Below are 60,638 nucleotides of genomic sequence, written 5' to 3' on the forward strand. Positions count from 1 at the left end.
GTGGCCTGTGTCCCAGCCGATGCACTGTGGTCCTAGCTTCATTCTTCTCCCTCCCCCACTCTGTGCCTGTGTTCATTATGGCTCATCCTGTTTGTACTTGGAACATTTTCACACCCAGGACCAGTGACAACCAGGGATCCCTCTCCATCTGTGTCTCTACAGCTTTCCTGGGCAGTAAGGTTTCTGGATCTTTTGCCCAACCTTCCCTGCACCCTCTTAGGCCAATTAAGCCCCATATCCTCTTCATTCCCTTGTTGACCTTCTTCACTCCCTTATCCCCTCAACACACAATAGCCTCCATACTTTCAACTTCCATGCACACTCTTCTCTCCCCTTTTGTGCCCTTACAGGATTGCACTCTAAAATATCCCTTTGATTTGTAGGAACATAAGAAAATTCCAGCCTGTATTTTCTAATTCCTCCACATTAGAATAGTTCAATGTATTTAAACTATTTACTTCATAGAGTTCTTCAGTTACTACTATAAGCAACCTTAGAAGATTGCCCACCTTGTAGGAGAGTGTCCATTGTAGTTGTTGTCTTTAAAATATATTTTTGTTATTGATTTCAGAGAGGAAGGGAGGGGGCGAGGTAGAGATAGAAACATCAATGATGAAAGAATCATTGTTTGGCTGCCTCCTGCAGGCCCCACACTGAGGACCAAGCAGGCAACCCGAGCATGTACCTTGACCGGTAATCAAAGTGACTTCTTAGTTCATAGGCTGATGTTCAACCACTGAGCCACACTGGTTGGGTAGTCTCCATTACTTTGTTTTTTTATTTTTTATTTTATTTTTTTAAAAATATATTTTATTGATTTTTTACAGAGAGAAAGGGAGAGGGACAGAGAGTTAGAAACATCAATGAGAGAGAAACATCGATCAGCTGCCTCTTGCACACCCCCCACTGGGGATGTGCCCGCAACCAAGGTACATGCCCTTGACAGGAATCGAACCTGGGACCCTTCAGTCCACAGGCTGACGCTCTATCCACTGAGCCAAACCAGTCAGGGCACTTTGTTTTTTTAATTCCAGTTTTTAATTATTCCATTTCACCATTCCTACATAAGTTTGACCTGGCTGGTGTGACTCAGTAGTTAAGAGGGCCTGTCTGGGCACCACTAAAGGTGGCAGGTTTGATTCCCAGTCAAGGACACCTATCCGGTTTACAGGTTAGCTCCTGTCGGTGTGCATGTGGTAGGCAACCAATAGATATGTCTCTCCCACCTCACATCAATATTTCTCTCTCACTCTCTCCCTGCCTCCCTCCCTTCCACTCTCTATGGAGAAAATATCCTTAAGTGAGGATTAATAGTGACAACCAAAAATTTTTATTTCTGGGACTTTCCAAATTAAAATGTTAGAATAGAATATGGGATTCTACACTTGTTATTCTTCTTTACTGGATTAATTGGGGTGACACTGGTTAATAAAGTTATATAGGTTTTAAGTGTATAATACATCATATAATACTGTGTTCATCACTTACCTGATTTCTTCATCAGTCATTCTGTAATTCTGTCTTGTTCAGTCCAAAGCTGCCTGGGACTGTGTCCTATGTGTTCACCTTTTTCAAATTTGTGCTTTTATGTTCAGAAGTGCTGACCCATCATGCTCCAGTGTACTCCCTTGGTAAGAGTGTTACACAATTATTAGGCACCCATATTTAGGAAAATGTTTGGTCCTTCGGTTTAAGTTTACCTCAAACAAAAAGTAATTCTTAAGTTTTTCATCTTCTTTTCTTCAACATGTCTGTTACTCAGGGTATACTTTAATTTGAGACGTTTATTTTATAGCTCAGTGGTTCTCTGCATATTTTAAAACTTCATTATTCCTTCATTTAGAAATTAAGTGTTTAATTTTTGTAGGATAGATTACAGCCTACAGATTTTGTGCAAGAATAGCAGAAATACAACTTTTTCTACCGGAGTCTTACTGAAATTCATTGTTATTTGAAAACTTTCAAATATTGTAGAAAAGGAAAAGATGAGTTGGTGCATCACTGCAGTTTCCCTGGTGACTTGAATTAAAGTATACTGGTATTGCATATACACATACACAAAACGTAGCCTTGGAAAAAGAAAATCATTTCATTTGTAATACGGATGGATCTAGAGAATATTATGTTAAAATAAGCCAAGACATAAAGACAAATATTGTATGATCTCATTTAATGGTAGAATCTAAAAAGTCAATCTCATAAAAGCAAAGGGGACAGTGGTAGTTGCCAGGGACTGGGGATAATGCAGAAATTGATGGTCAAATGTCAGCATCTTTCAGTTGTGCAGAATGACTTAATTGTGGAATTCCAATTTATTGCATGATGATACAGATAATAATGGATTGTAAACTTCAAATTTGCTGAGAGTAGATCATAAGGGCATGGACAAGTCAATTTCATTGTTGCAACCCATTTCATAACTCTTAAGGATGTACATTGAGCCAATATACATCCTTAAGAGTTCTCTGGCCCTAACCAGTTTGGCTCAGTGAATAGAGTGTCAGCCTGCGGACTCAAGGGTCCCAGGTTCGATTCCGGTCAAGGGCATGTACCTTGGTTGTGGGCACATCCCCAGTGGGGGGTGTGCAGCAGGCAGTTGACCGGTGTCTCTCATCGATGTTTCTGACTCCCTGTCCCTCTCCCTTCCTCTCTGTAAAGAATCAATAAAATATATATTTTTAAATAAATAAAAATATAAAAACTATTACTAATAACATTTTTTCTGTCTGTTTGATGGCCTTACAAGAGATCACATCAGATCTCATACAACAGAGAAAGAAAACTGGACAAAATGGAATGCCCCTAAGACTAGGGACAATGTCCGCCTTGTTTTTCCAGTGACCCCATGAAAATCAACTTATGTATCATTTTCATTGCTGCACTACCTCAGTGTTCTTCACCAGAATACCAGAAAATGAAACAACTCCATTTGAGCTGAGATTTTATTTGTGTGGATGTTCCTGGCCCAGGGGTGGGCAAACTTTTTGACTCGAGGGCCACAATGGGTTCTTAAACTGGACCGGAATAAAAGCACGAATGGAGTGTTTGTGTGAACTAATATAAATTCAAAGTAAAGGAGCGGAGGGGAGAGCAAGAGAACCCCCTCCGCTCTTTCAGCTCCGTGGGCCAGATAGAACAGCCAAACGGGCCGGATTCGGCCCGCGGGCCGTAGTTTGCCCACGGCTGTTCCTGGCCTGATACTTCAGCCTGTAACAGGATAAAAATCATGTCACTGGCCCAGGTAATGAGTCTCTGACATAAAACATCAGATGAACATTCTCTCAAAAAAATTTTACTAAAAGAAACACATTGTTGCTTTGGCTGGTTTGGCTCAGTGGATAGAGCGTCGGCCTGCGGACTGAAGGATCCCGGGTTCAATTCCGGTCAAGGGCACATGCCCGGGTTGTGGGCTTGATCCCCAATAGGGGACGTGCAGGAGGCAGCTGATCAATGATTCTCTCACATCATTGATGTTTCTCTCTCTCCCTCTCCCTTCCTCTTTGAAACCAATAAAAATATATTATCAAAAAACAACACATTTCCTACAAACCCAACTGCTGTAAAGTGATGGTTTTCCAGATGTTTTATATCTTTGATCTCTTTTGCAAAAAAAAATATTGAGTAATCGTCCCAGTTTGGTTATGTTCATCATAACATCCTTTCTGCCCTTCACAGTCCTATTAACATTCCCAGTCTTTCATGAGGTGTACACTCTCAAAATCACACCTTCCACATCTTACCAGTAGCACTTTCTGGAATGATTCTTTTATGGTTGGCTTTAGAAATAAGTCTTGGGAGTCTTCAGGAGACATAATTGAAAGATACCAAATGAATTATCACACACTACACAAAGGTGAATATACTTTAAATTCTAATGTACAAAATTAATACTGATTATAGGACTTCAGCAACATGGCAGAATAGGAAGCAACAAAACTTTGCTCCTCAATGGAGAAGTGAACTTCGTGACAGTTACTGACCCAACAGCATTTTATGAAGCGTAATTAAACCACAGCAGCCCCAGGAAAGTAAGACAAGAATCAATTCAAAGAAGAAAGATAAGATGCTTATATCTGCCTCCAAAAAATGCAATTTCTCCCTGACACACCATGGAAATATTGTGAGAAAACTCCTAGTTTGAAGATAGTATCTTCAAAGCAAATTCATAAAGCCTGGCATGGTGGCTGTTTCTTCACCCAAATCTCAACAAAGACCACAAAGCATATAAATAAACAAGAAAACATGGCATATAAATAAGCCAGGAAAATATAATAAATCTCCCCAAATCTGCTTTAAAATACTGATAATAGAGATCTGGGAGGACCAAGATAGCGGCATAGGTAAAGGTGGGTACTTGATGCCTCCCACAACCACATCAAAATTACAACTAAAATACATAACCATCATTCAGAACCACCTGAAAGCTGGCTGACTGGGAGTCCTAAAACTAGAGGAGTTAAGAAAGCACACAGACTGGTAGGAGCGCCGGAGGCACAGAACGGGATGGTCTGACCCCCACCTATGCTGTTTTTTATCAGGAGGGAGACTGTCCCTGCTGAGGCTGCTGGTGAAGAGCAAGCGGGTCCCAGCCCCACCGCAGAGCCCCAACCCAGGGTCTCAGAGCTGGGAAGAGAAGTCCCCTAATTTTGGGCGGTAAAAGCCAGCAGGGATTGAGGCTGCCGGGAACCCAGGTGTCCCCTTAAAGGGCCAGTGCACAAACTTACTCAGAATCCACCCCTATATGAGAAAATATGGGGAACTTAAGTGTCTGGCATTGGGGCAGGAATTTGGGGGCGGCTTTCTCCCAGATAGGTGTGCTCACAAGGACCATTATTCCTGTGCTGGGGCCTACCCCATTACAGGGCTGACTGGCAGCCACATCCAAGTCCCCATCAACCTGGTTCAAATTGTTTTCTCCACCTGGGTGATTCCCTGAGACCCCGCCCCACACAATTTGCAGCCCCACCCAAGCTGTTTGCAGTAGCTCTTCCTGCACAGCTCTCCCACCATAGTCGCAGCTGGTCCTCACAGCCAACTGGCCTGGAGGCCAATTCCTCCCAGTGACACCAACAGCAATCAACGCTCAACTACCAGACTGTGCACACAGCCCACATAGGGGCATACCTAGAGTGCCCAGCCCAGGTGACTGGGGAGGCTGAGCCACTAGGCCCTACAGGACACCTACTATATTAGGCCACTCTATCAACTCCAGGAGACATAGCAGCTTTATCTAATACATAGAAACTAAAACAGGGAAGCAGCCAAAATGTGGGAGACAAACATGTCACAAATGAAACAAATGGAAGAAAACAAACTACTAGATAAGGTTATAAGGTTACTCCAGGATCTTCATGAGAGCTTCAAGGGAATTAGTGGGACTTTCAAAGATCTTAGTGAGAATGTCAAAAACATCAAAAAGGACCAGTCAGAAATTAGGCATACACTAACTGAAATGAAGAATAATTTATAGGGATTCAACAGTAGAGGGTTCCGAGAATCAAATCAATGATTTGAAATATGGGGAAGGAAAAAAACATCCAATCAGAAGAAAAAGAAAAAATAATCCAAAAATATTACGATAGTTTAAGGAGTCTCCGGGACAACTTCAACCACCCGCTATATTCCCTCTGCCCTCCTCCTTGTATGTTATTAAAAGTCAACTTAAAAACAACAATATTAAATAATAGAGATATATTAATTACTGACCAAGAATTCAAAATATATTGTTATAATTTTACAATGTCTTAAGTTACCCTGATGGTAACCACAATATCTATAGAAAACACACACACAAAATAAAAGACTGCAAAAATGAAATCAGATCATATTATCCCCTCCGCCCCCAAATCTAAGAAACACAATGGAACAAAATAAGAGGAAAGGTAAGACAAAAAAAGCTTCAAAATGTAGAGAAAATAATTCTGAAATGGTTGTAGTAGTCCATCCATTTCAGTAATTATTTTACGTGTATCAGCTGAAACTTCCACAAGGAAGAAAAACGTCTCAATTGATTAAAGGGTATGGCTGGCCGTACTAATACCAAATACACAGTATGGTTTAAAAAGTGTCACAACAGCCGAAACCGGTTTGGCTCAGTGGATAGAGCGTCGGCCTGCAGACTTGGGGGTCCCGGGTTCGATTCTGGTCAGGGACATGTATATTGGTTGCGGGCACATCCCTGGTGGGGGGTGTGCAGGAGGCAGCTGATCGATGTTTCTCTCTCATCGATGTTTCTAGCTCTCTATCCCTCTCCCTTCCTCTCTGTAAAATATCAATAAAATATATATATATAAAAAAAAGTGTCACAACAGCCTGGCCCAGGGGTCCTCAAACTTTTTAAACAGGGGGCCAGTTCACTGTCCCTCAGACCGTTGGAGGGCCGGACTATAGTTTAAAAAAAAAACCTATGAACAAATTCCTATGCGCACTGCGGGCCCAGGACGAGTCGGCTGCTAAGCAAGACAGGCAGCGGCACCAGGCCAGCCGGATCAATGTCCTCGGCGGGCCGCATGTGGCCCGTGGGCCGTAGTTTGAGGACCCCTGGGCAAGTGTGGGTCAGTGACTGAGCTTTGACTTGTGAACCAAGGGGTCAACGGATTGATTCCCAGTTGGGAGCACATGCCTGAGTTGCAGGCTTGATGTTTTTCTCCCTCATTGATATTTCTAACTTTCTACCCTTCTCCTTTCCTCTCTAACGCCAATAAAAACATATTTTTTAAAGAAGTGTCACAACACAAAACGGATATATGATGAAAGTGTGAATTGAACAGGAACTATTAACAATTATAGACATGGATACGCAATCTCAGGGCTCCCAAATGCAGGAAGAACACACGAAAGAATTTTAAAAAAGCCACACAGTAGTAAGAAAGTTCAATACCCCAATTTCAACAAAATAAAAACAAAAATAAAACACCCCAGAGGCTCAAAGGGATCAGTGGGAGTAAAAGAGGGACATACATAATACTTTTAACAAAAAGTTGAAATATAATACTTTCAACAATAAAGATGAAAAATAATAAAATAAATGAATGTATTCAGATGAGAATTTAAAAAAAAACGAGTATAGCCCTAGGCCCATGGTCAGCAAACTGCGGCTCTTTGGCCCCTTGAGTGTGGCTCTTCCACAAAATACCATGCCTGGGCGAGTCTATTTTGAAGAAGTGGTGTTAGAAGAAGTTTAAGTTTAAAAAATTTGGCTCTCCAAAGAAATTTCAATCGTTGTACTGTTGATATTTGGCTCTGCTAATGAGTTTGCCGACCACTGCCCTAGGCAGTTTGGCTTAAGTGGATAGAGCCTCGGCCTGTGGACTGAAAGTTCCTAGGTTCAATTCCAGTCAAGGGCACATGCCCAGGTGTGGGCTTGATCCTCAGTGTGGGGGGTTCAGGCGGCAGCCAATCAATGATTCTCTCATCATTGATGTTTCTCTCTCCCCCTCTCTCTTCCTCTCTGAAATCAATAAAAATAGATTTCTAAAAAATTATTATAGCCCTAGCCAGTTTGGCTCAGTGGATAGAGCGTCAGCCTACGGACTCAAGGGTCCCGGGTTCGATTCCGGTCAAGGGCATGTACCTTGGTTGCGGGCACATCCCCAGTAGGAGGTGTGAAGGAGGCAGCTGATCGATGTTCCTCTCTCATCGATGTTTCTAACTCTCTATTCCTCTCCCTTCCTCTCTGTAAAAAATCAATAAAATATATATTAAAAAAAAAAAAGAATCTCCCACTCTCAGACATTTCTGTTGATTTCCTATTGTAAAACTGATAATGGCATGAAACACCCTGCATCAATGTCTGTTGTCAACTTTCCTCTCCATTCCCAATGGTGAAGGTTTTGAGGTCAGTGATTCACTCATTTAGCTTCAAATGTATTATCAACAGAAATATTTTCGCTTGTTGGTCTCTTCACGGGAACTTACCAAATATTTGTGCATATTATTATGTGACTTCTATGCGCATGTTCTTTTAAAAATATATTTTTTTTTTAATTATTTTTTTTAAATTATTTTTTAGAGAGAGAAACATCAATGAGAGAGAAACGTCATCCTGCACTCCCCCTACCGGGAACCAAGTCCAGACCCAAGCATGTGACCTCTTGGTTTTATCCTGGTTGATAAAAAAATTCATGTCACTGGATCATGGTGAGATAGAATTTAAGTAAAAATGAAAGGGACTGAGGGAAGGCCCAGGTTCAGTGTGAACAAACAAATGTCAGACGGGACAATGCGGTCAGAGAATATCAGCAAGTCAAAGGGCATTTCAGGAAGGACGGACACAACCAACTGAGAATAGGACTTTACCTGTAGAGAAACAGCCCTTTCTTTTTCCTCCTCTTTGGGCTTCTGCCTCAGGCAACAAGCGTGTTCAGCAGTGAATACGGGAAGATGGAAGTACGCGGTTTACCCACACACCCGCTTTCCTGCGCCGCCAGCACACGCAGGGCGGCTCTCACCATGCGGAAAGACGGCGTCTGCTGCTGACCGCCACGGGGGGGGATTCGGGGCGGTAAACGGCAGTCAGAGACGAGCGAGTTTGCCCACCCTTTTCTTCGAATCTTACTCGCGCGTACACCCCGGCGGTAGGAACCTTTGCAGAGCTGACCCGCCCCGTCAGGTGTCAGGCGACACGACGGGAAACCTGAGAAGCCGAAACCCTGGGCTAGAGGAGGACTCCAGGGCTGGGGACAGAGGGGCGTCGCAGGCCAGGGCTGGGGTCGTCCGAATCCCAGGACCCAGGGGAGGGAATCCCAGGACCCAGGGGAGGACGTGGCGATTGCGGGTGGAGAAGACGCTCCAAGGCCTGGCGGGAGAGGACCCGCCTCGCGGAGACCTCAATGGCCCCTGAGGGGCAGCAATGTCGCTAAAGGACAAAAAGGGAAACGCTTGGAAAGACGGTACACGCAGACCGACTGCTGAGGGCAGGGAGCAGCCTAGGAGCCATTTTAAGCCCGGGCCTCTGAGGAGGACGCCTACATTGACACGGAGGGCGGGGCCGCCTGCGGGGAATTCCAGGTGCAGGGCGACCCCTAGAGCCTGCGGGAAGGGGACGGTTATGAAACGCAGAACTAGAAAGACGAACTCACGCTCCGCAGGGTGACCTTCGCCGTGTCTCCCACCTTCCGAGCTCCTACAAGATGGCGGTGGAGGGGAAGGGACGTCCCGGGGGCCGGGCTCTCGCGAGAGGCGGGGCTTCGGAGAGGCCGCGCTTGCGCTGCTACCACCTGCAGGTGGGAAAAAAAAAATCTGTGCAGGAGCGTGGCCTGCGTGGAGTAGGGGCCTAGTGAGGAGCCACGCATGCGCAAGTCCGGGAGCCAGCCAAAGGAAACCCGCGCAGAGCCCGGACCGCTCCTCAGTCAGGCTTCCGCTTGGTTTGCAGCAAAAGAAAAAAACCCACCCGGCAGGGCGTGGCCTGAGGGGCGCTTTAGGGCAGGGCCAAGAGGCTGGGCATGCGCAGTAGCCGCAACGAACCAAAAGTGACCCTGCGTGGGAAGCCGACTGGGAAGGGTCTGAGCTCGCAAAGTTTCTATTTCGGGTAAAGAAATGCTCTTCTGAGGAGCGGCTGTCGCCATGTCCTCGGCCGCCGCCCGCTAGGGTCCGTTCGCGCCGGTCCTGTCGGCCACGTCCCGTGCAGGCCCTTCGGAGCCGTCGGTGCGAGACGTGAAGGGGCACCTCCTCTGCCGCTAGTCGCTGAGCGGCCAGGCTGCGAGCCGGCCTCTTGGGCCAACATGTCCCTGCTCTGTCCGTCATTCCCGCACAGACGGCCAAGTGCCCGACATCTCCGATGACGGCCGCGCTGGAGAGTACAGTCTCCCAAGGAGAGAGCGAGGCCAGAAAGCGCTTCTCTTCTGGTACCTGCAACCACCGGTGGCCGTCGCGAAGAACATCGTCTCTCAGTCTCCAGCATGAGCGCCCTGCGGACGTGCTGGCCCGGTCCAAAGTGGAAATTAAGTTATCCGTCATCCCGGAAGGCAAGAGCAGGGCCTTCAAGCGGAGAGGCAAACCGCTGATGGTGCGCCGCAGAACCAAGGTGGAAGTTGACCAGGAAGCCGCCGTGGACACGTCCCTCCTGAGGGATCCACCGAACGAGTGAAGAAACCTGAGTGCGTCATCCTGATAGTCCTTTATACTTATTTTTATCGATTTCAGGGAGGGAGAAATAGAAACAGTGAAGAGAGAATCGTTGGTTAGCTGCCTCCCGCAAGCCCCACACTGGGGATCCTGGGGCTCTGGCAGCAACCTGGGCATGTGCCCCGACCAGAAATCTAACCATGACCTCCTGGTTCACAGGTCCACACTCAAACCACGGAGCCATGCCAGCCCGGCCATCCTCATGGTTTTTTTTGGCATGCGTCTTGGCTGTGTGTCCATTGCCAATGCAGGGAATTTTGGTGTTTATTACTGCCTTTGCCACGAGTCCCATTATGACCATTCTGGTAAGATCCAGGAGGCCTGTGCCCCTCAATCCTGCGGCTCCCTACTGAGTTCACTAATGAGGAAGTAGTGGTTGTTGGCTATTTTTTTTATATTTATTTTATTTTTGTATTTTTTTAATATATTTCTTTATTGATTTCAGAGAGGAAGGGAGAGGGATAGAGAGATAGAAACATCAATGATGAGAGAGAATAATTGATTGGCTGCCTCCTGCATGCCCCCTATTGGGGATCGAGCCCACAACCCGGGCATGTGCCCTTGGCCGGAATCAAACCTGGGACCCTTCAGTCCGCAGGCCGACGCTCTATCCACTGAGCCAAACTGGCCAGGGCTTATATTTATTTTTATTGATTTCAGAGAGGGAGAAATAGAAACATCAGTGATGAGTGAGAATCACTGATTAGCTGCCTCCTGCAAGCCCCACACTGGGGGTCCTGGGAGGACTCAAACTGGAGTCTTTGGCTCTTTAGGTCCTTGAGTATGCTCAGAAAATGTACTTGTGAATGTTAATGTGAAGTGAATTGGATCTAATGATGAACACTTTCAAGCATTAATCTAATAAAAAAAAAGCCACTAATAATCGAGCCATTCATCAGAGGGGAATCATTGTGACTTCTAAGGGGTGTATCAGAAAAAAAAAAAAGCCACTATTAAACAACGTGGGCTGGAAGGCTTCAGGAGTGAGGTGTCTTTGATACTTCCAAGTAAAAGTCACTGGCTGGTGTACAAACACACGCACGCGCACAAACAAACAAACAAAAAACCACCCACAAACAAATGCTCCTTGATGTTATAATGAGTGAAATAAGTCAGAGAAGACAAATACCACATGACTTCACTTTTATCTAAAATCTACAGAACAAAATAAATGATCAAACAAAATTGAAAGAGCCGAAACCGGTTTGGCTCAGTGGAGAGAGTGTCAGCCTGCGGACTGAAAGGTCCCAGGTTCGATTCCGGTCAAGGGCAGGTACCTTGGTTGCGTGCACATCCCCAGTAGGAGGTGTGCAGGAGGCAGCTGATTGATGTTTCGAACTCTCTATCCCTCTCCCTTCCTCTCTGTAAAATATCAATAAAACATATTTTTTTAAAAAATTGAAAGAGACTTACAAAAAGAGGACAAGATGGGGTTACTACAGGTGAGGGGGGTTTGGGAGTGGAGTGAAAAAGGTGAAGGGATCAAGAAGTACAAATTGGTAGACACAAAATAGGGGATTTCAAAGAACCATATGGGGACTATAGTAAAAAAAAACACGGTGTGTACTGGAATTATTGGTGGAAGCACTTTGTAAGGTCTGACTTTCTAACCAATGAGTGTACACCTGAAACTAATACACATTATTTGTTTTGTTTTGTTTTGTTAATCCTCACCTGAGGATATTTTTCCATTGATTTTTAGAGAGAGTGGAAGGGAGAGGGAGAGACAGAGAGAAACATGGATGTGAGACACATCCATTGGTTGCCACCTGCACACATACCGATCAGGGCCAGGGAACCTGCAACTGAGGTACCTGCCCTTGACTGGAATCGAACCCAGGACTCTTCAGTCCGCAGGCCGATGCTCTATTCACTGAACCAAACTGGCTAGGGCCTAATACACATTATTGAATGTAAACAGAAATTGAAGTTTTAAAAAAATGGTCTTATGTCTTTTGTGTCTGTGCAAGTGTTGCTGCCTACACGTTTTAAGTTACTGTGTACACCAGTTTTGAGGTAAAAGTTTAAGTGTGATGTGAACCACTTAGGTTGGAAACTACTAGTAAAGTTGAATGGCGTTATGTCAAAAGCTGTTTTTGATGCGCGGTGCACATAGATGTTGGTAGTGAGGCTGACGCAATTCTGCAGGAACTGGGATCTCAGTAATTTAATGAGTAACACTGGAAATTCTGAAGGATTCCAAGGAAAATCATGACAAGAAAGATTATTCCAATTATCAAGTACACATCTAGAAAAACCCCGCGGCAGGCGGTGGCCCACAGCCAAAGGCGGACAGACCGCGGGCCAGGGCCTCAGTTTCCGCCCAAAGGAACGCGGCGCCTCCACAGCGCAGCCTCCCGGGACGCGGACTCACCGCCGTGAGGGGCTCCGGGGCGGGGACCTCAACAAGGACTTCAGCGCCTGCAGCGCCCCTCAGCCTTCCCTGCTGGGAGGAGGACGGAGAGCAGCAGCTTTAAAGCACAAACACCTCCTCAGGGGGAACCGCCACTTTCCTCTCGACATCCGCTTCCGGGTCTGCACGGAACTGCGCATGCTCCTCCCTGCGGGATGGGCGGGGCCAGAGCCTGAGCTGAGCGACTCCGCGATGGGGGAGGGGCCAGGCCTGTGCAGGGACAGAGGGAGGGAGGGCCGGGCAGGAGTAAGGGGGCAGCCCTGGTTCCCTCACCTCCTCCCGCAGGGACAGCCCTTCGTGGTGGAGTTTCCACGTCATTGTTAGGGGTTTGGCTGGTGATGCGACTGTGAAAGGATTCACAAGGGAGAAAAGAGACAGGAGCAGAGAGGGTATTTATTTTACTTTGTTTAAAGGGAGGTGTGGGCCCTAACTGGTTTGGCTCAGTGGATAGAGCGCCGGCCTGCGGACTCAAGGGTCCCAAGTTCGATTCGGTCAAGGGCATGTACCTTGGTTGTGGGCATATACCCAGTAGGGGGTGTGCAGGAGGCAGCTGATCGATATTTTTCTCTCATCGATGTTTCTAACTCTATCCCTCTCCCTTCCTCTGTAAAAAATCAATAAAATGTTTTTTTTTTAATAATAAAATAAAGGGAGGTGTGGGAAGCTGCCCATTGTCTTCACTAACAGAGAGGTGTGGACAAGGAACACGGAAGGCTGGTTACCCTTGAGCTCTGTCAAAGGTCAGAGTTATGCACCCACTGTTTATTCGAGACAATGGTAGCTGAAGCAACTTCCCGACGAGATAGTCATGTAAATTCTTCCTGATAAGATTGTCTGTCTGTTACTGGAATTGCTTGCCTAAAGGCTATAGGTGTATCCCAAACTGAATAAAAGGATGGCAAGGCCTGAGCACAAGCGGAGTCCTCCCACTAGAGTTGGGCTACTGTCTGGGTCCCCAATTTCCAAATTATTATTTGTCTCATCTCTGTCATGTGCACGGCCCTTCTCCACAGCCCAAACCCTGAACCATTTGGACGTGGGACATCACAGGGAGGAAAGGACCAGTTGCCTTTTTTTTTTTTAAATATATTTTATTGATATTTTACAGAGAGGAAGGAAGAGGGATAGAGAGCTAGAAACATCGGTGAGAGAGAAACATCGATCAGCTGCCTCCTGCACACCTCCCACTGGGGATGTGCCCGCAACCAATGTACATGCCCTTGACCGGAATCGAACCTGGGACCCTTCAGTCCGCAGGCCGACGCTCTATCCACCGAGCCAAACCGGTTTTGGCAGGACCAGTTGCCTTTTGATCAACCAAGGCACCCAAGACAGAGGGGCCTGTTCTTTTACTAGGTTGTTAGCGAGTAAATGGCAGCTGTGGCAAAGCATAAAGAGGGGAGGAGGAATCTGGAATTCACACAGAAGTTTCCAGATCCCAGAGGCTGTGCTTAGAGCTACTGGCTGGCCTGCCCTTCAGCTGCAGATGTCCCAAGGAGGTATCTTTCCCAGGATCTTCAAAAGCCCGCAACACATTCTTACAGTGAAGTGACAGAGAATTCAAAAGGTGAAAGATTAAGTTTCAAACCATAAACTTTCTGCCTGTGATTTGCCTGCAGTCCTTAACCCATTAAGCACCAAGCCTGTTTTGTTTTCCTTTCCATTTAGCTGGCGATATCCAATTTCACCGATATGCTGGCAGCACCAGTGTGACCTGTCGGGATGGAAAGCACAGTGTCAGTCACTGATGACTGACATGGTGCTGAATGTGTTAAAACCTCAGTGAGGAGTGGGGAGGGGAAGGGCAGCCTGCTCTCTCAGCCCCTCCCTGTCTCCTACCTGAATGGAGAGGCAGCTTGAGTTAGGGAAGCAGATGGATGGGGTGTCAGAGACAGAACCAGATATCCATTCATGGTTAGGCAACCGAGATAAGATCCCATCAAACACAGTGGGAATGATATTAATTTATGTATTTTTCAAGGGATAAAAAATTTCTATTTGTTGCCGAAACCGGTTTGGCTCAGTGGATAGAGCGTCGGCCTGCGGACTGAAGGGTCCCGGGTTCGATTCCGGTCAAGGGCATGTACCTTGGTTGCAGGCACATCCCCAGTGGGAGTGTGCAGGAGGCAGCTGATCGATGTTTCTCTCTCATCGATGTTTCTAGCTCTCTATCCCTCTCCCTTCCTCTCTGATAAAATATATTTTAAAAAAAATTTCTATTTGTTAGTTGTGGTCTTTGAAGTCTTTGTGTTCTGGGAATGCATTTTGAAATGAATATTTTGACTGTAGGAGTCCCTATCGCCTAGTTAATGGGAGATTGTTATTAATATAGAATGTTTCCTGTTTCCCTTACATTAGGGAAACAAACAATTTTAAAATAAAAAAATTGAAAACAGTTATAAGAATAATAAATATGATCATTTTACTTAATCCCATCACCATATTTTTTATTTTTCAGGAAAAAGGTATTCATCCGAGTTTTATAAATCTTTATTTACTTTAAAGATATGAGCTGTTTAGAAACCTTTAATTTAAAGTGAGAGGATTATGTTTAACCTAGACTATTTAATAAAAGCCTAATATGCAAATTGAACTAACAGCAGAACAAGCGGTCATTATGACGAGCGATGACCACCAGGGGCAGATGCTCAGTGTAGGAGCTGCCCCCTGGTGGTCAGTGTGCTCCCACAGGGGGAGCGCCGCTCTTCCAGAAGCCGGGCTCATGGCTGGCAAGCGCAGTAGCAGTGGTGGGAGACTCTCCCACCTCCACAGGGAGTCAGGCCATAAGGAGCAACGAGCTGGCAGGCAGTAAGGAGCGAGGGGTCCAAGGCTGTGAGAGGGCACAGGACAGGCTGAGGGACCCCCCTCCCCCGAGTGCACACATTTCAAGCACTGAGCCTCTAGCACAATTAACCTCTCCCTCTCCCCCTGCCAGCAGGCCAAATTCCTGCGGTCCTTCCTCCAACCAGCTGGACACAAGATAGGCTAGCCAGGTTAAGGGACCCCACCCATGCATGAATTCGTGCACCCAGCCTCTATTTATTTATTTATTTATTTATTTATTTATTTTAAATATATTTTTATTGATTTTTTACAGAGAGGAAGGGAGAAGGATAGAGAGTTAGAAACATCGATGGGAGAGAAACATCGATTAGCTGCCTCCTGCACACCTCCCACTGGGGATGTGCCCGCAACCAATGTACATGCCCTTGACCGGAATCGAACCTGGGACCCTTCAGTCCGCAGGCCGACGCTCTATCCACTGAGCCAAACCGGTTACGGCCCAGCCTCTATTTATTAATAACGAACTACAGTGTGCCTGATTACTATAATCGTGTTGCATTCATTTCCCTTATATGCCTTAGCAAAGGTGCACACTATTTCCCCTCCAAGGGCACAGTTTTTTCCTTTACAGGATTTCCAAATTTTAGAAACGGAATGTAAAGGCATCACTTAAATGGTTCACATAAAAGAGAGGCATCTTTACCTGAGATTCCCAGCAGGCCTGCTCTCAGGTCCTTGCACCACAGGTTTCTGGTACTGAAAAACTGTTCACATGCTGACTTAAGAGTCAGGGCTTCCATATGGGCCAGCTAACTCTGAGCACAGTTATTCTCAAACCTATTAAATGTACACAGTCCACGATTAGAGCTCTCACAACAGTAAAATTCTCTGTAGAAAAGGCTTTCTGATCCAAAGGTAGAGATGAAATAACTTTCCCAACCCTTTACCTTCATGCTGTGTCTCATTTAGACAGCATATGTATGGGTTTTATTTCCCTATCCATTCAGCTACCCTGTGTCTTCTGGTTGAGGCATTTAATCCATTTATATTTTAAGTGATTATTGAGAGGTAGGTAGCTTTTGACATTTTTAAATTAATACATTCATAGTAAGGGACTTCAGCTTCCCATTGACACCAATGGATATCTCTTCCAGACAGAAGTCAGTAAGGAAAAAGTGGTCTTAAATGACACATTAGACAAGATGGATTGGATATGTTTATACCAGAGATTTTCAACTGTAGTGTCACATAGGCAAAGTGGTGTGCTGCAAGAATTTTTAGAACAAGCAACTTCTGACTATCTTACTAGATAGTAGCACAGACTACATTATCCATAAAATGTCTAATAATATATATGATAACAGGCAACACAGTTAACAGCTGTGTGGTGTGCATGAATCAAAATCATACATTTGTTTTGGCAAATTGGCAAAATATATATGTCGGTTGACCACTGAATTTCAGTAGTTCGTTCATATGTGCCATGAGATAAACCATGTTGAAATCTCTGACTTAAGAGCTTTTAACCTCACAGCAGAAGGACAAAATTCTGGACAAAATGAAGACAAGTATACCCTCTAACCCAAGGGACAATGCATGCTTAATCTATTTTCCTAATGACAGTGTAAAAAAAAATCTTATGTATATTTTATATCAATATACCTCCTCCATATTCCCCAATATAGTACCAAAAAATGGAACTAATGTCTAGCTTAGCTGTGGGCAAACTACGGCCCACGGGCCGGATCCGGCCCGCGGAGCCAAAAGAGCGGAGGGTTCTCTTGCTCTCCCCTCCGCTCCTTTACTCTGAATTTATATTAGTTCACACAAACACTCCATCCATGCTTTTGTTCCGGCCCTCCGGTCCAGTTTAAGAACCCATTGTGGCCCTCGAGTCAAAACGTTTGCCCACCCCTGGTCTAGCTGATATCGAATTCCTATGAATGATCCGGTTCCAATAGTTTGTCCGGGACAGAACAAAACCATAAAGCCCCTGGTCCAGATAATGAGACCTAAAGACAAATTATCAGGAGATTCTTACACGTATGAATGCTCCATGGGGATGTCAGGAAGTAGAATAGTATCCAATATCTAGTTTCCTGCATCACTGTGCGATCCTTTGGGTTGGCCCCTGCAAAGTATCTGATATTTACCACCTTGTACAAATTTACAACAGTACGCTGGAGAAGGAAGGAATATGGGGCTTTCATTTCAACCTCTGCTTACCTGCTGTCCCTGGAACTTAGTGATAGCTTGGAAAACACTGAAAGAACAACGAACGCCTATAAACATACCTGTGATCATGCTGTCAATATACAAAACTTTTGATGCAAAATAATAATATTTTTCAACTGCAAATCTGCCATGGTCTCTGGGGTTCCTCTAGAAAGAATGACCAACATTCAGCTACATTCAGGTAATTGAGAATAAAATCGGTTTTACGCCAGTTAATTCTACCCCAAGAAAAAAGTTAATGAGAACACTGAGAACTTCTTAAGGATATCAATGGAAATCAGGACAAGAAAAATAATTCCAGTTATAAAGTACACAGAATCCAATTTATTATATTGAAAAAATTAATAATATTCAAAATTTAGAATCCGGCATAAAAATAGAATAGTGGGCTTCCTACTTCATGAAAGTTATATATATGCCAAATTCTGATGTCAGTTACAGCATTAGTAAAATTCCAAACTACTGAACGGAAGCTAGAGGGGCTTGAAGGGGTGATGTGGGGGAGGAAGACATTTGGATGCCATTGTTATAGCACAGAGAGGAAAAGAGAGGGGGCTATAGAAACATCAATGATGAGAGAGAATAACTGATTGGCTGGCTCCTGCATAACCCACAGCTGGAATTGAGTCCCCAACTGGTGCCCGTACCCTGACCAGGAATTGCACCCTGGCCTCCTGGTTCATATATCCAAGCTAAACCACTGAGGCAAGCCAGCCAGCGCTTTCTCACATTTTCTACAGTATAAGGCTTTCCTCCACTATAAAAGTCTGTGATATCCAGTAAATTTTGAGCTATAAGTACAGGATCTTGCACATGATCTACATTTGAAAGGTTTCTCCCTCAGTATGAAGTCTCTCATGTACAGTAATACATGAATGGCTTTTAAAGGCTTCACTACATTTTTCACATTCACAAGGCTTGTTCGCGGACAGAATTCTGTGTTCAGCAAGTTCTCACTGCTGGTCAAGGACTTATGAGGCTCCTCCTATCTGTAATACTTCTCTTAAGTATGAACTCTGCTGTACAATAAGGCAGGAACACTGATTAAAGACTGTTACATTTTTATATTTATAAGGCTCCTCTCCAGTATGACCTCTCTGCTGTGCTGTAAGGTTTGAAAAGCTGCCAATGGATGTGCCACATTCTCTTCATTCATGTGGCTTCTCTCCAGGATGAACTTTCTTATGCTTAGTAAGTTGTGAGGACCATCTAAAGATTTTGCCACATTCTCTACATTTATAAGGCTTCTCTCCAGTATGGACTCTCTGATGTAGATTATGGGACGAGGAACTTCTAAAGGCTTTGCCACATTCTCTACATTTATAAGGCTTCTCTCCAGTATGAACTCTCTGATGTATATTAAGTCTTTCGGACTCATTGAAGGTTTTGCCACATTCTCTACATTTATAAGGCTTCTCTCCATTATGAATTCTCTGATGATAAGTAAGGTGTGAGGACCGGATAAAGGCTTTGCCACATTCTCTACATTTATAAGCCTTATCTCCAGTATGAATTTTATGATGGCGATTAAGTTTTGAGGACTCACTGAAGGCTTTGCCACATTCTCTACATTTATAAGGCTTCTCTCCAGTATGAACTCTCTGATGTATATAAAGGGAGTACGAACATCTAAAAGCTTTGCCACATTCTCTACATTTATAAGGCTTCTCTCCACTATGAACTCTCTGATGACGATTAAGGGAGAAGGACTGGCTAAAGACTTTGCTACATTCTCTACACTTATAAGGCTTCTCTCCAGTGTGAACTCTGTGATGTCGATTAAGTTTTGCAGAATTACTGAACGCTTTGCCACATTCTCTACATTTATAAGGCTTTTCTCCAGTATGAATACTCTGATGATTTTGAAGGTTGGAGGAATCGATAAAGGCTTTGCCACATTCTATACATTTATAAGGCTTCTGTCCAGTATGAACTCTTTGATGGATAGTAAGGTTTGAGGGCCAGCTAAAGACTTTGCCACATTCTCTACATTTATAAGGCTTCTCTCCAGTATGAACTCTCTGATGCTTAGTAAGGTCTGAGGAGTTGCGACAGGCTTTGCCGCAATCTCTACATTTATAAGGCTTCTCTCGTGTGTGAACTCTCTGATGATAAGTAAAGTGTGAGAACTGTCTAAAAGCTTTGCCACATTCATTACATTCATAAGGTTTCTCTCCAGTGTGAATTCTCAGATGAATACTAAGGGTTGAGCGCCGGGTAAAGGCTTTGCCACATTCTCTACATTTATAAGGCTTCTCTCCAGTATGAATGATCTGATGCATAGTAAGGTATGAGGAATGTCTAAAGGATTTGCCACATTCTCTACATTTATAAGGCTTCTCTCCAGTATGAATTGTCTGATGAATACTAAGGGTTGAGGGCCGGCTAAAGGCTTTGTCACATTCTGAACATTTATAATACTTTTCTCCCGTATGATTTCTATGATGTTGAGTGTGTCTTGAGGACTGACTAAAGGCTTTTCCATATTCTCCAAGTTTGTAAAATTTCGCAATAGTATGAATTCTTCCCTTATGTACAATAAGAGATGATTGGCATTTAAAGGCTTTTCCACATGCTCTACATTTGTAAGGCTTCTCTCCAGGATGAATTCTCTGATTTACAGTGCAACCTGAAGGCCAAATAGATGTTTTACCAGAATCTATACATGTATAAGGTTTTTCTCTATTACTAATTTTTTTCTGTCTATTTCGATTGAATATGTGACTGAAGATCCTCCCACACGGATTCCATTTGTAAGCCTCCTCCCCAGTATGCATAGTCTCTTGTTCATTGCAATTTGAAGACTGCTGAAAAGACTGGACACATTTACTTCCTTTGTGTGTCTTCTCCACAATAGGAATAACCTGATGTATGTTGTGATTGGATATTTGGTCAATGACTTTTCCACTTTTATAATGGTCCTCTGCAAGCTCACTTGTCCCTTGATTAAGATGTGACTCTTGCTTAAAGTTTTTCCAATGTTCAATGCATTGATAACTGCTCTCTCCATTATGTGTACTCTGGTGATAATGAGAGATAGAAAGACATTTAGTGACAGTTATAATTTCATTAAACATGTACATTTGTTCCATAATAACCTTTTGTGATACTCATTAAACCAAGATGGTGGTATAAAAAAAGCTTTCCTAATTTATTAAAATTAAGGACAAAAAATAAATATAAAACATTAATTGTCAGAGGAAGAATGAATTAATCCTTGTTTAAAAGATTACGAAATTTCCCTAGCTGGTTTAGCTCAGTGGATAAAGTGTCAGCTCGTGGACCGAAGAGTCCTGGGTTCGATTCCAGTCTAGGGTACAAGCTAGGGTTGTGGGCTCGATTCCCAGTAGGGGTTGTGCAGGAGGCACCCAATCAATGATTCTCTCTCATTATTGATGTTTCTCTCTCTCTCTCTCTGCCCCTTCCTCTCTGAAATCAATAAAAGCATATTTTTTAAAAATAATAATAAAAATAAATAAAACATTATCAAATTGTCCTGCCAGCATGGCTCAGTGGTTGAGATTTGACATAGAACAAGAAGATCACGGTTTGATTCCCAGTAAGGGCACATGGCCTGGCTGTGGGATCAGTTCCCAGTGGGAGGCATGCAGAAGGCAGCCAATGAATGAGTCTCATCACTGATGTTTTCCTCTCCCTCTTCCTTTCCCTTACTGTCTGAAATCAATTAAAATATATTTTTAATAAAAAAATCATAAAAGATTGCCAAATTGAGCACATTTTAATTTTATAGGTACATTATAAATCTATATATTTTAGAAATGATTGACTAAGTTTAATCCCAACCTACATTTTATTCAATTCAAATGACTATTTAATGAATTCCTAGTTTTTCCAGGTTCCCTTTCCAAGAATGCATAACAATAAAAACTTGTTTTCAAACTTCATGTGCACAAACACACTGATCTGCCAATGTACCTGACTTTAAACTGGGAGGTTTCCCAAATGCATAATACACTTGACCTCTTTAGGTATAAAGAAATTTATTATGATAACTGTCCCTGATGAGTTCCGTTTATATTAATATCCTCCCTTCTCATCATACTCTTCCTCAAATACTGAGACTTTCATTAAGTGTACATTATCAACGTGACACCTTTTATATCTTACCAGTATCATTTCAGAGAATAGATCTTGTATTCCGGACTTTGGCATAAAGACCTGGTTATCTTTAGGTGGCATAGCTGAAAGAAAACAAATTTTCAGGTTTGACAATGACGTGAGTGCACTTTGAACTCACCAGCAACAATTGACCAAATGACATTTTGGAGTACTCCACGAGCCAGTGTAGAATTCAACGAGAGCTCAAGATAAGTACAATGAGGAAAATTCACATCGAAGGGGGAGAAAGAGTTGCTTACATTTGCCAATGATACCTGCTCCAACCCCCTGGCACACAATGGCAATATTATGAAAACACTCCCAATTCCCAGTTTCTTCTCTGGAGAGAGAGAGATGAGGAAAGTGCATTTGTGCATCTTCTCTTGGTGGTGTTCTATTAAAGAAACACGATCCCTTTGGTTTCTCTTGTGGAACTTTAGAAAGTAAAAGGAATCATCTGAGTGGTGTGGCTCAGTGGTTAAGAGCCTATCTATGACCCAGGAGGTCACAGTTTGATTCCCGGACAGGGCACATGCCTGTGTTGCGGGCTCACTCCCCATTGTGGGGGAGCCAATCAATGATTCTCTCTCATCCTGGATGTTTCTATCTCTCTCCCCATCTCCTTCTCTGAAATAAATGTACTTTAAAAAATTAAAAATATATAAAAGGAATAAAATCTTAAATCTCTGCTGGCACACATTAAAGATAATGTGATATTAAAAAAAAAGATAATGAGCTCTAACTGGTTTGGCTCAGTGGATAGAGCGTCGGCCTGAGAACTCAAGGGTCCCGGGTTCGATTCCGGTCAAGGTCATGTACCTTGGTTGCCGGCACATCCCCGGTAGGGGGTGTGCAGGAGGAAGCTGATCGATATTTCTCTCTCATCAATGTTTCTAACTCTCTATCCCTCTCCCTTCCTCTCTGTAAAAAATCAATGAAATATATTTTTTTTAAAAAAAAGATAATGTGATATCAACTTATGTGGGTATATGGGTAAAAATGACAATCTGCAAAGTTTTTATATGCAGTTGACACTATGAGTTTAACATACATTCTTATAACCTTAAGATTTTAAGTAGTTCCCATGGTCATAAATAAAAAAGAAAATAAATAAAACGATCTCTCCTAATAGGTGACAGAATTCTGTATTGCAAATCACGAAGTCCACATTTCTACAAATATAGATATAGATATATAATTAATTTCTCAAAACATGCTATGTAAAACCACCCAACGAAGTTAGCTGGGCTCCTGTAAGGTAACAAATAAATTATAAAAAATAAATTATGTATTTACATGAATAACCGCATAATTGAAAATGAAATAGTAACAGTTTACTTCCTAAGAAGGTACATGACTTCTTTGCTGTGAAGCAGAAAATATTGATGGCTGCCCCCTGCAGTGTGTCTCAATGGTTAGAGCCTGGGGCCACCCAGCAAATGGTTGCAGGTTCGATCTAAACCCCATTTGGGACATGTGAGGAAGACAAACAAACAACGTGTCTCTCACATCGATATTTCTCTCTCTCTTTCAATCTCCCCTCCCTGTTTTCCACTCTCTAAAACTCAATGGGAAAAATATCTTCAGGTGAGAAGTAGCAAAAGAAAACACAAACACGCACACACACGCACACGCACGCACACACACACACTGCTGGCTATAACTAAAGACGGAATCAATAAGTTGGAAAACACATTCCACGATCCTACTGTGAAATGCTACCAGTATCAGCTGTCATTAGTAGCCAAAGTGACCTAAACATTCAAAGCAATCCCTATCAAAGTCCTAGTGACACTTTTGGTGGAAATAGAAAAGCTCTTTCTAAAATTAATGTATCACAGGACTCCATGTAACCAAGTCAATCATGAAAAGAATGTATGAAATTAAAGCCTTCAGGCTTCCTGATTTTAAAACATACTTCATATCAAAAAACAGCCCTAGCCAGTAATGCAGCCCTAGCCAGTTTTGCTGAGTGGACAGAACACCAGCCTGTGAACTGAAGGGTCCCGGGTTCAATTACGATCAAGGGCACATGCCAGGGTTGCCAGTTTGATCCCCAGTAGGGCATGTGTAGGAGGCAGCCTACCAATGACTCTTTCTCATCATTGATGTTTCTTATTATTTTTCCCTATTCCTTCCTCTCTGAGATCGATAAAAAATTTAAAAATAATAAACAAACAAAAAAAACCACACCGGTAATACAGACATTAAGGCAAAGGGTAATAATAAAGCAAGGTAGAATAAAAGGCCTATATAGAAATTCTCCTGGATGGGGTCTAAAAATCTTCACCAAGGCCGAAACCGGTTTGGCTCAGTGGATAGAGCGTCGGCCTGCGGACTGAAGGGACCCGGGTTCGATTCCGGTCAAGGGCATGTACCTTGGTTGCGGGCACATCCCCAGTGGGAGGTGTGCAGGAGGCAGCTGATCGATGTTTCTCTCTCATCGATTTTCTAGCTCTCTATCCCTCTCCCTTCCTCTCTGTAAAATATCAATAAAATATATTTTTAAAAAAAATAAATAAAAATCTTCACCAAGGGTGCCTACACCACAGATAAGAAAAGGACATGCTCGCCTTGTCCCAGTAGCTCAGTCATTTAGAGTGTGGTCCTGATACCAAAACATTACAGCGTTAATCTTTGCTCAGGGCACATTAAAAAGTCACCAATGAATGCATCACTAAGTGGGGAAATGAATGTACCTCCCCACGCCCCCTCTGTTGCTCTCTTCCTCTAAAATCAATAAAAATAAAAGTATAACGTAGTGCTGGCTGACATTAAATAATAACTCAACAAATGAACTACACATGCAAGGACCTTAAATTGCAATGCTAACAGTATAAGCTGTCACGAGTACCCAAGGTTGACACAAACATTCAAAGCCGTCACTATCCACTTCCCAATGACACTTTTCACAAAATTAGCAAACGTCATCCTAAATGTGATATGACATGACACGGGACATCAGGAACCAAAACCACCATGGGAGAGACAGTACAAGCTTAAAGGCATCATACTTCGTGATTTAAAAAAATATTTCAAAACTGGTGTTATCCAAAAGTATAATCTTCACATTAAGACAGAGGTAAATAAAGGAGCACGGTAGGTGCTGGCCAGTGTGGCTCAGGGTTAGAGCATCATCCTGTGCACTTAAGGGTGGCGGGTTGAATTCCCCTTAAAGGGCACATAGCTCAGTTGCAAATTCCCACCCCACCTGGGAATAGAAGGGGGCCAGTCGATGTGTCTCTCTCACATCGATGTTTCCCTCTCTCTCCCCATTCCTTGCTCCCACCCTTCCACTCTCTCTGAAAGCAATGGAAAAAATGTCCTCATGTGAGGATTAACAACAACTACAAAAAAGAAGCACTGTAGACTAAAGAGGCTGCTTACAACTTCTCCCGCATGAGGTAAAATAATCTCCTACGAGGGTGCCTATACCACGAAAGTAATAAAAGATAGTCTCACATATACGAACAGTGTTGAGATACTCCGATGTCTATGTGTAAAGGAATGAGTTGGACTGTTATTAAACACCATATACAAATATTAAACCAAAATGGATAAAAGATTGAAACATAAGGCTAATAACTCCATCTATTAAAAGTTATGATGCCAAAACCGTTTTGGCTCAGTGGATAGAGCGTCAGCCTGTGGACTGAAAGGTCCCAGGTTCGATTCCGGTCAAGGGCACGTAATTGGTTGCGGGCACATCCCCAGTAGGAGGTGTGCAGGAGGCAGCTGATCGATGTTTCTCTTTCATCGATGTTTCTAACTCTCTATCCCTCTTCCTTCCTCTCTGTAAAAAATCAATAAAATATATTAAAAAAAATAAAAAAGTTATGAAAAACTTTTTGTTTTTCTTTTAAATACATTTTTATTGCTTCCAGAGAGGAAGGGAGAGCGAGAGAGAGACCGAAACATTAAGAGAGATTCATTGATTTGCTGTCTCCTGCATGGCCCCTACTGGAGATCGAGCCTGCAACCTGGTCATTTGCCCTTGATCGGAATCGAACATGGGACCATTCAGTCCACAGGTTCACCCTCTGTCCACTGAGCCAATCCGGCTAGGGCACATTGAAAAGTTTCTTTTTTTTTTAAAATATATTTTTTATTGATTTTTTACAGAGAGGAAGGGAGAGGGATAAAGAGTTGGAAACATCGATGAGAGAGAAACATTGACCAGCTGCCTCCTGCACACCTCCCACTGGGGATATGCCTGCAACCAAGGTACATACCCTTGACCGGAATCGAACCTGGGACCTCTCAGTCTGCAGGCTGACGCTCCATCCACTGAGCCAAACCAGTCAGGGCTGAAAAGTTTCTATGACATTTGATTTTTTATTATAGCACTAAGATGAAAGGTAAACAAAATAGTCAAAAGGCATTACACCCCATATAAATATAACTTCACATTAAAGCAAATTGTCAGTGCGTTCAAAACACAAGTTGTGAAATGAGAAAACATTTCTGCAAAGCATATTGTCTGATAATAAGTTAATATCCAGAATATATAATGACCTTTTAAAAATCAACATGAAAAAAGAAGGAACACAACTTTAAAAATGTCCAAAGCTATTTGGTTAACTACTCTATAAGATAGAAGGCAAGAATATACAATAGGGCCCTAACCGGTTTGGCTCAGTGGATAGAGGGTCAGCCTGCAGACTGAAGGGTCCCAGGTTCGATTCTGGTCAATGGCATGTACCTTGGTTGCGGGCACATCCCCAGTAGGAGGTGTGCAGGAGGCAGCTGATCGATGTTTCTCTCTCATCGATGTTTCTAGCTCTCTATCCCTCTCCCTTCCTCTCTGTAAAATATCAATAAAATATATTTAAAAAAAAAAAAAAAAGAAAAGAAAATGTCTGTCAACAAGTGAACGGATAGCCCTAACTGGTTTGGCTCAGTGGATAGAGTGTTGGCCTGCGGACTGAAGGGTCCCAGGTTCGATTCCAGTCAAGGGCATGTACTTGGTTGCGGGCACATCCCCAGTAGGAGGTGTGCAGGAGGCAGCTGATCAATGTTTCTCTCCCATCGATGTTTCAAACTCTCTATCCCTCTCCCTTACTCTCTGTAAAATATCAGTAAAATATACTAAAAAAGACACAAAAGTGAATGGATAAATAAACTGAAGTACATACAATGAAGTCTTCTTCACTACTATAAAGAAATAATAGCCCTAACCGGTTTGGCTCAGTGGATAGAGTGTCAGCCTGCAGACTCAAGGGTCCCAGGTTCGATTCTGGTCAAGGGCATGGACCTTGGTTGCAGGCACATCCCCAGTAGGGGCTGTGCAGGAGGCAGCTGATTTATATTTCTCTCTCACTGATGTTTCAAACTCTATCCCTCTCTATAAAATACCAATAAAATATATTTTTTTAAAAAAAGAATTTACACATCAAGCCATGAAAAGACATGATAGAAGCCTAGATATATAGAACTAAGTGAAAGAATCCAATCGCCTGCAGAGGTAGCCCCATTGCTTAGAGGATCATACTGATATAACAAAGTTGTAGGTTTGATCTCTGGTGAGGGCACATACAAAAAAAATAAACTAATGCCCAGCTGAAGTTTCTCTCTCTCTCTAATTCTCCCTTCTTCCCTGAATTCAATAAAATCTTAAAAAATACAAAAATAAAAGAAAATGGGGTGTGAATTTTGATAGAGGCTTTCCCATTTCCAATCCAGGTTGTCCTCTGGCCAGAAGACATGGTAGAATGTTAGAATATTCTAGAAAATAATTTTGTAAAATATTATTTTCTGATAGTATCTTAATTACTGTAGACAACATGTAAAGTGTGCAAACACTGATTTCCTAATTCATATAAATCACAAAGCTTTTCTTTTCTAACCCAAGGAACCCCAATTTGTTCCACTTTTTAAAAATATATTTTTTTACTGCTTTCAGAAAAGAAAGGGAGAGAGAGATAGAAACATCAATGATGAGAGAGAATCATTGATTGGTTGCCTACTGCACACACCCTACTGGGGAGGGAACCAGCAACATGGACATTGGCCCTTGACGGGAATCGAACCTGGGACCTTTCACTCTGCAAGCCAGCACTCGAGCCACTGAGCCCAACCAGCTAGGACCCAATTTGTTCTTAAGAGCAAGAATCTAACACAGAAAGCAGAAGCCCCCTAGAGATGTTAAAATAATAAAGCAAAAAAACCCTGGAGATGGAGTAGGAACTTGGGAAGGAAGTCATCCTCACCCACGGAGGCCAGGTTGCTGTAGTTCTCCAACATCACATCCAGGTACAAGTTCCGCTGAGCTGGGTCCAGGCATTCCCACTCCTCCTGAGAGAAGTCTATGACCACATCCCTGAATGTCAACAGTCCCTAAAAGAAAAGACACATTTACCAAGAGGTCACCGGCATAGTTCATAATGTCACCCAACATGAAATCAGTGTTAGGAGGAGGTTTTGACCTAGCGAGTATCCTGAATTATACAGTAAGATCACTTTGCCCCAATAAGATTCTCTGATGTGTTTTCTAACACTGACACATGAGGATGACACATGTCCACAAATCCACAGTACAGAGATTACTTTACAGGAAAATAAACTTTAAAATTAAAGCGTGGACACAGGCATATGGATGTCTGTGGGCTATATTTGCATCATTCAGGGTCAATGGTATATACTTCTCAGCGGGAAATGTCATGCTGGTTGGAAGTATACGGACTTCTTCTCAAGTGTAAAGCAGACCACAAGGAAATAAATTTCTTTTTTTTTTTTTTAAATATATTTTATTGATTTTTTACAGAGAGGAAGGAAGAGTGATAGATAGTCAGAAACATCGATGAGAGAGAAACATCGACCAGCTGCCTCCTGCACACCTCCCACTGGGGATGTGACCGCAACCAAGTTACATGCCCTTGACCGGAATCGAACCCGGGACCTTTCAGTCCGCAGGCTGATGCTCTATCCACTGAGCCAAACCGGTTTTGGCAGGAAATAAATTTCTACAAAAATACAGATACTGATCTGAGTTCTGAGATGTGGCTTGTGTTTCCACATGTGTAACAAGCTCACTTTTTACTTGTGATGTCAATGTTTCCGATCAATGTTCCATATTCTGAGTACAGAGAAAGTGTAAACACAGAAAAAAATTCATACTGAACTTTCAACTAAAAGGGTTTGTTAATGGAATCCAGTTCTCATGGAATAGGACACACAGGAACCACAATCCTAGTTGGAAATTTACTATGAGTAATCTTAGAACAGGATTACTCTGCCTGGTCCAAAAGGTGTAGCTCAGTGTTGCCTGCTAGCCCAGGCACCAAGAGGTCACTGGCTCGATCCCCGGTCTGGACACGGGACCAGATTGCAGGCTCAATCGCCAGTGTGAGGTGTGCACAAGGCAGCCGGTCAATGATTCTCTCTCATCATTTATGCTTTTATCTCTCTCTACTTCTCTCTTCCTCTCTGAAATCTATAATAATATACTTGGAAAAAAAAATAACAAAGAAAAAATAGCTGAAATAATGTTAACAGTTTAGGCACAGAGACACATTTTACAACTATGAAATCAATATGGTTTAGTGATTGCGTAAATCTCATGAATCTATTTGTGTATGATCCCCTTTGTGTTTTATAAACACAATAAGGAGAGAAACATGAGGATATGAAAAAGGTAGACCTATTGTTTCCTTTGTGTGGTTGTAAATCCTCAAGTGGGGAGACTTTTTCCACTGACTTTTTGATAGTGGAATGAAAAGGAGAGAGAGTGCCAAAACCGGTTTGGCTCAGTGGATAGAGCGTCAGCCTGCGGACTCAAGGGTCCCAGGTTCGATTCCGGTCAAGGGCATGTACCTTGGTTGCAGGCACATCCCCAGTAGGGGGAGTGCAAGAGGCAGCTGATCGATGTTTCTCTCTCATCGATGTTTCTAACTCTCTATCACTCTTCCTTCCTCTCTGTAAAAAATCAATAAAATATATTAAAAAAAAAAAAAAGGAGAGAGAGAGATCGGTGTGAAAGACAGACAGAGAAACATGGATTGGCTGCCTACCGCAGGTACCCAGGAGGTACTTGCCCTGGACCAGGAATCAAACCTTCCACCACTGATCCACACCAGCCTGGGGGAACTAATTTTTCTTACTAGTACATTTGTTTCAAATTTTAATGGGTCATTAGTGGAGAGCTATGTTGTAGAAATTTAATGAAACTGAACATACATTAATATCATTCTTGAAAACTTTCTAGAAAATACAAAAAATGATAATGTAGGATATGTCTATGATGGGAGTACAGAATATAAGGAAAATGTAAAGAATCAAGGCCTGATTAGTTAAAGCTCCCAGGCAAAAGCCAATGGTCTGTAGGAAAGAAAAGTCAGTCCTTTATTTTCCAAAGGAAACCCAAACTAAGAAGAAGGACACTTCCAGATGTGAAGTGATGGTCTTTGCACAGCTTTCATTAAATCGCTACTACACCCTTGTTCCTGAGAAAGGGAGACTATGAACTCTACAGTGAGGGGAGCATCTCTGCCACGTGAACATCAGGTGGACTGAGACAATGGGCATCAGGTGACTGAGGCACACGGAAGGTCAGTCACCACAGCTGTGACATTACTGCCGAAAATACATTAATAAATAAATAAATTTGTGGAAATGATCACAAATAAGCATTAATTTTTGCAAGTGTCAATCCACCTGTACCTCTCATGTTCTGTAAGCTAATAGTACATTTACCTACCAAGTCATTCGTACTAATCTAATGAGCAAGTCTCTTCTACTTACCCTTCTTTTCAGAACATTCTGAGCTATTCTGAGCAGTAAGAAGTGCATCTTCTTACCCCTGATCTAGAGCTGATGCTGCAGCCACTTGAACCTAAAACCCACATTTGCCTTCTTCACTGATACCCGAGCCTCTGACCCCATCCCAGTAGGAATGTCAGACATGGCTGCCTTCCAAGTTTGATCTGTCACAAAAGGGATATTTTGAATAGTTAGAAGTCACTATTTAAAGGTAGGAATGCTTCCTGATCTGGGGAGGGTGACAAAATGAATGCAGACAAAGCTCTGGTACAAAGGAGGGAATAAGCCCTAACCGGTTTGGCTCAGTGGATAGAGCATCTGCCTGCGGACTGAAGGGTCCCGGGTTCAATTCCGGTCAAGGGCATGTACCTTGATTGCGGGCACATCCCCAGTAGGGGGTGTGCAGGAGGCAGCTGATCGATGTTTCTCTCCCATCGATGTTTCTAACTGTCTATCCCTCTTCCTCCTTCTCTGTTAAAAAAATCAATAAAATATATTTTTAAAAAAACAAAGGAGGGAATAATAGTCTGGCCAGTACGGCTAGAGGTAGAGGGCTGACCTATGAACCAGGAGGGCAGGCATAGATTCCTGGTCAGTGCTCCCTCCAGGTTTCAGACTCCATACCCAGTGCTGGGGGAGGTGCAGGAGGCAGATGATCGATAATTCTCTAACATAATTGATGTTTCTATCTCTCTCTCCCTCTCCTTTCCATTCTGAAATCAATAAAAATATATTTTAAAAAAGAGGGACAAAAAATAAGAAAAACACACAAAAAAAGAGAGAAATATAGAAACTGCTGACATTGGCTATGATGAATCAAGTAATGAAATAAGGAAAAAAAAATAAGCTACAGAGTCAAGAACATAAGAAATAGAGAAATAAATCACCAGATGTTAGAGGAAAAGCAATCATAGCCTCTGACCCAGGACACATCTTTTACCTGAGAAGCAGCCATGTGGTTCTGGTCCTGATGGGGTCTGGGATGTTTCCTCAGGTGACAGTATGTTGAGGAGTCACAGAATATGCCTTCAAAGAACTTAGCACAGACTGTTAATCAGTTAACCTCACACTCACAGTCAGAAGGACCTAGAAATGGGAAAAAGGCTAGCCCTCCTGTCCTTGGTCACAGGAGAGTCAGGAACAATGAGCTCCTACATGGAGACCACACTGGGAGGGGTTTTATTTCGTTTTTATGTGTCTCTCCTCCCAAAGACACCCACAAACTCCTACAGAAATGAGAATGTGAGCTGGTGTCCTGACCTCCCAAACCAAACTGAGCACCCCCTTACCTCCCCTGAACAAAGCTTGCTCCACATTCTAACAAAGGCATCCTGCAACCCTCCAGCTAATCCCTGTCCTCACCTTCCCATCACCCGGAGCCCCTCAGTAACTAATGATGCCCCACCCAGAGCAGCTGTCCACCTCCAAGGGGGGAAAGTGCCCCTGAGGGCATTTCTTAAAGCTCCTCAGGAGATCTGAGAAGACCCAGAGGATTTACCTCAGGATGTTTTTAAATAATAAATTAAGTGTCAGACATAGAAAAAGTAAATCCATGGAAGTAACACAGACACAAACACACCAACACAGCAACAAAGGTAAGGCTTCTAATATTCCTTGAAAAAGCATCAGATGGTGACAGGCACAGGTGACTTCCTCCTTACCATCCCAGAAAATGACAAGGGACCCATGACCAACAAACAATTCTCTCCCCTCTGAGTGAATAAGGGTTGCAACTGGAAGCAAATTATAAAATCCCCAAGCCTTATAAACGGGAGATTTATAATTCTCATTCAATCTGTATAACCAAGACAATTCAGCTGTTAAATATATAGGCACACCTAGGCGGCAAGACTCAGTGGTTGAGCTTGGACCTATGAACCAGGAGGTCATGGTGAGATTCCTAGTCAGGGCATATGGCCAGGTTGTAGGTTTGATCCCCAGAGAGGGAGGGGCAGGAAGAAGCTGATCAATGACTGTCCCCCCTCATTGATGTTTCTATCTCTCTCTCCCTCTCCTTGCTTCCCCAATATCAATAGTAATATCTTTAAGTATACATACATACACACACACACACACACACACACACACACACACACAGAAAACCTCAAGCCAATACATAACAACTATACCACCCACACCCCATCAGCTCACCTCTCATCCAGAGCAGGGTTCCCCTCCTCCCACTGCTATGTATTTCTGTCTATGGATCTGTCTCTGTCTCCCTGTTCCCTTTCTCTCCACTGCGGTCCTTTCCTGTGTCCCCCTCTCCCCTCCCTGCTCTTTCCCCCCTTTTCTCTCTGTCTGTCCCTACACCTGGACCATGAACCTCCTGAAACCCATGTCCCTTCAGGTGCTCTTTCTCCTGGTCTCTGATTGCTCCCATCTCTACACACGTCTGCGTCTTTCCCTCCCCACGCCCGTGGCCCCTCTGCTGCCTGTTACAGTCTGTCCTGCTCCCCACAGCTGGCTGACTCCGTGCTGCTCCCCCTCTGCCCCCTCATCCCTGAGCCCCCCTTTCTGTCCCTGCACTCGCTCCCCCAACTCTTCTCCTCTGGAACAGTGTCTCTGTCTGACCTGCCTCCTCCTGTGTGGCCCCCACTTCGCTCACCAGGACCCTCTCCCTCTCAGCTCCCCTTCCTCTCTCTGGGCTCCCCCTCCTCCCTATTTCCCCACTTCCTTCCTCCTCAGGCTCCTTTCCCGAGTTACCCCCTCACTCCTACCGTCACCGTCCAGTCCTCCCACACCCCCTATGGGCCCCTCTCTGTGGACCCCTCACTGCCCTTTCTCCCTCCCACGTGTCTGTCTCTCTCACTCCCTCTCCTGACCCCCCCAGCCCGGTTCCCCGCCCCCCGCAGTCACCGCTCCCACAAAGCCCCTCCCTGCGGGCAGGTCACCTCTTCTGGGGACACCGCGTTCTTCCCCCTGAGCCCCACCCCATGGAAACTGTGCTCCCCTGGCATTTAGACCCCTTATTAATGGGGGTGGGCCTAGGAAGGCGGGGTGCAGACCCCCAAGCCGGGGACGGGCTCTTTGGGCTGAAAGCGCCGGGCGGGGGGAGGGGCGCAAAGGGCGGGAACCCACTGACCCAGACTCTCAGCCCCGCGGGGAGGACCGGCGGCCCCGGGAATGGTTTTCAGCAGGAAAACCGCGCGGCAGGCGGTGGCCCACAGCCAAAGGCGGACAGACCGCGGGCCAGGGCCTCAGTTTCCGCCCAAAGGAACGCGGCGCCTCCACTGCGCAGCCGCCCGGGACGCGGACTCACCGCCGTGAGGGGCTCCGGGGCGGGGACCTCAACAAGGACTTCAGCGCCTGCAGCGCCCCTCAGCCTTCCCTGCTGGGAGGAGGACGGAGAGCAGCAGCTTTAAAGCACAAACACCTCCTCAGGGGGAACCGCCACCTTCCCCTCCACAGCCGCTTCCGGGTCTGCAAGGAACTGCGCATGCTCCTCCCTGCGGGATGGGCGGGGCCTGAGCTGAGCGACTCCGCGGTGGGGGCGGGGCCGAGCTGCAGGGACAGAGGGAGGGAGGGCGGGGCAGGAGTAAGGGGGCAGCCCTGGTTCCCTCACCTCCTCCCACAGGGACAGCCCTTCCTGGTGGAGTTCCCACGTCATTGTTGGGGGTTTGGCTGGTGACGCGGCTGCGAAAGGATTCACAAGGGAGAGAAGAGACAGGAGCAGAGAGAGGGCGTTTATTTTACTTCTTTAAAGGAGGAAAGGGCCAGGTGCCCTTTGATGGCACAGAGCTCCCTAGGTAGAGGGGCTGCTCTTTTATTATGGTGCTAGCGAGTCAATGGCAGCTGTGGCAAAGCATAAAGAGGGGAGGAGGAATCTGGAATTCACACAGAAGTTTCCAGATCCCAGAGGCTGTGCTTAGAGCTACTGGCTGGCCTGCCCTTCAGCTGCAGATGTCCCAGGAGGTGTCTTTCCCAGGATCCTCACAGGCCGGTAACACATTCTCACAGTGAAGTGACAGAGAATTCCAAAGGCGGGCAGATTGGGATTGAAACCAGAAACTTTCTGCCTCCAATTTGCCTGGAATCCTTAAACCCTCAGTGAGGAGGGGGGAGGGGAAGGGCAGCCTGCTCTCTCAGCCCCTCCCTGTCCCCCCATCTGAATGGAGAGGCAGCTTGAGTTAGGGAAGCAGGTGGATGGGGGTGTCAGAGACAGACCCAGATATACATTCATGGTTAGGCACCTGTTGAGATAAGGTCCATCCATCATGTGGGAAACAGATTTTAATTTATATATTTTTCAAGGGATAAAAATTTCCTGGTTGTAAGTTGTGGTCTTTGAAGTCTTTGAGTTCTGGGAACGGATTTTCAAATGAATATTTTGACTTCAGTAGTCCTAGTCCATATCACCTAGTTAATTGGATATTAATATTAATGTAAAATATTTCCTGTTAGTTTTCCTTATATCTGGGAAACAATACAATTTTAAAATCAATAATATTAAAACAGAGTTATAAGAATAACTGTTATCAGTTTACTTAGTTTATCACCATTTTTTATTTGGATGATTTTTTCAGTATTTTCATGAATATAGGTATTCATTCCCGTTTTATAACTGTTTATTTACTTTAAAGATATGACTTGTTTAGAAATCTGTAATTTAGAGTAAGTCAGAACAGAGGATTATATTTAAACTATATTAAGTATTAAATTGCTTTAGGCCAGTGGTCGGCAAACTCATTAGTCAACAGGGCCAAATATCAACAGTATAACGATTGAAATTTATTTTGAGAGGCAACATTTTTAAACTTAAACTTCTAACGCCACTTCTTCAAAATAGACTCGCCCAGGCCGTGGTATTTAGTGGAAGAGCCACACTCAAGGGGCCAAAGAGCCGCATGTGGCTCGCGAGCCGCAGTTTGCCGACCACGGCTTCAGGCCAATAAAATATCACCCCTTAGTATAGCCACCCGAAGCCAGAAAACACACCATATATAACAGATAAACACATAAAGATAATCCGTTCTACAAAGATGGTGACAAACTTACACACTAAAAATGGCAACAATTCTGAAGAAAGCAGATACAAATAAACTGAAAGACATTCCTTTTTTAAAAAAATAGATTTTTATTAATTTCAGAGAAGAAGGGAGAGGAAGAGAGAGAGAGATAGAAACATCAATGATAATAGAGAGTGCCGAAACAGGTTTGGGTCAGTGGATAGAGCGTCGGCCTGCAGACTGAAGGGTCCCGGGTTCAATTCGGGTCAAGGGCATGTACCTTGGTTGCGGGCACCTCCCCAGTGGGAGGTGTGCAGGAGGCAGCTGATCGATGTTCCTCTCTCATTGATGTTTCTGACTCTCTGTCCCTCTCCCTTCCTCTCTGTAAAAAAATCAATGAAATATATATTTAAAAAAAAAAAGAATATGTACAGGCAGGTTATTCTATCTCCTCCTTTAATAAGGACTCCACTGCTATCAGAATAGGACCCCACTCCTGTGATCTCATATAACCTTAATGACCTCCCTAAACCTCCCATCTGAAAATACATATTGGGGATTAGGGCTTCAATATATCCATGTGAGGGGACACAATTTAGTCCTTAAGAGCGCTTCAAGCTCATTATCTGCTTATAAAACCACCCAAAACAGATTCTCTTAATGCAATGATACTTCAGTATTTCTTATGGGTTGGCCAAGTGGTTCTTCTGTTTCATGTGCTATTGGGAAAAGTTTTTTCCCTAGATCAAAACATGATTTCCAGAAACAGAAAAAACAAAAACATGATTTCTCGTGCTTCCAGACTTCCATCCTATTTCCTTCGCTTGCAGCATCCACTAACAGTCTCCTTCCAGCTTCTTTCCACTAGTCAGTCCCAAGGCCATGTTACATGCATTAGGATTTTATTACTGAGCACCTCAATCTCAGGAACTCTTTGCTCTTACAACTAGTCTTTGTTGTGGAATAAAACACCCCAATGTTTAGTGGCTTAAATCAACCAAAACTCATCCCTGCACATAATTCCGGGTGACTGAGCCCTTCTCTGCTGCTTTCACTTAGGCTCATACACGCAGGTGCCTCCATCTTGCAGAACAGCTGTCTGGGGCCCCACGGAACTGGGAAATGCCTTGCTTTGAAGATATTTTTAATGTTGTTGTTTTAAAAAAAAAAAAAACCAACTAAATTTAGGAGAGACAAAATGGCGGCGGAATAGACAGAGGTGTCCTGAGCCTTGTCCCAGAGCAAATAGAGGGAGCAGCTGAAATGAGTGGAATCCAGCCCACATTGGCGAAGGAGGTGCAGCTGGTGAGACAGTTTGCAGCCGGGAAAGGCAGGGATCCCCCGATAAAGAAAACAACTCCAAGACCATGTGAATTCCTGCAACGGAGAGGAATTGACAGGTCTGCTCCAACCATGAAGACAAGAGGAGAAACAGTCCAGAGATGGAAGACGCTGACAACGCCTTGCCACACTAGCACTCAGCAGATGTGCATTGCAGCAGGTTGCCTAGGACCAAACCAGAGAGGGTTGGACCTGCATTGCCACCATGTGCCCACCATCCAGATATCATTGCTGACATGTATACATAAGGAACTGTTTGACACTGAAACGGGGACTCAGAACTGTTGGACATTGAAATTGGGACTCAAACATTTTTGTTATTTATGTTTATTTCTAGTCTGCGTAGGCAAGATTTTTTAAAGGAAAGAAATGGGGAAAAAATAGATACAGAGGCAAAGAAGCATTGAACAGACTGTCAAACTAAAGCGGGAAGGCAGGGGAGGTTGGGGGGGGGGCTGTAAGAGATCAGCCGAAGGACTTGTACGCATGCATATAAGCATAACCAATGGATACAAGAAACTGGGTGGGGGGGGGGCGGTAAAGGCATGCACTGAGGGGTAGGGGAAGCGGGGGAGGGAGGTCAATGGGGAAAAAAAAGGAGACATATGTACTACTATTTGTAATACTTCAAACAATAATAAAAAAAAACAAACACCAAAAAAACCAACTAAATTTAGAGAGGAAGGCAGAGATGGAAACATCCACGTGCAAGACAAACATCATTGGTTGCCTCCCAAAAGTGCCCTGAGGAACTCCGGAATCACACCTCCAGTCCGGGCATTTGCAGGACCAGGAATCAAACCTGCAACCTTTTGGTGGAGGGCACTGCATGCGAATGAGGCAAACGGGACAGGGTTAGAAATACCTTTGCGATAAACTTCTTTACGTCATGATATGTTTATGTCAGTCATATCTCATATAATGTAACTCCAAATTTACTCTAAGTCCCTTCAAAGAGAATCTACAGCTCAGCAGGTGTGGCTCAGTGGATTAGAGTGTCCTCCCTCCCACAGGGTCACAGATTTGATCCCCACTCAGGTCTGGTACCTGGGTGGAAGGTGTGACCTCCAGCCTGCCCTGTGTGCCTGAGGGAGGCACCAATTGATGTGTCTCTCTCATATCAATGTTTCTCTCTCTCCCCACTATCCCTCCCACTCTCTCTGAGATCAATGGAAATATCCTTGGATAAGGATTTTTTAAAAAGAGCAACTACATTTACTTTTTAAAAAATATTTTATTGATTTCAAAGAGGTAGGGAAGAGAGAATCATCAATGATGAGAGAGAATCAATGTTCCACTGACTCCTGCATGCCCCTTATTTGGGATTGAAGGGGAAACCCAGGCATGGGCTCTGACCAGGAATCTAACCCGACCTCCTGGTTCATGGGTCAATGCTCATCCACTAAGCAACACAGGCCGGGTAAAAAGTTTAGTCCTTATATTACTAGAGTCCTGGTGCACGGATTGGTGCACTGGTGGGATCCCTCCTCCACTTGGCCTGTGGGGATCGGGCCAAAACTGGCTCTCCTGCATCTCCCCAAGGATCCCCAATTGTGAGAGGATGCAGGCTAGGCCGTAGGACCCCACTGGTGCACAATTGGAGTCAGGGAGGTACCATGGGAAAGTTCCATGGGGTGTCTGGCCTGTCTTGCCCAGTTTCCATAGGCCAGACCCCTGCACCAAACTAAACTACGAATAGGAGTGTCTGTCCCCTGGTAGTCAGTGCAGGTCATAGTGACCAGATGGTCAAATGAATGGTCAGACACTTACCTTATTAGGCTTTTTTTTTTTTTTAATATATATATTTTATTGATTTTTTACAGAGAGGAAGGAAGAGTGACAGATAGTCAGAAACATCGATCAGCTGCCTCTTGAACACCTCCCACTGGGGATGTGCCCGCAACCAAGTTACATGCCCTTGACCGGAATCGAACCTGCGACCCTTCAGTCCGCAGGCTGACGCTCTTTCACTGAGCCAAACCAGTTTCGGCGCTTATTAGGCTTTTATTATATAAGATTATAACCTATTTGGTCGCCCCATCACTCCCAAATCCCCCATTTCTTATTTTCTATTTCTGAGTGATCTGTCATGTATGGATAACAAACCTGCCAAATATACAGTATACACTGAGAACACACTGGGATATATTTTTAGGTCAAGATCCATTCATTCTGGCCTACCTACCTTGCAGGGTGCATCCCTGACCCGTGCAGGAGGCACCAATCGACGTCTCTCTCTCACAAAGAAGTTTCTCTGTCTGTCCCACTTCCTTTAACTCTCTCTAAAATTCAATGGAAAAATAGCCTCAGGTGAAGATTCACAACAAAAAGATTCATTAATATTGTCCTGGCCAAGGAGTAACTTTGCTGGTTGGAACCTCATCCCAATGTGCCAGGATTGCGGGTTCGAGCCCTGTTTGGGGCACATCCAGGGGTCAAAAATAAACAATAAAGGAATCATTAATTCTGAAACATTCTGTGTGGTGTCACATTCTCTGTAACATAAGCCTAAAAAGAAGTAAAACCATTGATCAATATCCAATAATTACATTGCTCTTTATACCCACAATAAGTGTTAGTGTGCATCTAATATGAAGTATGTTTCATTGAAAAAGGTTCCATCTATAAACAACAGCAGGACATTCTCTGCCTAGTGAGTAGACATGAATGGGAGTAAGCTGAGTGCTGGGATCTTGGTTTATTTTAATTTTTTTGTCCAAAAGCAATGTATCTCCCAAACATTGAATCTGTATCAGCATAAGCATTTAATTATTCAAAATAATGAAATTTGCCCAGACAGCATGGTTCAGTGGTTCAGCATAGAACTATGAATTAGGTCCCGGTTCCATTCCTAGTCAGGGCACATGCCCCGGTTGGGGGCTCCATACCCAGTGTGGGCTATGCAGGAGGCAGGGGATCCATGATTCCCTCTCACCATTGATGTTTCTATCTCTTCCTCTCCCTTCCTCTCTACAATCAATAAAATTTTTTTTCAATTTAAATATATAAAAATAAAATAATCAAATATTATTAGGATCAAAATACTTTTAAGTTTTTCAAAACTCATATTATTTCTGAGGAAACCAGGAGGCCCTCCATTGGAAATAAGCTTTTAAAAGTGTCTGTGGAACATACAGATGTGATCTGGTTTATGCAAAATCCACCAGCACCATTTCCAGAATTTGCACAGTAAACATTATAATGAATATTAACTTACTTCAAGTTTAAAATTATTTTGGGTTTAAATTGATGCCAGCAAAAATCTGAAAGGTAGTTTTACTGTTTCCTTTTACGTTCACACTAGAGGCCCAATGCACAAAAATTCATACAAGAGTAGGCCTTCCTTCCCCTGGCTGCTGGCACTGGCTTCCCTCCAGCACCAAGGACCTGGGCTTCTTCCCTCCTCCAGCCATCTGCAGGCACCCAGGACCTGGGCTTCTTCCCTCCTCCAGCCACCTGCAAGCACCCGGGACCTGGGCTGATTCCTTCTGGCCCCGGCTTCCACAGGAAGGTCATCCAGAATGACCTCCGGAAGATGTCTAGTCATAGAGCATATTACCCTTTTATCATTATAGGTAAGGAAATTAACAACCTCACCACAAGTCTCTGCATGAGGAAGTAACACGGAACTCGGCCACAGGCTATGGTGAGGTGATCGCTTTGAGAAGGGGTGTCTCTTCACACGTGGACTAGAGTCTGGAAGTAGGCTCTGGACTATCAGCCAGGTTGGTCAGTAAGGATTGCTTAGGGGTCCCATCTGGATGGATGCCCTGGCAGCTCTATACAAACCAGGACCAAAGAGACTTCATATGAAGTGATGTATTCATGTGCACAAATGCACAGGAACCTAATAGGGAAAACAACACAGACAGAAGAGCCTTTGCCTGCTTTTATGAATGCATTTGAAGTTACAGAATAGAATTAGGGTGTTTCTGAGACCAAAAGTATTAATAACTATAACATGTGAAGTTGAGACATAGAACTAACGTTAAAAGTGGGGTTTTAAGTGACATATTGTTAAAATGTATCATGAATGTTATTTTTTTTCTTTTTTAAAAAATATATTTTATTGATTTTTCAGAGAGGAAGGAAGAGGGATAGACAGTCAGAAACATCCATGAGAGAGTAACATCAATCAGCTGCCTCCTGCACACCAAGTGTGCCCGCAACCAAGTCACATGACCTTGACCAGAATGGAACATGAGACCCTTCAGTCCACTGGCTGACGCTCTATCCACTGACCCTAACCGGTTAGGGCAGAATGTTATTATTTTTTTAAAATATATATATATATATTTTTAAAATGTATTTTATTAATTTTTTACAGAGAGGGAGAGAGATAGTTAGAAACATCCATGAGAGAGAACATCGATCAGCTGCCTCCTGCACACCTCCCACTGGGGATGTGCTCGCAACCAAGGCACATGCCCTTGACCAGAACCGAACCAAGGACCCTCCAGTCCGCAGGCCGACGCTCTATCCACTGAGCGAAACCGGTTTTGGCTAAAATATATTTTATTGATATTTTATAGAGAGGAAAAGAGAGGGATAGAGAGCTAGAAACATCGCTGAGTGAGAAATATTGATCAGCTGCCTCCTGCACACCTCCCACCAGGGATGTGCCCGCAACCAAGATACATGCCTTTGAGTGGAATCGAACCCGGGACCCTTCAGTCCGCAGGCTGATGCTCTATCCACTGAGCCAAACCGGTTAGGGCAGAATGTTATTTTTCTAAATATACTTTTAGTAGAGACCTGGTGCATGAAATTCATGCATGGTACATTTCCCAGGCCTGGTCTGTGATCAAAGCATGAACATCTGGCATGGAAGGGCCCCCATGCGTGCTCTGTTGTGAGAGTCACTGCATCCAAGTCCCCATGTGGAGATGCTGTGAGCACAGCCGGACACCACAGGCCCGGGCGCAGCGTGGGCCTTTGGGCCAACCAGAGGCGCCACAAGGAAGAAGGGTGGGCAACTCGTTCTCTTCCGGCCAGCCTCGCAGACTGGCTTCTGTGTGAACCCAAGGGAAGCCCAAACAGTCCCTGCAGTCCCAGCAGCTGGGAGAGGCTGCACAGCTGTGGGGAGGGCTCCTCATGGGTGCCAGCACCTGAGCACAGGGGGCTTCCCTGTAGCGTGAGCCCTGGTTTCCCAGATAGTAGGGGGAGAGGGACTTCATTGGACACCCTGCATTCTCACCAGACATGAGGACCCAGATAGCTGGCGAGAGGACTCAGAGCATCACTGATGCCCACCATGTTCTGTGCCACCACCTGGTGGTCAGCGCATGTCATAGCAAGCGATGAAACTTCCACTCTCCAGGTCGAAACTCCCCAGTGGACTATTTCCATATTAGGCTTTTATGTATAGAGGCCCGGTGCATGAAATTCGTGCACAGGGGTGGGGGGGTCCCTCAGCCAGACCCTCTCCAATCCGGGACCCCTCGGGGGATGTCCGACTGCCAGTTTATGGCCACTCTTTTAACAGATGACAGCTCTATTGTTGTTTCTTTCTTTTCATGCTTAAACCCATTGGAATTAGTAGGTATTCAAAGTGTGTATACATTTTGGGGGCACATCCTATATATCTCTAGTCAGCGGTGAAAGGAACCAACGGCCAGTTTGGAACCCCCAGACAGGGAACCTCGCTCACTCCCCACTGCACTTTCCACCTTTGCGGGCAACAGAAGAATCAATGTTTTCTTTCATTTAACGCAGAAAAGCACATCCTGTCACCCGCTGCCTGGCAGGCACACGATAGGCCTTGGGCGAGCGAGGCTCAGTCAGGGCGGCCTTTGCTCATGGACACCAACACCCCAAGTGCACATTCCTTCTCTGCAGTCGCCCCGACTCTCCTGCCATTTCTCTGACATGACGAACGTCCTTGCCTCCTTTGGGTTCCCAATCTCAAACGATGACTGAAGGCACCTCAGCGAGGGCTGCCCTGCGCCCACCAGGTGTCTGTCAGCACCAGCTCCTGCCTCAGCACATGCATTAGCCCCACGGAGGCAGTTTCGTCGCTGCACTAGACTCCGTGGGAACAGGGTGTGACCACTGCACCCTCTCACTGTCATATCACAGGTGCCCACCCTGAGCACCCAGACATGCTCCAAAGGACATGTGTCCTCCACTGTAAACATCGCTGTTATTCAGTAAATTACGAGCTGTGGGTACAGGCTCTTGCACATGCTCTAAATTTGTAAGGTCTCTCTTTAGTATGAAAGTCTCTCATGTACAGTAATATAAAAATGCCTTTTAAAGGCTTTTATACATTTTTCACATTCAGAAGGCTTCTTCCTATTTAAAATTCTGTGATGTTCAGTGAGTTATCACTGTTGGTAAAGGATTTAGGACTCCCCTCACATCCGTAATACTTCTCTCCAGTATGGACTCTCTGATGTGCTGAGAGGTTTGAGCCATTGCCAAAGGATTCGCCACATTTTCCAAACGTATAAGGCTTCTCTCCAGTATGTACTCTCTGATGGTAAATAAGGGCTGGAGAATGCCTGTAGGCTTTGCCACATTCTCCACATTTATAAGGCTTCTCTCCAGTGTGAACTCTCTGATGCTTAGTAAGGTTTGAGGACCAACTAAAGGCTTTGCCACATTCTCTACATTTATAAGGCTTCTCACCAGTGTGAATTCTCTGATGTGCAGTAAGAATTGAGGCCCGGCTAAAGACTTTGCCACATTCTCCACATTTATAAGGCTTCTCTCCACTGTGAACTCTCTGATGATTGATAAGGTTTGAGGACCAACTAAAGGCTTTGCCACATTCTCCACATTTATAAAGCTTCTCTCCAGTGTGAACCCTATGATGTCGAATAAGGGAAGATGAATCGCTAAAGGCTTTACCACATTCTCTACATTTGTAAGGTTTCTTTCCAGTATGCACTTTCTGATGTCGAATCATATTTGAGGCATGGGGGAATGCTTTACCACATTCTCTACATTTATAAGGTTTATCTTCAGTATGAACACCTTGATGATTAGTAACACCTGCATGGCTGGTTAAGGATTTGCCATATTCTCTATATTTGTAAGGTTTCTCTCCAGTGTGAATTTTCTGATGACTACTAAGGGTTGAGGGCCAGATAAAGGCTTGGTCACATTCTCTACATTTATACGGCTTCTCTCCAGTATGAACTCTCTGATGTCGATTAAGGGTTGCAGACTCACTGAACGCTTTGCCACATTCTGTACATTTATAAGGCTTCTCTCCAGTATGAACACTCTGATGACGATTAAGGGAGGAGGACTGACTAAAGGCTTTGCCACATTCTATACATTTGTAAGGTTTCTCTCCAGTATGAACTTTCTGATGTCGAATCATGTTTGAGATGTGGAGGAATGCTTTACCACAATCTCTACATTTATAAGGCTTATCTTCAGTATGAACACTGTGATGATTATTAAGAACTGCATGGCTGTTTAAGGATTTTCCATATTCTCTATATTTATAAGGTTTCTCTCCAGTGTGAATTCTCAGGTGAATACTAAGGGTTGAGGGCCGGCTAAAGACTTTGCCACACTCTGAACACTTATAAGACTTTTCTTCTTTACGATTTCTATGATGTTGAGTATGTCTTGAGGACTGACTAAAGCCTGTTCCGTTTTCCCCGAGTTTGTAAAATTTTGCTGTAGTAGGATTTCCTCCTGTATGTACAGTAAGAGATGAATGACATTTAAAAGGTTTGTCACATGCTTTACATTTGTAAGTCTTGTCTGCAGTGTGAATTTTCTGATTTAGAGTACAACTTGAAGGCCAATTAGATGTTTTACCAGAATCTTTACATTGAAAAGGTTTTTTTCCACTATGGATTTTTTCCATTTCCAGATTGAATATTTGACTGAAGACTCTCCCACACAGATTCCATTTGTAAGCCTCCTCCCCAGTATGAATATTCTCCCGTTCAACGTAATTTGTAGACTGCTGAAAAGACTGGACACACTTACTTCCATTGTATGCCTCCTCCACAAAAGGAATAACCTGATGTATGTTGTGATTGGACATTTGGTCAATGACATTTCCACTTTTATAATGGTCCTCTGCAAGCTCACTTCTCCGATAATTAAAATATGACTTTTGCTTATACTTTTTGCAATGTTCAATCCACTCATAGTTGCTATTTCCGTTATGTGTACTCTGGTGATAATGGGAGATAGAAAGACCTTTAGTAACAGTTATAATTTCATTATAACTTTTTTCATAAGAACCTTTTTGTGATATTTATTAAACCAAGATAATTGTATAGAAAAAGCTTTCCTAATTTATTAAAATTATAGACAAAAAAAATAAATACTAGTATAAAACATTGTCAGAGGAAGAAGAATGAATCTTTGTTTAAAAGACCGCCAAATTTCCCAGCCATCATGGCTCAGTGGTTGAGCTTTGATGTATGAACAAGTAGGCCATGGTTCTGTTCCCATTCCGGGCACATGCCCTGGTTCCAGGATCAGTCCACAGTGGGAGGCATGCAGGAGGCAGTCAATGAATGATTCTTTCATCATTGATGTTTTCCACTCTCTCATCCTCTCCCTTACTTTCTGAAATCAATAAAAATATATTTTTTAATAAAAACTATCATAAAAGATTGCTAAATTGAGCACATTTAATTTTATGGATACAATATAAATCTACACATTTTAGAAGTGATTAAATGAAAATTTAATGCCACCCTACATTTTAAACAATTCAAATGATTATTTACACTACAGACTATGTGAATTCCTAGTTTATCCCGATTCCCTTTCCAAGAATGCATAACAGTAAAAAGTTGTTTTCGACCAACACATGCAAAAACACACTGATCTGCCCTAACTGGTTTGGCTCAGTGGATAGAGCGTCGGCCTGCGGACTGAGGTGGTCCCAGGTTCGATTCCAGTCAAGGGCATATACCTTGGTTGCGGGTACATCCCCAGTGGGGGGTGTGCAGGAGGCAGCTGATCAATGTTTTTCTTTCATCGATGTTTCTAACTCTCCCTCTCCCTTCCACTCTGTAAAAATCAGTAAAATATATTTTAAAAAAACACACAAAAAAAAACAAAAACACACTGATCTGCCAATGTAACTGACTTTAAACTAGGAGGTTTCCCAAATGCGTAATATACTTGATCTCTATAGGTAACAAGAAATTTATTATGATAACTGTTCCAGATTAGTTCTGTTTATATTAAAATCCTCCCTTCTCATCACACTCTTCCTGAAATTCCAAGGCTTTCATTAAGTGTACATTATCAAAACCACACCTTTTATATCTTACCAGTATTATTTCAGAGAATAAATCCGGTATTCCGGGATTTGGCATAAAGGCCTGGTCATTTTCAGATAACATAGCTGAAAGAAAACAAATTTTCAGTTTTGACAATCAGGTGAGTGCACTTTGAAGTTAACAGCAAGTATAGACCAAATGACATTTTTGAGTACTCCAAGAGCCAGTGAAGGATGCAAAGAAAGCTCCAGATAGGTACAATGAAGAAAAGTCACATCAAAGAGGAACAAAGAGTTGCTTACATTTGCCAATGATACCTGCTCCAACACCCTGGCACACAATGGCCATATTATAAAAACACTCCCAATTCCCAGTTTCTTCGCTGGAGAGACAGAGAGATGAGGGAAGTGCATGTTCAATGATATCTCTGTTTTGAAGAACATGTGTCTGTTGTGCATGACACAGTGTGCAAACAGAATGATGGCAGTACATTTGAGTGCCCTGCAGTGGCTGCTACAAAGAAACAATGAGAAAGTGTTTGAGCACCACAAAGACAGTGGTATTGAAGATGTATATCAAGCCCAAAAAGATACCGTGGGCCTGAGAAAGAAACAGGGAACAATTCAACTGGGAAATTAAACACATAACCAAACCAAGAATACAGATCCTGAAAACAGTGTTGACCGAAAGTACACTTTGTTCTACAGATGGTTATTATTTGTTACCTTCTATAGAAAGCATGTTAAAGCCTGCTTGTTAATAATTCTGGAATCTCAACAAAAGATATTAAGTCATGCGAAGAAACAGAAAAAGTGTTCCGTCAGAAACACAAAATAAAAGTACCCAAACGTGCACTACATTAATGGAAATATATTAATTACCTGAAAAAGAATGCAACTAAATATCTTAAAGTAAAAAGGAGAAATAAAATGACAATAATTTCACCAAAATACTATATAATTAAAGTAAAATACAATGAGAAAGTATTTTATAAACACCATACCAAAAGGGGAAATTGAGCCGAAACCGGTTTGGCTCAGTGGATAGAGCGTCGGCCTGCGGACTGAAGGGTCCCAGGTTCGATTCCGGCAAGGGCATGTACCTTGGTTGCGGGCACATCCCCAGTGGGGGGCGTGCAGGAGGCAGCTGATCGATGTTTCTCTCTCATCGATGTTTCTAGGTCTCTATCCCTCTCCCTTCCTCTCTGTAAAAATGTTAATAAAAAAAACAAAAAAAAAAACAAAAAACAAAAGGGGAAATTGAAAAACATAATACTTAAATTAAAAAATACAATCCTAGCCCTAACCGGTGCCGCTCAGTGGATAGAGCGTCGGCTTGTGGACTGAAAGGTCCCAGGTTCGATTCTGGTCAAGGGCATGTACCTTGGTTGCGGGCACATACCCAGGAGGTGTGAGGAGGCAGCTGATCGATGTTTCTAACTCTCTATCCCTCTCCCTTCCTCTCTGTAAAAAAGCAATAAAATATATTTTTAAAAAATACCATCCTAGCCGAAACCGGTTTGGCTCAGTGGAGAGAGCGTCGGCCTGTGGACTTAAAGGTCCCGGGTTCGATTCCGGTCAAGGGCATTTACCCTGGTTGAGGGCACATCCTCAGTCGGAGGTGTGCAGGAGGCAGCTGATCGATGTTTCTCTCTCATCGATGTTTCTAGCTCTCTATCCCTCTCCCTTCTTCTCTGTGAAATATCAATAAAATATATTAAAAAAAAATACCATCCTATATAATAAAAGAGTAACATGCAAATTGACCGTCACTCCAACATGCAAAGACGGCCGCCCCATGTTGTCAAAGATGGCCGCCCCAAGATGGCTTGCAGGGGAGGGTAGATGTGGGCAATGAGGCCTGCAGGGGAGGGCAGTTGGGACGGACCAGGCCTGTAAGGGTGGGCAGTTGGGGGGTGACCAGGCCAGCAAGGGAGGGCAGTTAGGGGTGACTAGGCATGCAGGGAAGGGCAGTTGGGGGCAACCAGGCCTGCAGGGGAGGGTAGTTGGAAGGGACCAGGCCTGCAGGGGAGGGCAGTTAGAGGTGACCAGGCTGGCAAGGGAGGGCAGTTAGGGGTGAGCAGGCCTGCAGGGGAGGGCAGTTGGGGGTGACCAGGCCAGCAGGGGAGGACAGTTAGGGGTACCAAGGCTTGTAGGGTAGGGCAGTTGGGGGTGACCAGGCCTGCAGGGGAGGGCAGTTGGGGGCGACCAGGCCGGCAGGAGAGGGCTGTTAGAGGTGACCAGGCTGGCAGGGGAGGGCAATTAGGAGCAATAGGGCTGGCAGGGGAACAGTTAGGTGTCAATCAGTCTGGCAGGAGAGTGGTTAGGGGCTGATCAGGCTGGCAGGCAGAAGCTGTTAGGGGCAATCAGGCAGGCGTCTGAGCCAGCAGTCCTGGATTGTGAGAGGGATGTCTGAATGCCCATTTAGGCCTGATCCCACCGGAATTGGGCCTAAACGGGCAGTCAGACATCCCTCAAGGGGTCCAGATTGGAGAGGGTACAGGGTGGGCTGAGGGACACCCCACCCATTTACAAATTTTGTGCACCAGGCCTCTAATAGAATCATTCATGAAAGTCGTGTTTAACTTAAAACATCAAAGAATTTGCCTGGAAACGGTGCCTCAGTGGTTGAGCTTTGATCTATGAACCAGGTGGTCACACTTTAGTTCCAGGTCAGGGCACAGGCCTTGGTTGAAGGCTCAATCCCCGATCATGCAGGACGTAGACGATCGATGATGCTTTCTCTTCATTGATGTCTCTCTCTCTCTCTCTCTCTCTCTCTCTCTCTCTCTCCCCTTCTCCCTTCCTCTCTGAAATCAATAACGATATTTTAAAAATAATAATTAAATGATGAAAGAATTTGTACATAAATCATTAAAATTTTTATTCTGAAAAGCCAGTAAACAAGTGGAAATATGAAGAGAATTTAAGGAACTCCTAAGACACGAACAAGTCAACCTCCAGGAGGACCCCATAAAGACAGTTGTTTTCGACCATCACGTGTAGAAACACACTGATCTGCCAATGTACCTGAAAATGAGAAGGTAGCTTATATAGAAAATTCATAGTGTAAGATCCTGACAATTGAAGAAAGCAACATACAAATGCAAGCAGCTCAATGAACTCTAAGTAGAATAAATATAAACGTTAGAACAGACAAAAAACCATGAAAATATCATTAACCCAGAATACAACCGTAAAAGCATATGAAACATAACTTCTCATGGAAAAGACACCTCCTCTAAGATCATTGGGGGTTTCTAAGCAGAATACTATTGGGGGCAAAAAAGGCTACGAAATAGAACACTGAACTGATAAATGAACAAAAACCATACAACAAGAATAATGACAAAACAGATCAACAATGGAGAGGTAAAAACTTTTCCAGCTCCAAAACTCACTCATTATTAGACCTGGCCTATAAAAAATCCTTAAGAAATACACTTCTGGAGAGAAACCAAGATGGCGGCATAGGTAAGCATCTAAACCAGGGGTACTCAAACTTGTTATTTATTTATTTATTTATTTATTTTTAACCTTTTTTTAAAAAAATATATTTTATTGATTTTTTACAGAGAGGAAGGGAGAGGGATAGAGAGTTAGAAACATCGATGAGAGAGAAACATCGATCAGCTGGCTCTTGCACACCCCCTACTGGGGATGTGCCTGCAACCAAGGTACATGCCCTTCACTGGAATCGAACCTGGGACCTTTCAGTCCGCAGGCCAACGCTCTATCCACTGTACCAAACCGGTCAGGGCGGTACTCAAACTTTTTAAACAGGGGGCCAGTTCACTGTCCCTCAGACCATTGAAGGGCCGGACTATAGTTTAAAATAAAAACTATGAACAAATTCTTATGCACACTGTGTGCCCGGGACGAGTCGGCTGCTAAGCAGGACAGGCAGCGGCACCTGGTGGGCCGGATAAATGTCCTCGGCGGGCCTCATGTGGCCCGCGGGCCGTAGTTTCAGTACGCCTGATCTGAACTCCTCCCTCGCACAACAGTTTCAAAACTACAGCTAAAAGAAAGAACGGACATAATCCAGAACCACAGGAAAGCTGGTTGAGTGGAAATTCTACAACTAGAAGGAAAGAGAAAAGCTCACGGAGAATCAGAGGAGCTGCAAAGGGCTGAGGTAGTAGAGCGAGAAATACTGAACAGATATATGCAAAATATGCCATGAACCAAAATGAATTCAGCATGGATTAACAGCTAAAATATCAGACCTGAAACCATGAAAACTTAGGAAGAAAGCATAGTCAATGAACTTTCCCATCACTCTTAAGAATACTGGTTTGGATATATCTTCCTAGGCATAACAAAGGAGCTAAAAAATAAAGAAATGAGACTACAAAACAGTAAGTTTGGCATAACAAAGAAACCACCAAGTATAACAACAACAAAAACCCAGCAATACTACATCCTCAAAAGCTAAAGATCCAAAATATTTAAGGAACTCACACAACTTAATACCAAAACTCAATATGAATGAAAAATGGGCAGGGGACCTGAATAGACATTTCCCAAACAGGACATACAGATATGCAATAGACATATTAAATGATGTCCAACTCATTCATCATCAGAGAAATGCAAATGGACACCACCATGAAATACCACCAAACACCTAAGAGGATGCCAATCATCCATAAATAAATATACAAGTATTACCAATGAAGTGGGGAAATGACAACATTCATGCACTGTCAGCAAGATTATACTAGTAAACACACTAGAGGCCCAGTGCACGAAATTCATGCAAGCCGGCCCTCACAGCCCTGGCTTCGTCCAGAGGTCATCTGGAAGGTCATTCGGCTGTTTGGTCTAATTAGCATATTAGCTCTTTATTATAAAGGATTGGTGCAGCCACTATCAAAACACGATGGAGGCCCTAACCGGTTTAGCTCAGTGGATAGAGCGTCGGCCTGCGGACTGAAGGGTCCCAGGTTCGATTCCGGTCAAGGGCATGTACCTTGGTTGCGGGCACATCCTCAGTAGGAGGTGTGCAGGAGGCAGCTGATCGATGTCTCTCTCATCGATGTTTCTAATTCTCTATCCCTCTCTCTTTCTCTCTGTAAAAAAATTAATAATATATATTAAAAAAAAAAAAACACAATGGAGGATTTTCCAATATTTACAAACAACCTGATAATACAGAGATTCCATTTCTAGGGATTTATACAGAGAACATGAATTCAAAAAAATACACCCACTCATTTATCCATTGCACTATTATTTTCAAATAGTGAAGATATTGGACTGGAAATAAAGGACTATTTTTATAATGATGCTCTATCATTTGAAATAAATTAAAAGACTTCATTTGACTTGACATGTGAGGATACAAAATTTATATCTCAACTCATCTCCTTCAAGTCATGTCTCACTGTGTTTATTCCAGAAATGACACAGTACCTGCAAATTTAACTTCCATGTTATTGAATATAAAACTACATTAATTTTATATAGTTCACATTTTTGAAAGGCAAATACATAACCAAGTTTGTATTTCAATCCACTGTATTCAAATGGAAATTCCCAATGTATCAGCTCAAACATTAAAGAAAAAACAACAGCAACAAATACGGTATCCACAACAGAAAAAAAAGAAAAGGGATAGGCTGAGAAAATAGATTTGTAAAAGTCAACATGGCCCAGCTGGCATGGCTCAGCAGTTGACCTATGAATCAGGAGGTCACGGTTCGATTCCTGGTCAGGGCACATTCCCGCATTGCGGGCTGGATGTCAAGTAGGGTGTGTGCAGGAGTCAGCCGATCTATGATTCTCTCTGATCATTGAGGTTTCTCTGCCTCTCTCCCTCTCTGAATGAAATCTATCTATCTATCTATCTATCTATCTATCTATCTATCTATATATCAAAGTCAACATGTACAGGAGAAAAGAACCAACATGACTGAAAAGGGCCAAGCACCTTAACACACAGCACTACAAAATATACTGAATAGCCAGATTATTATGATCTCTGAACGCATAATAATCTGACCACTCAGTGTATATACACATAGAAAATCACCGTAACAAGTTCCTGCACCTCTTATGTCACTAAGGAAATGCACATTAAAACAAGGAGAAGTAACAGAGAGCACAGGCAAGCAACACTCAACCACCATTGAACAGGTCAGAATCCAGAACACTGACCCCTCCAGATGCCTTTGTGATGGTGGAGCAACTGGAACTCCAATCACTGCTGCTGAAAATGCCTAATGCTACAGCCCCTTGGGGAGATGGTCTAGAGGTTTTTATAAAACTAAATATACACTCATCATGGGATCCAGGAATTGGGCTCCTTACTATTAAACCAGAGTTAAGCCTTTTATCTACACAAAAGCCTACAAGGGGCTGTTTATTCATAATTTACAAATATTGGGAGCAATAAAGAGGTCCATCAACAAGTGAAGGGATAAATATGCTGAAGTACATACAATGAAGTCCTATTCACTACTATCCTATCTAATAAAGAGGTAATATGCAAATTAACCATCACTCCAATGCACAAGATGGTTCCACCATGTGGACTCAAACAAGATAGCCACCACAAGATGGCCTGCCAGCCTGATCACCCCTAACCACTCCCCTGCCAGCCTGATCAACGCCTAACTGCTCCTCTTGTGGCGGCCCAGTAACCCCCTACTGCCCTCCCTCGCATCAGGCCAGCAAGGGAGGGCAGTTGGGAGGGACGAGGCCTAAAAGGGAGGGCAGTTGGGGGGGACCCAGGCCTTTGGGGAGGACAGTTGGGGGGGATCAGCCCTGCAGGGGAGGGCAGTTGGGGAGAACCAGGCCTGCAGGGGAGGGCAGTTGGGGGCCACTAGGCCTGCAGGAGAAGACAGTTAAGGGGCGACCAGGCCGGCAGCAGAGGGCAATTAGGGGTGACCAGGCCAGGAGGGGAGGGCATTTAGGGGCAATCAGGCCAGCAGGGGAGGGTAGGTAGGAGCGACCAGCCTGCCAAGGGAGGTAAGTTAGATGTGACCAAGCCAGCAGGGGAGGGCAGGTGGGGGTGACCAGGCCTGCAGGGGAGGGCAGTTGGGGGTGACCAGGCTGGCAGGGGAGTAGTTAGGCATCGATCAGACTGGCAGGGGACTGGTTAGGGGGTGATCAGGCTGGCAAGCAGAAGCTGTTAGGGGCAGTCAGGCAGGCAGGCAGGCGAGCAGTTGGGAGCCAGCAGCCCTGGATTGTGAGAGGGTTGTCTGACTGCCCATTTAGGCCCAATCCCAGTGCGATCAGGCCTAAACGGGCAGTCGGACATCCCTCAAGGGGTCCCAGATTGGAAAGGGTGCAGGTTGGGCTGAGGGAGACACCCCCCCCGACCCCGCAGCCCGTGTACGAATTTCATGCACCGGGCCTCTAGTAAAGAAATAATAGCCCTGGCTGTTTGGCTCGGTGGATGGAGCGTCAGCCTGCGGACTGAGGGGTCCAGGGTTTGATTCTGGTCAGGGGCATGTACCTTGGTTGCGGGCACATCCCCAGTAGGGAGTGTGCAAGAGGCAGCTGATCGATGTTTCTCTCTCATCGATGTTTCTGGCTCTCTATCCCTCTCCCTTTCTCTCTGTGGAAAATCAATAAAATATATTTTAAAAAAAATAAAGAAATAATACACCAAGCCATGAAAAGACATGACAGATGCCTAGACCCATATTTGTAAGTGCAAGAATCCAATTTGCCTGCCTCTTTGGACGATCATGGAGTAACCCGATTGATCACACAGCCGGCTGGTGGCCTGGGCCTCCCTCGAGGGGATGATCAGGGGGCGATGGCTGGGCCCCTGACCAATTGCATCGCACCCGTCTTGGCTAGCCTGGTGCCAGTGGGTGTCATAGCGTAGTCCTGGATGGTAGTTCCACTGTTTAGCCGTTTAGTTGATTTGCATATTACGCTTTTATTATATAGACTATATTTTTATTGCTTTCAGAGAGGATGGGAGAGGGAGAAAAAGAGAGAAACATCAATGATGAGAATCATTGATCGGTTGCCTCCTGCATGCCACCTATTGGGGAGCAAGGCCACAACCTGGGCATTGGCACCTGACCAGAATTGAACCTGGGTCCTTTTAGTCTGCAGGCCATGGAGTCTATCCACTGAGCCAAACCAGCTAGGACACAATTTGTTCCTACAGAACAAACTCTACCCTAGAAAGCAGAAGCCCCTGGAGAAGTTAAAATAATAAAGGAAACAAATGCTGCGGGTGGAGGAGGAACTCGGGAAGGCAGTCATCCTCACCCAGGGAGGCCAGGTTGCTGTAGTTCTCCACCATCACATCCAGGTACAAGTTCCGCTGAGCGGGGTCCAGGCACTCCCACTCCTCCTCAGAGAAATCTATGGCCACATCCCTGAAGGTCAGCGGTCCCTGAAAGAAAAGACAAGTTTACCAACAGGTCATCAGAAGACTTCACAATGTTAACCAACAAGAAACCAGTGACAGAAGAGGTTTGAACCTAGGGGAGTATCCTGAATCATCCAGTAAGATCACTTTGCCCCAGTAACATTCTCTGATGTGTTTTCTAACACTGACAGATGAGGATGAAATATGTCTACAAATCCAGGTACAGATTTTACTTTACAGGAAAATAAAATTAAAATTAGGGCATAGCCCTAGCCCCTTTGCCTCAGTGGAGTGTCAGTCTAGACTGAAGAGTCGGGGGTTGGATTCCAGTGAAGGTCACATGCCTGGGTTGTGGGCTCCATCCCCAGTAGGGGGTGTGCAGGAGGCAGCTAATCAATGATTCTCTCTCATTATTGAAGTTTCTCTCTCTCTCTCTCTCTTCCTCTCTGAAATCAATAAAAATATATTAAAAAATTAAATTAAATTAAGGCATGTACACAGGCATATGGACTTCTGGGTGCTGCATTTGCAGCGTTCAGGGTCAGTGCTGTATATTTCAGAGCTGGAAATGAGATGGTTGGTTGGAAGTATATGGACTTCTTCTCAGGTGTGAAGCAGACCACAACGAAATGTAAACACAGATGCTGATCCAGGTTCTGAGATGGGGCCTGTGTTTCCACATGTGTAACAAGCTCACTTTTCACTTGTGATGCCAATGTTTCCACATCATGTGCCATACTTCTGAATACAGAGAAAAAGAAAACACAGGAAATAATTCCTATACAAATTTGAACTAAAAGGCTTTGTTCATGGAATTAAGTTCTCATGGAATAGGACACATAGGAACCACAATCCTAGTGGGAAATTTACTGTGAGTAATCTTAGAACAAGATTATTCTGCCTGGTCCAGCTGGTGTGGCCAAATGGCTGAGCACTGACCCATGCACCAATGTGTCACTGGTTTGATGTGCGGTCTGGACATACAACCAAATTGCAGGCTCAGTCCCCAGTGTGGGGTGTGCAGGAGGCAGCTGATCAATGACTCTCCCTCATCACTGACGTTTCTACCTTTTTCCACCTCTCCTTCCCATTCTGAAATCAATGAAAACATATATTAAAAAAGAGAGAGGAGAAATATAGAAACTGCTGATGTTGACAATCATAAGAAAAAAGGAAATAAAGAAAGGAAAACAACCTGGAAAGGCAAGAACATCAGAAGTAGGGAAATATGGAGGAGAGGAAGGAGCCCCAGAGAGATGAAGGGGACTGAGAGGGAGAGGGGACCTGGTGCACAGAAGTGGGGCAACAAAGGGGGAGGCATTTTAGAGAGACTGATTCAGAGGAGAAGAATTGGGGGGAGCGAGTGCAGGCACAGAAAGGGGGGCTTCGTGATGATGGAGCAGAGGGAGAAGCAGCCCTGAGAGTCAGCCAGCTGTGGGGAACAGGAAAGAGGGTAACAGGGGCAGCAAAGACGACACAGGTGTGAGAAGGGAAAGAGAAATAGATCAACAGATGTTAGAGGAAAAGCAAACAGCCTCTTACCCAGGACACATCTTTTACCTGAGAAGCAGCCATGTGGTCCTAGTCCTGATGGGGTCTGGGATGTTTCCTCAGGTGACAGTATGTTGAGGAGTCACAGAATGTGCCTTCAAAGGAGTCTGCACAGCCTGTTAATCAGCTCCCCTCACACTCACAGTCAGAAGGATCTGGAAATGAGGAAAAGGCCATGCCCTCCTGTCCTTTGTCACAGGAGAGAGTCAGGAACAATGAGGTCCTACAAGGAGACCACACTGTGAGGTGTTTCATTCTGTCTTCATGTGTCTCTCCTCCCAAAGACATCCACAAACTCCTACAGCAATGAGAATGTGCTGCTCGGCTGTAACCCCAAACCCAAAACAATACCCTGCCCGGGAACCCAGGACATGACATCTTTTAACTAGTTCCCTCCTGGGGCCTTCGAGGCTCCCCCAGAGCTGTTTTCAGTAGTGCTGGGTACCAGACATCACACCCAGCACACCTGAGACCTCTGGGTTGTGGGAGGGGGTGAAGCAAGAACTAGTGCATGTGCAGGTTTCCCAGGTAGATTTCCTCCCTCCTTTCCCAGGAAATTACAGAGAACAGGTCTTCATGCTAAAGCCTTTGGGGAAAGTTAGCTACTGAAATATGCTCATCAAATGACTTCACCATGAATAGAGGGGCTCTGTGGGAACCAAGTTCCAGGTCAATCCAGGCCATCCTTCTTTATGTTCAGAAAATGGACAAGAGGGACTTAGGGGAACTCCTTGTGGCTCCCAGACACTAATTCAACAAATCACATGAAGGGAAGGAAAAAGGAGCTGAACATGAAACCAACTCACACAACTAGCTCGCGACTGTGAAGACCATTGCCATCCTTACCATGTGCACGCGGAGATCGCCTCATATTACTAAGTGCCAATGAATGTCTCGAGGTATGATAAAGAGTAGGAAGGATGCAGGGCTCAGAATCAGAATCTACACACAATATATTTAAAACAAAAACAATCAAGGTTGTGTCGTTTTAATGTAATGATTTCTAGGTCTAAAGCTTTAAAAAGGTGGAGACTACGTTATATTAAGAAAAGAATTATATAAGAGGTGTCAGACATCACCAATGCTGATTTCACAAGTTAATGGTCATTTACATGAATTAAATGTCAGAGATTCAAAAAGAAAATCCATGGGAGAGAAAAAAAGATCGAGTGCTTCTAATAATCCCTGATAAAGCATCACTCAGTCATCTCTTGTCCCAGGTCACCTCCTTCTTGCCATCCCAGGAAATGACAAGGGACCCATCAGGAACATACCAGGCTCTCCCTCTGTGAGAATAAGGTTGCAAATGGAGCAAAAAATTATACAATTTGCAAGCCTTATGAACTGGAGATTTGTAATTCTCAGTCAAATGTTTAAACAATTCCATTGTTAAATTAAACATATAAAGCCACAAGCCAATATATAACACCTTAACCATCCACACCCCATCAGCTCACCCCTCACACAGATCAGGGTTCCCCTCCTCCCACTGCTATGCATTTCTGTCTATGGATCTGTCTCTGTCTCCCTGTTCCCTTTCTCTCCACTGTGGTCCGTTCCTGTGTCCCCCTCTCCTCCCTCTTCTTTCTCCCCTTTTCTCTCTCTCTGTCCCTACACCTGGACCATGAACCTCCTGAAACCCTTTTCCCTTCAGGTGCTCTTTCTCCTGGTCTCTGATTGCTCCCATCTCCACACACGTCTGCGTCTTTCCCTCCCCACGCCCGCGGCCCCTCTGCTGCCTGTTACAGTCTGTCCTGCTCCCCACAGCTGGCTGACTCCGTGCTGCTTCCCCCTCTGCCCCCTCATCCCTGAGCCCCCCTTTCTGTCCCTGCACTCGCTCCCCCAACTCTTCTCCTCTGAACCAGTGTCTCTGTCTGACCTGCCTCCTCCAGTGTGGCCCCCACTTCTGCTCACCAGGACCCTCTCCCTCTCAGCCCCCCTTCCTCTCTCTGTGCTCCCCCTCCTCCCTATTTCCCCGCTTCCTTCCTCCTCAGGCTCCTTTCCCGAGTTACCCCCTCACTCCTACCGTCACCATCCAGTCCCTCCCACACCCCCCCCCCTATGGGCCCCTCTCTGTGGACCCCTCACTGCCCTTTCTCCCTCCCACGTGTCTGTCTCTCTCACTCCCTCTCCTGACCCCCCAGCCCGGTTCCCCGCCCCCCACAGTCACCGCTCCCACAAAGCCCCTCCCTGCGGGCAGGTCACCTCTTCTGGGGACACCGCGTTCTTCCCCCTGAGTCCCACCCCATGGAAACTGTGCTCCCCTGGCATTCAGACCCCTTATTAATGGGGGTGGGCCTAGGAAGGCGGGGAGCAGCCCCCAGGCCGGGAGCCATCCGGGCTCTTTGGGCAGAAAGCGCCGGGCGGGGGGAGGGGCGCAAAGGGCGGGAACCCACTGACCAGACTCTCAGCCCCGCGGGGAGGACCGGCGGCCCCGGGAATGGTTTTCAGCAGGAAAACCGCGCGGCAGGCGGTGGCCCACAGCCAAAGGCGGACAGACCGCGGGCCGGGACCTCAGTTTCCGCCCAAAGGAACGCGGCGCCTCCACTGCGCAGCCTCCCGGGACGCGGACTCACCGCCGTGAGGGGCTCCGGGGCGGGGACCTCAACAAGGACTTCAGCGCCTGCAGCGCCCCTCAGCCTTCCCTGCTGGGAGGAGGACGGAGAGCAGCAGCTTTAAAGCACAAACACCTCCTCAGGGGGAACCGCCACCTTCCCCTCCACAGCCGCTTCCACGCCTGCAAGGAACTGCGCATGCTCCTCCCTGCGGGATGGGCGGGGCCTGAGCTGAGCGACTCCGCGATGGGGGAGGGGCCGAGCTGCAGGGACAGAGGGAGGGAGGGCGGGGCAGGACCAAGGGGGCAGCCCTGGTTCCCTCACCTCCTCCCACAGGGACAGCCCTTCCTAGTGGAGTTCCCACGTCATTGTTGGGGGTTTGGCTGGTGACGCGGCTGTGAAAGGATTCACAAGGGAGAGAAGAGACAGGAGCAGAGAGAGGGCGTTTATTTTACTTCTTTAAAGGGAGGAAAGGGCCAGGTGCCCTTTGATGGCACAAGGCTCCCCAGGTAGAGGGGCTGCTCTTTTATTAGGGTGCTAGCGAGTAAATGGCAGCTGTGGCAAAGCATAAAGAGGGGAGGAGGAATCTGGAATTCACACAGAAGTTTCCAGATCCCAGAGGCTGTGGTTAGAGCTACTGGCTGGCCTGCCCTTCAGCTGCAGATGTCCCAGGAGGTGTCTTTCCCAGGATCTTCACAGGCCGGTAACACATTCTCACAGTGAAGTTACAGAGAATTCAAAAGGCGGGCAGATTGGGATTGAAACCAGAAACTTCCTGCCTCTGATTTGCCTGGATCCTTAAACCCTCAGTGAGGAGGGGGGAGGGGAAGGGCAGCCTGCTCTCTCAGCCCCTCCCTGTCCCCCCATCTGAATGGAGAGGCAGCTTGAGTTAGGGAAGCAGACGGATGGGGTGTCAGAGACAGACCCAGATATCCATTCATGGTTAGGCACCTGATGAGATAAGGTCCAATCCAACACAGTGGGGAACATATTTTAATTTACGTATTTTTCAAGGGATAAAAATTTCCTGGTTGTAAGTTGTGGTCTTTGAAGTCTTTGAGTTCTGGGAAAGGATTTTCAAATGAATATTTTGACTTCAGTAGTCCTAGTCCATATCACCTAGTTAAATGGATATTAATATTAATGTAAAATATTTCCTGTTAGTTTTCCTTATATCTGGGAAACAATACAATTTTAAAATCAATAATATTAAAACAGAGTTATAAGAATAACTGTTTTCATTTTACTTAGTTTATCACCATTTTTTATTTTGATGATTTTTCAGTATTTTCATGAATATAGGTATTCATTCGCGTTTTATAACTGTTTATTTACTTTAAAGATATGACTTGTTTAGAAATCTGTAATTTAGAGTAAGTCAGAACAGAGGATTATATTTAAACTATATTAAGTATTAAATTGCTTTAGGCCAGTGGTCGGCAAACTCATTAGTCAACAGGGCCAAATATCAACAGTACAACGATTGAAATTTCTTTTGAGAGGCAAAATTTTTAAACTTAAACTTCTAACGCCACTTCTTCAAAATAGACTCGCCCAGGCCGTGGTATTTAGTGGAAGAGCCACACTCAAGGGGCCAAAGAGCCGCATGTAGCTCGCGAGCCGCAGTTTGCCGACCACGGCTTCAGGCCAATAAAATATCACCCCTTAGTATTGCCACCCGAAGCCAGAAAACACACCACATATAACAGATAAACACATAAAGATAATCCATTCTACAAAGATGGTGACAAACTTACACACTGAAAATGGCAACAATTCTGAAGAAAGCAGTTACAAATAAACTGAAAGACATTCCTCTTTTAAAAAAATACATTTTTATTAATTTCAGAGAAGAAGGGAGAGGAAGAGAGAGAGAGATAGAAACATCAATGGTAATAATAGAGAGTGCCGAAACAGGTTTGGGTCAGTGGATAGAGCGTCGGCCTGCAGACTGAAGGGTCCTGGGTTCGATTCTGGTCAAGGGCTTGTACCTTGGTTGCGGGCACCTCCCCAGAGGGAGGTATGCAGGAGGCAGCTGATCGATGTTTCTTTCTCATCGATGTTTCTAGATCTCTATCCCTCTCCTTTCCTCTCTGTAGAATATCAATAAAATACATTTTTTTAAAAAATGATGAGAATCATTGATCAGCTGCCTCCTGCATGCCCCCTACTGGGGATCGAGCCTGCAAACCTGGCATGTGCCCCTGACTGGAATCAAACCCAGGACCCTTCAGTCCACAGGCCGATGCTCTATCCACTG

At 44.6% G+C, this 60,638-nt stretch overlaps 2 protein-coding genes across 5 annotated transcripts; both read right to left on the bottom strand.

Annotated features, from left to right (window-relative positions):
- Positions 1-13,621: 13,621 nt before the first annotated feature.
- LOC308235430 (uncharacterized protein) lies at positions 13,622-33,872 on the bottom strand. Of its 4 annotated transcripts, XR_013959179.1 has the most exons (7): positions 33,696-33,872; positions 31,374-31,519; positions 27,886-28,012; positions 21,686-21,759; positions 17,617-17,704; positions 16,026-16,159; positions 13,622-14,252 (listed from the first exon to the last, which is right to left on the bottom strand). XR_013959179.1 is itself a non-coding variant. In XM_080644220.1 (5 exons), the coding sequence occupies exons 2-5, from the start codon at positions 31,386-31,388 to the stop codon at positions 18,706-18,708; spliced, it is 2,088 nt and encodes a 695-aa protein (XP_080500346.1). In that variant the 5' UTR covers positions 31,389-31,469; positions 33,696-33,858; the 3' UTR covers positions 17,862-18,705. The 4 variants fall into 4 exon arrangements, 3 of the variants coding, with proteins under 3 accessions (XP_080500347.1, XP_080500346.1, XP_080500345.1); XM_080644220.1 differs by lacking the exons at positions 13,622-14,252; positions 16,026-16,159; positions 17,617-17,704 and adding an exon at positions 17,862-20,577 and having other exon boundaries at positions 31,374-31,469; positions 33,696-33,858; XM_080644219.1 differs by lacking the exons at positions 13,622-14,252; positions 16,026-16,159; positions 17,617-17,704 and adding an exon at positions 17,862-20,577 and having other exon boundaries at positions 33,696-33,858.
- Positions 33,873-41,024: 7,152 nt separating this feature from the next.
- Positions 41,025-58,588, bottom strand: LOC308235432 (uncharacterized protein). The gene is made up of 5 exons (XM_080644223.1): positions 58,400-58,588; positions 55,833-55,978; positions 54,170-54,296; positions 45,984-46,057; positions 41,025-44,866 (listed from the first exon to the last, which is right to left on the bottom strand). The coding sequence occupies exons 2-5, from the start codon at positions 55,845-55,847 to the stop codon at positions 43,022-43,024; spliced, it is 2,061 nt and encodes a 686-aa protein (XP_080500349.1). The 5' UTR covers positions 55,848-55,978; positions 58,400-58,588; the 3' UTR covers positions 41,025-43,021.
- Between the last annotated feature and the right edge of the window lie 2,050 nt (positions 58,589-60,638).

This window comes from Plecotus auritus (genome assembly GCF_963455305.1).
Source record: "Plecotus auritus genome assembly, chromosome: 10".
NCBI lineage: Eukaryota > Metazoa > Chordata > Mammalia > Chiroptera > Vespertilionidae > Plecotus > Plecotus auritus.

Excerpts from the sequence above, each read along its gene's own strand:
- LOC308235430 (XM_080644220.1), bottom strand. Across the intron at positions 21,760-27,885 it reads CAGCAACCTGGCCTCCGTGG|CTATGCCACCTAAAGATAAC; the intron begins GTGAGGATGACT and ends GTTTTCTTTCAG. Across the intron at positions 20,578-21,685 it reads TATTCTCTGAAATGATACTG|AGTACACATAATGGAGAGAG; the intron begins GTAAGATATAAA and ends CATTATCACCAG.
- LOC308235432 (XM_080644223.1), bottom strand. Across the intron at positions 46,058-54,169 it reads CAGCAACCTGGCCTCCCTGG|CTATGTTATCTGAAAATGAC; the intron begins GTGAGGATGACT and ends GTTTTCTTTCAG. Across the intron at positions 44,867-45,983 it reads TATTCTCTGAAATAATACTG|AGTACACATAACGGAAATAG; the intron begins GTAAGATATAAA and ends CATTATCACCAG.